Source organism: Daucus carota, chromosome 4 (assembly GCF_001625215.2).
Source record: "Daucus carota subsp. sativus chromosome 4, DH1 v3.0, whole genome shotgun sequence".
Taxonomy (NCBI): Eukaryota; Viridiplantae; Streptophyta; class Magnoliopsida; order Apiales; family Apiaceae; genus Daucus; species Daucus carota.
The window spans coordinates 21,450,258-21,522,346 of record NC_030384.2 but is presented as its reverse complement, the minus strand read 5'-3'; the positions used below and the strand labels follow the sequence as shown (position 1 = coordinate 21,522,346).

General features: G+C 36.5%; 2 protein-coding genes across 2 annotated transcripts; one reads left to right on the top strand and one right to left on the bottom strand.

The window, feature by feature from the left end:
- The first annotated feature begins 41,436 nt into the window (after positions 1 to 41,436).
- LOC108205915 (autophagy-related protein 8f) lies at positions 41,437 to 44,236 on the top strand. The gene is made up of 6 exons (XM_017376040.2): positions 41,437 to 41,626; positions 42,117 to 42,177; positions 42,261 to 42,316; positions 43,174 to 43,226; positions 43,720 to 43,838; positions 43,919 to 44,236. The coding sequence occupies exons 2-6, from the start codon at positions 42,141 to 42,143 to the stop codon at positions 44,008 to 44,010; spliced, it is 357 nt and encodes a 118-aa protein (XP_017231529.1). The 5' UTR covers positions 41,437 to 41,626; positions 42,117 to 42,140; the 3' UTR covers positions 44,011 to 44,236.
- Positions 44,237 to 48,620: 4,384 nt separating this feature from the next.
- On the bottom strand, positions 48,621 to 48,938 carry LOC135152249 (uncharacterized). Its single transcript, XM_064092101.1, has one exon. The coding sequence runs from the start codon at positions 48,936 to 48,938 to the stop codon at positions 48,621 to 48,623; it is 318 nt and encodes a 105-aa protein (XP_063948171.1).
- Positions 48,939 to 72,089: the final 23,151 nt, after the last annotated feature.

The following is a 72,089-nucleotide window of genomic DNA, read 5'->3' as shown; positions in this document are numbered from 1 at the left end:
ATATTTTGTTAGATATGTTCAAAGAACATCCTTTTGTAATCTATTATGAATATGGTTTAATGTTCAATGCAAGCCATAAACCTTTGCTATTTACATTCCATTGTTTAAATCTTTGTCTTATCTGTTAGTTGAGTTATCCTCTAGGAAATTTGCATGTTATGATAACAAACAAATAGGGGGAGATTGAAAGGCATATGTTCAGCCTATTTGTATTTAAAGAGGTACAACTCAATTCAGATAAGAAAGCTCAGTAAATAGCAAGTCAACGGAATCCGTACGAAGAACGTCAAATGATTTATGGGAATTATATGTCAGATAAATTCCAGGTTGCTGCTGCACACCACTGAAAGAAGTTCATTAATATGTTCAAGCCTCAGTGCACAAATAATCTTTTGTGGCACGTCCAGGAGTTCAGAAGATATAAAGTTTCTATACTTTATTTTATCAGAAGATTCCAGTTAATGAAGAAGTACTTACAAGACGAAGACTCGACGAACAAATCAATCTCTTAGTGTTTATTTGACAAAGAGTATTTGATTTAACTAGATACAGATGAACCAGACAGTACATCTGTGTATCAGTTATTCAAATTGAATATTTGAAGTCAAGCAGAGTTGGTGATTCGTTCATTCGACTGATCAAGACGAAGTTATTAATGTTTAAAGAAGACGAGAAGCAATTCTACTGAAGAATAGGTGAATAAATATTTAATAGATTATTATTTCACTTCACAAATAATTATATTAATTATGTAATTTATTTGTTAAATTAATTCACTCATGAATTAATTTAATTTATGAAGTTATATGATTAATTTAATTAAGTGGATAATTTTCTATTTAATATATATTTTAATTTACATCCTTAATTCATCAAAACAAACTCAGTAAGACAATCCAAGATTGTCTTACCGAATCTGTTTCTAGGATGAATGGAGCAACAGCCAAGACAATCTGTCTTTGTCTTACCGAAGAATTCTAGAAGTCTGCCAGACAAATTGTCTGACCGTGTGTTCTCTGCCAAGACAAAGTGGATTGTCCTACCGAAGATTTGTGATTGCCTGGAAGACAATCTTTGATTGTCTGACCGAGGGAATGCCTGCAGACAATTCCTGAGTCTTTCAAGACAATCTTTGATTGTCTGACCGAAGGTGCTCTGCCAAGACAATCGGATTGTCTGGCCGAGAGAACAACACTGCCAAGACAATATAATTGTCTGACCGAACTATAAATTGTCTTGCTAGCCTTAAAATTGTCTTTCTGCTGTGTCTTGTGCTTGCAAGGCAATCTGAAATTGTCTTGCCCTTGCTACTTTGTCTTTGCTACTCACAATTGTCTTGTCTTTCATTTGTCTTACAAGTACAAATGCTTTGCCTATAAATATGGCATTGCATCCTTCATTTTCTAGTGTTCATTCACTTTGTAAATCAAAGCATTTGTAAAGCTTTCAAGTTGTTCGTAACTTGCTTGATCGTTATATCCACAGTTTTCTGTGCTTTGATAACCCGGTTGTTTTAATCACTAAATCTAGAATATACTCTGTCAAATTTTTTCTACGAACTTTAGTGGACATTAAAACTGAACCATTTTAATTATATAACGACGTCAAACATTGTTATATTAATTAATTATAATCTGATTAACAAATCATATTCAATCAGATTCACTTCCGCGACGATTTGGTACTGATTGTATTCAACCCCCCCCCTTCTACAATCATATCTGGACCTAACAGTAATCACGATAGACGACCTGCTATTAAACCTCTCTGCTTACACTACCGCTATAGAGATATAGGGTCTGAGCTTTGTTGGTGTCCATGAGATTTCTATCTTAATTGTGGATTTTGATTGGTATGATATGTGTGCAACGAGAGTTGGCATGTATTACTTTCGTGTTGTCTGATTAGGATCAACAGTCGCATGTTAACCAGTAATTTCAATTCTAGATGAATTCGATAATGAAGTTAGAATCCCATGTGTTTTCCTATTCTGAATTTGATTAGTAATTTTAGTTATTAGTATAAAAGAAACCATCCTTGTTAATTGTCTTGGCAGTGAAAATTGATCATACATTGTTGCATAGGTGCGTATTCTTAATTCACCAGTCTCTGTGGGATCGAACTTAATATATTACTTGTGATCACGTGCGCTTGCGTGTAGATTTTTGCGAACAAGTTTTTGGCGCCGCTGCCGGGGACTCGGTGTTAATTAATTAGTTTACGTACTTGTCATCAGTGTGCATTAAAATTCACTGACTCGGATTCTTTTCTCACTTTTCTTAGTTGTTGTTGTATCTATTGTTTTTGTTTAGTTATTTATAATGTTTCCTTTGCCTCCTTGGGACTTCAGTTCCAAGTGAGGTAGCTTTTACTGCGTTCTTGGCTGTGTTTGTGCTGTTACAGGGTTACAATGGAAGAAGTCGATACCTTTGCACTTCTATCTTCCATAGTTGAGGCATATTCGTCGAAAGCTACAGAGCCGACCTTGTATCCGATGAGTGTCGATGAGATGTCACAAGTTGCCCCTACAACATACAGCTTCTGTCAAGTTTGTGGTGTTCAGGGTCACTATAGTTATGAATGCTCTTATAACCACTTCAACTCTCAGAATACTCAGTCGGGACATGGATATAATTATCAAGAAGGATATGAGTACAATCAGTATTCTAATTCTTATGATCAAGAATGGATGGATCAACCAGATTTCTCTTACATGGACAACAATTTTGGTGATTTCCCATATCATGGTCAACATCAATTTCAAGAACAAAAATTTCAGCAACAATGTTATGAAGAACCTCCAATGCAACATTATGATCAGTTTGAGCAACAGTATTATCAGCCTCAATATGAGCAACCACAATCTCAACAGTATCAATATCCTCAAGTACAAGATCTACAGGTTCCTCAACCCACTGTAGAAGTGCCTTCTGATCAAACAAATGAGGTATATGATATGTTGGTAAACATAAACAAGACGCTTAAGGAACTCAAGGCTACACAACTGATGATGGAGGCTCGACTTGAGCGGTTAGCTAGTTCTTTTACTGTCGAACAACCCGATTCTTCTCCACTTATAGCCACCCAAGTTGAAGATGACATAAATGCTACCATTCTTACAAATGATGGAGATTGTGATAGTTTTTCGACCTGGGATGATGATGTGCCTATTAATAAAGAGGAAGATCGTGTCGCTGACGGCAAAATCGATGAAGTTGTTGTTATGGACCGTGTGGGCGATGATGAGGTGCATGAAAAAAGCAATATCGAGTTGATCGTAGTTTCTCCTACACCAGGTGTGCTTGAATTACATTTCCTGAAGGGGATTAGCTCAATCAAGGTTGCTCCATGTTCTGATATTGAAAATTTGGCTTTCAATCCAACCTCTACCCCTATACTTGAGAGTACATGTTTTAAAGCTGACATGATGATTGTCCAAGATGATCTTACACAAAATCTGGTGGGTTATCCAGTCCAAAAGGCTCTTACACTTCAACTCTTGGAAAAAGAGGATAGCAATTTCATCTCTTTATTCAGTGACATGAAAGGCCAAGAAGTTCTTATGACTCCTGTGAAAGTGAAGAGTTCTGAAAAACCACCACCCGAGCCTCCACCTTGTGTGAAAGTCGAAGGAGTTCGGTCCTTTAATGGATGTGAATTTTTTCGTTGTTTTATCACAAAGTTCTCTGAAAGTATAAATGTCGATCAATGGTTACTTCTTGAAGTGACAATTAAGTTTACTAACGTTTGTTTGGAGACTTTCTACAGGACAAAGACAATATTTGATGCTCTTGATTTTATTTGTGGTGGCGAGATTTTGTTTGAGAAAGTGAATACCCCATTTCTTAAACCTAAGCAATATCCTCCACCGGATTCACCTCCGGCAGAGGAGGGGGAGGACTCCGATTAGGTACGTGTTCGCTCTAGCCTTTTTACCGCTTTCAATGGGGACATTGAAAATTTTAAGTTTGGGGGTGGTAATCTAAGGAAGAGCATGTTATTGTAATTTTGTTTATTATTGCATGTGTTAGTTAGTTCATGTAGTTCACGTTTATTTTATTTTGCTTTGATTATTTCTCACATTTTTTTTTTATTTTTCTCATTTTTTTTATTTTACATGTTTAGTGGTAATTGTCGTAGTTAGTATCACGAGCATTTGCATGAAGTATGAAGTTAAGCCAAGTTAATTGCCTATGATGAGTTATGTGCGTAGTTCTTGATTAGTAGTTTCAATTGCAATGCTAGGTTAGTACTTGGAAATTGCTTGTGTTGGAAATTGTAATTCACATATGTTCTTGAGATAGGATTTAGACGAAATTCCATGAATTCTAGGATTGAATTGAGCATCCTTCAGCTTAGGTCTGTAAATCTTAAGTTTGGGGGAACTGAGGAGTAGATATGCCTTTCTAAAAAAAAAAAAAAAATAGTAGTAAATAAATTCACTAAAAAAAAAAATAAGTGGTAGAATTAACTAGGTTGAGCTCATTAGTACTCGAGTAATTAAGTCTGAGGGGACTTTGTGCCTAACAACCTAAAGCCCTTCGTGGTTTGGGATTGTTGACCCAACGCTCGCTACATGGGTACTAGTGCATAAATCTTTAGGGATCTCAACCATTGCACGGTTAAATAAACCACTAGAATAAAGTGAATAATTGGTGTGTGAAGTCTTGTGGTGTTCGTAACGCATTTACACTGCGAAGCGCTCTGACCTTAGACCGAGCAATTAATCACCAATAAAAAGAGACAAAAAGAAAAAAAAATATAGTGAATAAAATAGAAGGGTGTGGACATTCTTTGGGACCTTGGCTTTAGTTGGACTTGAGTGACGGGGTGTTAGTTTAAAACTTTTACGATTCTTGATTGGGATTCTGTGGGAGTAGTAGTTTTTGTCTTGTCTCAATAAAAGAGCATGCTTGCACACACGGGCACTCCACACTTGTAAATAGAAGAGTAATTGACTTAGTAGCGAGAGAGATTAAATTCGAGAACATTAGCACAATCTGAGGTATTATAATTGGCAAGGCAATTATTTCATAGTTCACTCATTCATCACGTAGTTGCATTCATGCATTGCATTGTATTATTGTATAGTGTCGTTGACGCTTGAGGACAAGCATCAGTTTAAGTTTGGGGGTGTGATAAGTGGTATTTATACGCACTTATAGGCCTTCATTTCCACTTAAATTGGTTGGTTGTACTTAAGTGTTTAGTGTCTTTTGATGTGTTTTTAGTGTTTTTCTGTGCAGGTCACGAGTTGAGGTGATGAAGTGATTTTCTATCATTTTAGGTTGTTTTTGGTGCATTATTTGCAAGAATAGAGAATTGTGGATTCCTCACGACTTGGGATTTTGTGGGTACATCTTCTACAAACCCTCACGAGAACACACTCGTCCACTAGAGCTATCTAGGGGTTTAAAGGGCTTGTTGCATATGCTAAATGCAACCGTGATCACCTACGGAAGTGGTACTAGAGCGAGGAAGGGCATGCACGCGAGAACGAGCTGAAAACGAAGAAACAGGCTGCCAGTGGCAGAAAGTAGCGCCCCCGCGCTAACTCTTAGCGCGCCCGCGCTAGTCCAAAGTCAGAAAGTAGCGCCCCCGCGCTAACTTCTAGCGCGCCCGCGCTACATTAAAGCCAACTAGCGCGCCTGCGCTAGTTTAGCGCGGCCGCGCCCAGCAGAAGTGTTCCGGGCCAATTTTTACAGCTTTTCTGACGGATTTTAGCAGCGGTCGAGGCCCGGTTGACTTGGTCAATTTATTTTAAATTCTCATGTGTAAAACCCTAGCCTCCAAGTAGTTTTTAGAGAGAACAATATCATAGTTTAGTTTAATTATCGAAGCACATTATCAGTTTGTATTGGATCGTTCCTTGCGAGGAAGTGACAGTTTCGAGCGGGATCGTGAACATCAATTCTGTAACGTTGTGTTCTTTATTATTAATTCAAGTACTTTTATTTCGTTTAATTCTTGTCTTTTATTTATCATGTTTTCACTAGAACCCATGATGTCGATTAGTTCGATTATGAACTAACCGCCTTCATGGGATTCTAATGGATTTATCGATGTAGTTTAGTAACGAGATTGTTGATTGATTTTGTGACGTACGTTGATATCTTTGCATGAGCCGTGCTTATTCTTCTTAGAAGCGTAGCTAACTTCTAAGTTGTTTGTTAATTCTTTTTGAAGCGAGAGTGGATGATTGAATTTAGAACTATGCCATGTAAACATAGGATTATGTGAATGAAACATAATTTGTGGTAGACTTGAACTATTTTTATCACCCTGTGTAATCACGATAGACGACCTGCTATTAAACCTCTCTGCTTACACTACCGCTATAGAGATATAGGGTCTGAGCTTTGTTGGTGTCCATGAGATTTCTATCTTAATTGTGGATTTTGATTGGTATGATATGTGTGCAACGAGAGTTGGCATGTATTACTTTCGTGTTGTCTGATTAGGATCAACAGTCGCATGTTAACCAGTAATTTCAATTCTAGATGAATTCGATAATGAAGTTAGAATCCCATGTGTTTTCCTATTCTGAATTTGATTAGTAATTTTAGTTATTAGTATAAAAGAAACCATCCTTGTTAATTGTCTTGGCAGTGAAAATTGATCATACATTGTTGCATAGGTGCGTATTCTTAATTCACCAGTCTCTGTGGGATCGAACTTAATATATTACTTGTGATCACGTGCGCTTGCGTGTAGATTTTTGCGAACAAGTTTTTGGCGCCGCTGCCGGGGACTCGGTGTTAATTAATTAGTTTACGTACTTGTCATCAGTGTGCATTAAAATTCACTGACTCGGATTCTTTTCTCACTTTTCTTAGTTGTTGTTGTATCTATTGTTTTTGTTTAGTTATTTATAATGTTTCCTTTGCCTCCTTGGGACTTCAGTTCCAAGTGAGGTAGCTTTTACTGCGTTCTTGGCTGTGTTTGTGCTGTTACAGGGTTACAATGGAAGAAGTCGATACCTTTGCACTTCTATCTTCCATAGTTGAGGCATATTCGTCGAAAGCTACAGAGCCGACCTTGTATCCGATGAGTGTCGATGAGATGTCACAAGTTGCCCCTACAACATACAGCTTCTGTCAAGTTTGTGGTGTTCAGGGTCACTATAGTTATGAATGCTCTTATAACCACTTCAACTCTCAGAATACTCAGTCGGGACATGGATATAATTATCAAGAAGGATATGAGTACAATCAGTATTCTAATTCTTATGATCAAGAATGGATGGATCAACCAGATTTCTCTTACATGGACAACAATTTTGGTGATTTCCCATATCATGGTCAACATCAATTTCAAGAACAAAAATTTCAGCAACAATGTTATGAAGAACCTCCAATGCAACATTATGATCAGTTTGAGCAACAGTATTATCAGCCTCAATATGAGCAACCACAATCTCAACAGTATCAATATCCTCAAGTACAAGATCTACAGGTTCCTCAACCCACTGTAGAAGTGCCTTCTGATCAAACAAATGAGGTATATGATATGTTGGTAAACATAAACAAGACGCTTAAGGAACTCAAGGCTACACAACTGATGATGGAGGCTCGACTTGAGCGGTTAGCTAGTTCTTTTACTGTCGAACAACCCGATTCTTCTCCACTTATAGCCACCCAAGTTGAAGATGACATAAATGCTACCATTCTTACAAATGATGGAGATTGTGATAGTTTTTCGACCTGGGATGATGATGTGCCTATTAATAAAGAGGAAGATCGTGTCGCTGACGGCAAAATCGATGAAGTTGTTGTTATGGACCGTGTGGGCGATGATGAGGTGCATGAAAAAAGCAATATCGAGTTGATCGTAGTTTCTCCTACACCAGGTGTGCTTGAATTACATTTCCTGAAGGGGATTAGCTCAATCAAGGTTGCTCCATGTTCTGATATTGAAAATTTGGCTTTCAATCCAACCTCTACCCCTATACTTGAGAGTACATGTTTTAAAGCTGACATGATGATTGTCCAAGATGATCTTACACAAAATCTGGTGGGTTATCCAGTCCAAAAGGCTCTTACACTTCAACTCTTGGAAAAAGAGGATAGCAATTTCATCTCTTTATTCAGTGACATGAAAGGCCAAGAAGTTCTTATGACTCCTGTGAAAGTGAAGAGTTCTGAAAAACCACCACCCGAGCCTCCACCTTGTGTGAAAGTCGAAGGAGTTCGGTCCTTTAATGGATGTGAATTTTTTCGTTGTTTTATCACAAAGTTCTCTGAAAGTATAAATGTCGATCAATGGTTACTTCTTGAAGTGACAATTAAGTTTACTAACGTTTGTTTGGAGACTTTCTACAGGACAAAGACAATATTTGATGCTCTTGATTTTATTTGTGGTGGCGAGATTTTGTTTGAGAAAGTGAATACCCCATTTCTTAAACCTAAGCAATATCCTCCACCGGATTCACCTCCGGCAGAGGAGGGGGAGGACTCCGATTAGGTACGTGTTCGCTCAAGCCTTTTTACCGCTTTCAATGGGGACATTGAAAATTTTAAGTTTGGGGGTGGTAATCTAAGGAAGAGCATGTTATTGTAATTTTGTTTATTATTGCATGTGTTAGTTAGTTCATGTAGTTCACGTTTATTTTATTTTGCTTTGATTATTTCTCACATTTTTTTTTTATTTTTCTCATTTTTTTTATTTTACATGTTTAGTGGTAATTGTCGTAGTTAGTATCACGAGCATTTGCATGAAGTATGAAGTTAAGCCAAGTTAATTGCCTATGATGAGTTATGTGCGTAGTTCTTGATTAGTAGTTTCAATTGCAATGCTAGGATAGTACTTGGAAATTGCTTGTGTTGGAAATTGTAATTCACATATGTTCTTGAGATAGGATTTAGACGAAATTCCATGAATTCTAGGATTGAATTGAGCATCCTTCAGCTTAGGTCTGTAAATCTTAAGTTTGGGGGAACTGAGGAGTAGATATGCCTTTCTAAAAAAAAAAAAAAAAAATAGTAGTAAATAAATTCACTAAAAAAAAAAATAAGTGGTAGAATTAACTAGGTTGAGCTCATTAGTACTCGAGTAATTAAGTCTGAGGGGACTTTGTGCCTAACAACCTAAAGCCCTTCGTGGTTTGGGATTGTTGACCCAACGCTCGCTACATGGGTACTAGTGCATAAATCTTTAGGGATCTCAACCATTGCACGGTTAAATAAACCACTAGAATAAAGTGAATAATTGGTGTGTGAAGTCTTGTGGTGTTCGTAACGCATTTACACTGCGAAGCGCTCTGACCTTAGACCGAGCAATTAATCACCAATAAAAAGAGACAAAAAGAAAAAAAAATATAGTGAATAAAATAGAAGGGTGTGGACATTCTTTGGGACCTTGGCTTTAGTTGGACTTGAGTGACGGGGTGTTAGTTTAAAACTTTTACGATTCTTGATTGGGATTCTGTGGGAGTAGTAGTTTTTGTCTTGTCTCAATAAAAGAGCATGCTTGCACACACGGGCACTCCACACTTGTAAATAGAAGAGTAATTGACTTAGTAGCGAGAGAGATGAAATTCGAGAACATTAGCACAATCTGAGGTATTATAATTGGCAAGGCAATTATTTCATAGTTCACTCATTCATCACGTAGTTGCATTCATGCATTGCATTGTATTATTGTATAGTGTCGTTGACGCTTGAGGACAAGCATCAGTTTAAGTTTGGGGGTGTGATAAGTGGTATTTATACGCACTTATAGGCCTTCATTTCCACTTAAATTGGTTGGTTGTACTTAAGTGTTTAGTGTCTTTTGATGTGTTTTTAGTGTTTTTCTGTGCAGGTCACGAGTTGAGGTGATGAAGTGATTTTCTATCATTTTAGGTTGTTTTTGGTGCATTATTTGCAAGAATAGAGAATTGTGGATTCCTCACGACTTGGGATTTTGTGGGTACATCTTCTACAAACCCTCACGAGAACACACTCGTCCACTAGAGCTATCTAGGGGTTTAAAGGGCTTGTTGCATATGCTAAATGCAACCGTGATCACCTACGGAAGTGGTACTAGAGCGAGGAAGGGCATGCACGCGAGAACGAGCTGAAAACGAAGAAACAGGCTGCCAGTGGCAGAAAGTAGCGCCCCCGCGCTAACTCTTAGCGCGCCCGCGCTAGTCCAAAGTCAGAAAGTAGCGCCCCCGCGCTAACTTCTAGCGCGCCCGCGCTACATTAAAGCCAACTAGCGCGCCTGCGCTAGTTTAGCGCGGCCGCGCCCAGCAGAAGTGTTCCGGGCCGATTTTTACAGCTTTTCTGACGGATTTTAGCAGCGGTCGAGGCCCGGTTGACTTGGTCAATTTATTTTAAATTCTCATGTGTAAAACCCTAGCCTCCAAGTAGTTTTTAGAGAGAACAATATCATAGTTTAGTTTAATTATCGAAGCACATTATCAGTTTGTATTGGATCGTTCCTTGCGAGGAAGTGACAGTTTCGAGCGGGATCGTGAACATCAATTCTGTAACGTTGTGTTCTTTATTATTAATTCAAGTACTTTTATTTCGTTTAATTCTTGTCTTTTATTTATCATGTTTTCACTAGAACCCATGATGTCGATTAGTTCGATTATGAACTAACCGCCTTCATGGGATTCTAATGGATTTATCGATGTAGTTTAGTAACGAGATTGTTGATTGATTTTGTGACGTACGTTGATATCTTTGCATGAGCCGTGCTTATTCTTCTTAGAAGCGTAGCTAACTTCTAAGTTGTTTGTTAATTCTTTTTGAAGCGAGAGTGGATGATTGAATTTAGAACTATGCCATGTAAACATAGGATTATGTGAATGAAACATAATTTGTGGTAGACTTGAACTATTTTTATCACCCTGTGTAATCACGATAGACGACCTGCTATTAAACCTCTCTGCTTACACTACCGCTATAGAGATATAGGGTCTGAGCTTTGTTGGTGTCCATGAGATTTCTATCTTAATTGTGGATTTTGATTGGTATGATATGTGTGCAACGAGAGTTGGCATGTATTACTTTCGTGTTGTCTGATTAGGATCAACAGTCGCATGTTAACCAGTAATTTCAATTCTAGATGAATTCGATAATGAAGTTAGAATCCCATGTGTTTTCCTATTCTGAATTTGATTAGTAATTTTAGTTATTAGTATAAAAGAAACCATCCTTGTTAATTGTCTTGGCAGTGAAAATTGATCATACATTGTTGCGTAGGTGCGTATTCTTAATTCACCAGTCTCTGTGGGATCGAACTTAATATATTACTTGTGATCACGTGCGCTTGCGTGTAGATTTTTGCGAACAAGCTCCTGGTCTGTCAGCTTCATTATTGTAACCCAAAATTCTGGTTCCAGCTATAGTCTCCATAACAGAGCTATTTTTGATCATATCAATCTCTGAACCATCTTCTTGAGTTATCTTAGGAATATATTCAGCATCAGAACTTATCCCATAAAATCTTCTCTTTTCTTGGATAGTTCTCTTCAGCCTTTCAGACCATCTCTTGGTTGCTTCATTCTTTATCTCAAGCATATAATGAATATGCTCAAGTTCCCTTAGAGACTTTATTAATAGATCAGCTTCAGAAATTCTGTAAACTCTGCCAGATTCCAAAAATATAGCAATTTTCTCTTTATCTTCTGGTCCATCATGAGTATCCATCAGAATTTGTACTGACTCTATTTTGTCAAGATCTTTCTGTGTAACAACTTCTCCAGCCTTTTCAGTAAGAGGATATGGATCTCTGAAGACAGTGGCAACACTGGTCTGGATTTTCTCTTTCTTATGACCTAGACCTGTTGTGTCCCTTGCTTCCTTTCCTCTTGTTCCTTTGTCTCTGATTTGAGTGAACAAAGAGCTTTCCTTGTACTGTCCTGTACCAAGGCTTCCAAATAAACTCTTCTTCTTTGGTTCAACTGTATCAACTTGAGCCTTGTCAGAGGTTGACTTTATCCAGGTAGCTTTTACTTCAGCTGACTGCAGCTGATCTTCCTTCATATTTTTAGCTTGAGCAGTGTCAGAGGCTAAATTCTGATCAATAGACTCAGGAATTGTTGCAAGTGTCAGTTCTGATTCAGTTTTCTTTTCTGATGGAACACCATCAATAACATTTTTCCCTTTTCCACTGTTATCAGAGTCAGACTTCTTCTGATAAACTCTGGGCCTATTGATATCAGCATAATTGACTTCACTGATCACTATTCCTTTTCTTTTTAAAGATGGTAATTTCTTTGAGGAGGAATCAGTGATCTGTTTCTTTCCATCAGACTTTGATTTGCTGATCTTCTTCTTCTCAGCAGCCAACCTTTCTTCTTCTTTTCTAATATCTTCAATTGACACCCCTGGATTTTCTTGTTCAAATATATTCTTTGCAACTGCTTCATCAAAATCCAGTTGTGTCGGAGCTTTGTAGAATAAGGTTGTTGCCTCTCCCTGAATCTTCACTGTGTGACTCAAAATCTTAGATTCGGGATTACCAAGCTCAATTAGTTGCTCTGAGAGAGCTCTTGATTTACTGTCAGCTGGTATCAGAGGTTGAGATTTGGTAGTCTGAGTTTGAGTAGCTGAGCTGCTTCCAACCTTATCTCTCCTATTTCCCTTAGTCTGAGTGTGTAAGACCATGTCAGAGTTTGTATTTTCAGACTTTTCAGCTTTCTTCTTTTCTTCATCCTCCTCCTCATCATCTGGCTTTCTCTGTTGCTGATCAACCTTGCATTTGTCTTTAAGTACTTTCTCCCCCTTTTTGACATCATTAGAATTCAAAGCATTGGAGTTGAGAAATTGTACCAGCTGAGCCACAGAGGAGCTCAAGTCAGCCAGAGTTTGCTGCATTGATCTCTGAGTGGATTCAATAGAAGACAGCCTGGCTTCCACAGAAGAGGATGGGGCTCTGTGCATATTCCTGGAGTAAGTCAGTGTACAGACCTTGCTCTTTGTAGACACAAAGTGAGGAATTGCAGAATCAGGAGCTGGTGTAGAATCTCTGACATGTGAAGAAACTTTGTCATGGGAAGAATCTCTGATTGGAGAGAATGTTGGAATTGGAGAAACTTCCCTGACTGAGATGCTTTCTCTGAGCAAAGCAGAGATTTCAGCTATAAGAGATCCTGAGTCAACAGGTGGAACAGAGTTTACTTCAGTCTCATCATCATCATCATGAGCTTTGATGCTGATTGATAGTATGGGAACACAGAGGAGCTGTAATTTCATCAGAGTTTGCAGTACTTAAGATCTCCTGATCAGGAGCTGCAACAAAATCTTCAACAGGAATCAGAGTTTCCTGAGCAATATCTGGTGTAGTCACAATTGCTTCTGGAGTAGATACAATTGCTTCTGCATTATGTGCTTCTGGAGTATTTGCTTCTGGAGTTTGTGCTTCTGGAGTTTGTGCTGAAGAAGGTATACCAGCAGCTGTAGGTTGTGGCACAGGTTCCTCTGATTGAAGATTATCTTCTGACATAGGAATGTCAGCTTCTGGAGTATGTTCTGATGAAGTTGTCAGAGGTACAGCAGATATTGGCTCCACCATCAGAGGATCAGAGACTGTGACCATCTCAAGAGGATTAACCATGGATTCCTGAGGAGGATCCACAGTGAGATCAGTGATTGTGGAGGTGGGCTTGATCTTCTTCCTGGGCCTGGAGACAAGAGGAGGGGGTACTGGTTCATTGTCAGAGTCAGAGTCTGAGATCTGCTGCAAAAATCTTCTCTTCCTAGGTGGAGGAGATGGTTTGGATGGTGATTTTGAAGACCTCAGCACCCTGGTAGGTGAAGATGTTACAACTGGCCCTTTTTGGGAAGGACCAGAGGTGGATTTGTGGTCAGATTTTACAACTGGCCCTTTTTAGGAAGGACCAGAGGTTGGTACATCTGTTTGTTGCTGGTGGGAAGAGGAGGGAACATTCTCATCAGAGAATATAGAATCATATTTCTCTGGCATTGCCTGCTTCAATTTATCCTGTACAGTTACAGGAATAGCAAAAACAGGTAGGTGGGGTTTCTTACTATCCTTTTTCATCAAATCAGTGAATGCTCGTTTAGTGATTTCAAAAGGTAGTTCAGTATCAGTATCAGGAATAGGTACCAGAGGATAACAATATGAGAAAATAAGCTGACAAAATCTAGCAAAGTAAACAGTATTCTCATCCTCTAACCTTCTATCACCAATAAATCTCAAAATAGATGGAGCAATATCAAAGTTGAGATTATGGATAAGAGAATACCCAATCTGCTGACTGAAGAGAGGAATAGCATCAAAATTGCTACATTTATTTGCAAAAGCTCTGTTTATGCAGTCATAGTAAAAGCTCCATTCTTTGCAGAGACATGGACGCTTGAGTTCCCCCATTTTATCAGTGCTACCAGGGTATCCAAAGAACTGCATCATATCCTTCAGAGTTTGAGTAGAAACAACACTGTGATACTTGGAGTGTTCTGGAAGGTGAAGGGCCTTTCGAACCGTCTCAGGAGTTATAATGTACTCCTGTTCCTCATAAATACAGGTTAAGGATGGTGATCCATGTTCGCCACCATCATTATATCTTGCTGAACGCCAGAGAGTTAGAACTTGAGCAGGAGAAATAACCTCTGGTTGAGTGAGTGCATACATGAACTCACTGTGAGCAAGATAATCTTGGATCAGTTGGAATTCACTGGGAGCTTCATCATTGCTCAGAACTGCAGCATAGTTGTTGGTAACGAACTTGGCACCATTAAATTCGTAGGCTTTGGTCGACATTGTCTGAAAAATCAAGAAATTGTGAGGTGTAGATGAGATGTTTGATGAAATGCGCACAAGAGGTTTTGAAAATTTTCAGAGAGAGAGAGAGATATATCGTGTGAGATAAAATGAAGATAATCTTTCTCTGAGTATATATGTGTATGTACGCATGCAGGTGAGAGAGTAAAGCAGTAGTGGGGCACGTGGCAGTCTCTGAACGGTAACAAAAACGGTAGTGGAGCAGTAATTATTAGCAGCGTGTGAATCTGTACAAACTTCTACCATTTACCGATAAAACACAATTATTTACCGTGTTTTTCTCCACTCAGGAATTCAAATGGATTTTGTACCGTTTGACAGTAAATCTGATATTTATCTGACCAAAATATATTTATTTTAAACTCTGACTTGAATCAGAAGTTTGACTGTTGACCAGAGTTTAAATAAATGGCAGATTATGAGACAAAACAATGATTAGGCATAAAATTTTGCACTGATTAGAGATAGGGAAAATCTGGCAACCAATTTTTCCTCAGAGTTTGCAAATAATTATTTGAATTTAATCAAAAATCACTCACTGTCATAAATTTTTGTTAATCACAGATGTGGAGTGAGAGGTGTGTGTTGTCATGATTATTCTAATTGTAACAGAGATTGACAAATTTCTCAAATAAAATTAGAAAGAATCAGATGTTCAGAAAATGATTTATCCATCTCATAAGCCGAGTGTCTCGTAATAAGGATCAGAGTTTAGGATTTCTCTTCTTTTGTAAGACAAGTATCTTCTGAAAGGAAACTTCTCAGGGTAAGTGAGTTATAACCTTCATCAGATTTTATTTATCAGAGTATTTCTCCAGTAATCAGAGAATGTAAAAGGTCACCAAGAAAAATAATTTTCTGATGCATTTAGCTTAATACCAGCATTGCACATGGTTCTTTCCTTTCACAGAATTTCTAATATCTCAAAGGAGTACCTGAAATAATTTTCTTTCTTTTTCTTTTTTTCTTTTCTTTTCTTTTTCTTTTCTTTTCTGAGAGAAAACCAATATGTGATCCATATCTGAGACCTGATTACTCTTAGCTCATAAGAGGAATAAAGCAAGTTCTTCTCTGAATACTTATCTAATATTTAAGAAGTAAGGCAGTCTAGGTAACAAGTTAAAATCATGATTTGTGTAACAAGAATTTCCACATATGTAATGTCCCAAAAGTCAGACTTCAGAGTTTTTCATGATTTAATTCAAATATTTACAAAATATTTTGCACAAGAATATCTCATATCAGTAAAAATTCTAACCATCAGAGTTTGTCGGGTCAGAGATTAACTATCAGAGTTTGTCATATCAGTGCATAATCATCAGAATTTAGATCAGAGAATAACAGAGGCAGTTGCATATCCAGATATTAACAACAATTACTAACAGATATAATATCATGCAATGTATCAGAGTTTAGAGAGGACCAGAAATCATCTCTAATTCGTTTACAAGTCTTGTAAATGTTGCTTCAGCCATAGGTTTGGTGAAGATATCTGCCAACTGCTGATCTGTTGGGACAAAGTGTAGTTCTACTGTCCCTTCCATCACATGCTCTCTGATAAAATGATATCTTATGCTGATATGCTTGGTCATGGAATGCTGTACTGGATTTCCTGTCATAGCAATAGCACTTTGGTTATCACAATAAATAGGAATTTGAGTCAGAGTTAACCCATAGTCCAGTAGTTGATTCTTCATCCATAAAATCTGAGCATGGCAGCTTCCTGCAGCAATATACTCTGCTTCTGCAGTGGATGTAGAAATTGACTTTTGTTTCTTACTGAACCAGGAAACCAGTCTTCCTCCAAGAAATTGACAGCTTCCACTTGTGCTTTTTCTATCTATTTTGCATCCTGCAAAATCTGCATCAGAGTAAACAATTAGTGTAAAGTCTGATTCTCTGGGATACCAGAGTCCCATCTCAACTGTTCCTTTGAGATATTTGAAAATCCTTTTGACTGCTACAAGGTGTGGTTCTCTTGGATCTGCTTGAAATCTTGCACAGAGACAGGTTGCAAACATGATATCAGGTCTGCTAGCAGTCAGATATAGTAGTGAGCCTATCATACCTCTGTAGTTAGTAATTTCTACTGGTGAACCAGTATCTTTATCTAACTTAGTGGCAGTTGCCATTGGAGTGGTAGCAGCTGAGCTATCCTGCATGCCAAATTTCTTTAGCAGGTTCCTGGTATATTTAGACTGATTAATGAAAATACCCTCATCAGTCTGTTTGACTTGAAGTCCCAGAAAATAGCTCATTTCTCCCATCATGCTCATCTGATATCTGGACTGCATTAGCTTTGAGAATCTCTCACAGAGTTTAGGATTAGTAGATCCAAAAATGATATCATCTACATAAACTTGAACTAAAAGCAGATCATTACCATGGTTGAGATAGAATAAAGTTTTGTCAATTGTACCTCTGTTGAAACCACTGTCCAAAAGAAATTGAGCCAGAGTTTCATACCATGCTCTTGGTGCTTGCTTTAGTCCATACAGTGCTTTATCCAATCTGTAGACATGATCTGGAAATTTTGTGTCCACAAATCCTGGAGGTTGTTCAACATATACTTCTTCCTCTAGCTCCCCATTGAGAAAAGCACTCTTTACATCCATCTGATAAACTCTGAATTTCTTGTGTGCTGCATAAGCCAAGAAAATTCTGATTGCTTCCAATCTGGCAATTGGAGCAAAGGTCTCATCATAGTCAATTCCTTCCTGTTGAGAATATCCCTTGGCTACCAGTCTGGCTTTATTTCTTGTGATTACTCCATCACTGTCAGTTTTGTTTCTGAACACCCATTTAGTACCAACTATTGATCTGTTCTTTGGTCTTGGTACAAGTGTCCAGACTTTATTTCTCTCAAATTCATTTAATTCCTCCTGCATTGCTGTTACCCAGTCTGCATCCTTTAAAGCTTCTTCCACTTTCTTTGGTTCTATCTGAGATAGGAAGGAATGGAATAAACACTCATTTGCTGTTGCAGTTCTGGTTTGTACTCCAGCATCTGGATCTCCACTGATCAGATCTGGTGTGTGAGACTTTGTCCACTTCCTTTCATGTGGCAGTTGATTTCTGGAACTAGATCCTCCCCCATAATTCATGCCAGTATCATTCTGATTCTCTGATGCCTCTCCCCCATAATTCATGCTATCTCCATGAGCATTCTGAGTTTCTGATACTCCCCCTGAAGATGTGTTCTCATGATTCTCTAGATGCAGAATGATCAGAGTTTGAGGAGTCAGAATCAGAGTTTGAGTTTTCTGCCGAGTCTGCAACATTTTCATCCAGATTTTCATTTTGAAAGTGCTCCCCCTCAACATGTGCTTGAGGTTGATGAGTTGAAGTGACATGTTCTGATGTTGTCTCAGAATCAGAGTTTATGGAATCAGAGAATGCATCTTCATCTTCAAATCTCAGTTGCTCATGATCTTCAAAATCTTCCATTCCAGTAATTTTCTTATCATCAAAGGACACATGAATGGATTCCATGATTACCCTTGTTCTCAGATTGTAAACTCTGAAGGCTTTTGTTGATAAAGGATAACCAACAAAAATTCCTTCATCAGCTTTTAAATCAAATTTGGTTAGCTGTTCAGGATGATTTTTCAGAACAAAACATTTACATCCAAAAATATGGAAGTATTTGAGATTTGGTTTTCTGCCTTTGACCATTTCAAATGGAGTTTTTCCATGCTTGTTAATCAGAGTTGCATTCTGTGTGAAACAAGCAGATTGCACAGCTTCAGCCCAGAAGTAGGTTGGTAACTTTGCTTCCTCCAACATGGTTCTAGCAGCTTCAATCAGAGTTCTGTTCTTCCTTTCTACAACCCCATTTTGTTGAGGTGTTCCAGGTGCTGAAAATTCCTGTTTAATGCCATTTTCTTTACAGAACTCCTCCATTTTAAAATTCTTGAACTCAGTGCCATTATCACTTCTGATGATCTTTACTGCATCTTTAGAGATTATGTTCAGCTGTCTGACATGCTCAATCAATAAAGATGGTGTCTCATCCTTGCTGTGTAGAAAATATACCCATGTATATCTGGTAAATTCATCAACAATGACCAGAGTATATCTCTTCTTTGCAATGGACATTATATTTACTGGTCCAAAAAGATCAACATGAAGCAGATGATATGGCTCAAGAATTGAGGACTCAGTTTTACTTTTAAATGAAGACTTCCTCTGTTTTGCTTTCTGACAGGAATCACAAAGTCCATCTGGAGTAAAAATTGATTTTGGAAGTCCTTTCACAAGATCTTTCTTCACAAGCTCATTTATATTAGAGTAAAGTGCATTTTGTGTACCTGCACTTTAAGCACGACACCACTTGTAATACTGTATTTTGAAAAATACCACTTGCAATACTGTGATTTATAACTCCATACAGTTTGTGTATCACCGTCTAAAATCACCTAACGCCGTTAACTAATAATAAAAAGAAAAATAGCCCAACATAAGCTGCATGCCCCCAACACCATTAAGATCATCCTGACGCGCAAGCTTGCGTTTACACAACACGTCACATACGATGGGTCCCACTCTAACCTCTATCTCTCCCTCCCGAGCTACCCACCTTTTTCGCTCTTCCCGATCCATTACACATTTACCCTGTCCGTAAAGTGTTTCTTGACTTTTTACACAAAAAGCACTTATAAAAAGCACTTAAATAAACACTTATAAAAGGCTTCTATCAATATATTTTGCTTTTGCTTTTCAAAAAAAATAAAATATAAAAACCTTTCAAAAACTTAAATAATTTATTTAATTTCCCATGTTTTTACTTTATATTTTTTTGCAAATTATTTTCAAAATATTGATACTTTTCCTTTTGTACGCAAATATAAATCAATAGGATTAATATTCCTATGTATATAAAATAATATTATTCAGTAATAATTTTATATATTTACATGAATAATATATAATGTTTATTGATCTATTTATTAATTTTTATTAAAAAGAATTATTTCTGTTTAAGTAAAAATCTCCAGATTTTCACATAAAACTATAGGCGTGTCAATTTCAGTTAACATGTCTAGTCAATTTCGGGTTAATTATCTAGTTGGTCACTGAAGTGGGTTTAATGTATCAAATTGGTCACTGAACTCAAAACGGTATCAAGATAGTTACTGAATTGACCATAAATATCAAACAGGTGCATTGAAATATAAGTTCAAGCGGTAAAAATATTATTTATAAAATTTTACACATTATTTTTAAATGTTACCAAAACCAAGTAAAAGTTTATGAGTTCTAATATTTGTGATAATATATTTATATTTTATCAAATTTATTTATTATTTATTTTTAATTAAAATAAAGAAAATAACTATATAATAAAATATAAATAATAAATAAACTTGATAAAATATAAACATATTATTTTAAATAAAAATTAAATTCAAGCCTTAGAAACTTGGAGCATTTTGGAGAATTGTTTGTGTTAGAAATTAGGGTTCACTGTGGGAGGAAACTGATTTGGGGGCTGCTACTCGCTTAAATAGCTGAAAAATAAAGAAAAGAGCCATTGTGGCTGTGAAAATACAGATATACCCCTGCCTGTTTAACGGCGTTAAAGCTTTTTAGACGGCTAACACACACGCTGTAGCGCGTTATAAAGTGTGGTATTGCATGTGGAGTTTATAGAAATAGAGTATTGAAAGCGGTGTCTCGCGCAAAGGGCAGGTACACAAAATGCTCTTTACTCTTTATATTATTGAAGTTCAGGTGAGATAATTTCTTGTGCCAGTTCCAGCTTTCTTCAATACTGGCTCTGCCAAGTAGACAGATTGTAGAGCTTTCAGAGTTTAAAGATAGCTTGGCTTCATAGATGTTCCCATGTCTATATCCTTTTAGAACAACTTTTCCAGTGGTTTTACTGATGACCTCACAGTGTTCCTCCAGGAAATCAACATGATATCCTCTGTCACAGATTTGACTTATGCTCAGCAGATTGTGCTTAAGTCCTGAGACCAGAGCTACAGATTGAATGATGACATTTCCAAGATTGATATTGCCATATCCCAAAGTTTTCCCTATGTTGCCATCTCCATAAGAAACATTTGGGCCAGCCTTCTCCACAAAGTCTGATAGCAGGGCTTTATTTCCTGTCATATGTCCTGAGCATCCACTGTCCAGAACTAGGATGTTCTTCATGTTGCCCTGCAATCACATACACAACTAATGATTAGTTTTAAGGACCCATACTTGCTTGGATCCTTTGTTCTTGTTAAGTTTGTTAACACTAGCAGCGGAAGATTTGTCAGAGTTTAAATCAGAGTTTGTGCTAACAGACTTTTTAACAGATGCTGAACTAGGAGAATCAATCTTTTTCTTCAAAGAAGGTTTCAATTCATAATAATCATAATATAAACTATGGTATTCCTTACAAGTGTAAATGGAATGCCATAAACTACCACAATGAAAACAAGGATTCTCTGGTCTAAATCTAGTATTCCTAGTCTTAACTTCTGATTTTGGAGACATAGCATTTATGTCCTTATTATTCCTGCAAAAAGAAGCAAGATGATTAGGATTACCACAATTATGACAAGTTTTCCTAGGAGCATTTGGAATAGGCATGTAACTGTTGCTTTTGTTTATTCCATCTTTCCATTCCTATTTTTCCTAGGTTCCTTAATCCTGTTTTCTTTCTTAACCTCCTTGAGCTTATGCTTAAGCTGTTTCTGAGTCATCAAACCAATGTTAACCTGTTTAGGTATATCAGTCTTTGATTCTGCAACAAATCTTACTGGAACTATCCTAGGTTTTTCAATTTTAATGGTTTCTTGTTTATATGACTCAGCTTCATTTTTATTAGAGTAACCTAACCCTTTTTTCCAGTTTCCACTTTCTAAGATATTCTGAGTAGTCTTCCCTGAGTTAGTCCAAGTTCTGATTATCTCTTTTTCCTTAATAAGTTCTGATTCAAGAGAAGCATTTTTCTTTAAGAGTTCATTTTTAACAAAGATAGAATCATCTCTTTCCTTCTGAACTTCTAGCATCTGAACTAGTTCCTTTTCAAGATAATCATTCATTTTCTTAACATCCAAGAACTCAGATTTTAGTCTGTCATTTTCTAAAGTCTGATCTCTATAACTAACATGCAGAGTTTTAAGAAACAATCTTAACTCAGTTATATCCTCAGTATCAAAAGCAAGAGTGGAATGAGGTACCTTAGTTTCAACAGTCTCAGTGCTGTTGTCCATGTTTGCCATCAAGGCATAGTTGACTTCTTCCTCTGATTCTGATGAGTCTGCCCAGCTTCTTTTCTTTGTGATAAAGGCCTGTTCCTTTTCTTTCTTAGCTTTCTTGCACTCAGTTGCAAAATGGCCTTTCTCTCCACAATTGAAGCAGGTGTATTTAGACTTATCAGATTTTCCAGATTTTTCTTCTTTGCCTTCATTCCTTTTGAAGACCTTCCTATCAGAGTTTCTGTCTTTCCTTGAGAACTTCTTCCCTTTGTTGAAGTTCTTGTAAGCCATCTTCTTGAAGCTTTTTACCATCAGTGCTGCCAGCTGCATCATCTCAGTATCACTGTCATCAGAGTCTGAAGATATATCAGAGTCTGAGTCATCATCAGAGTTTGATGACTCAGTATCAGACTTTTTGACATGAGCTTTTCCCTTGCTTTTCACAACTGTTTCTTCTTGAACTTTTAGAGCAACTGGTTTGGGTTTGCCACCATGTCGTTTGCTTCTTTGCTCCATTTCAAGTTCATGAGTTTTCAACCTTCCAAAGATGTCATCCAGAGACATCTCTTCAAGGTCATGGTTGTCTCTTATAGTGGTTACCTTCAAATCCCACTTTTCAGGAAGAGCAAGTAGAAATTTGAGATTTGAATCTTCCAAATCATATTCTTTATCCACAAGAGAAAAGTCATTCAGCAGCTTGACAAACCTGTCATAAAGATCAGTTAGTGATTCACCAGATTTTGAATCAAAGTGTTCATACTCTTGAGTAAGTATGGTTCTTATGTTCTTTTTGATGGCTTTGGTTCCTTGACATCTGACTTCCAAAGCATCCCATATCTCCTTTGCAGTTTTGCATCCAATTACCCTGTTAGACATGGCATTGTCTAGAGCACTATGCAACAGATGCTTCACCTTTGCATCCTTACTAATTGATGAGATGTCCTCTGGAGTATAGTCCTTTTCTTTAGGGACCATCTTCTGGGGTTCATCTCCCACTGCAACAGAAAGCTTTGTTGGCATGTGTGGACCATCATAAATCCTATCTAGATATTCTGGATCTGTTGATTCCAGAAACATGATCATTCTTACTCTCCAGACAGAATATTCAGATGCCCTGAGGACCGGAACCCTAAGTGACTCATATCTACTGTTTTGTGATTTCTCAGACATGACTGTGTGATTAAGATCTCACTGTAGGTATATCAACAGAGCTCGCTCTGATACCACTTGTTAGGCCGAATAAACTCACTATATAGGATAATATAGTGAACACAGTCAAAGACAAAACACAAGTATAAGAGAAAAAAATCAACTAATCTCTTATTCACAATTCACAGTAGCTTACAAATAATCTCTTAGTGATTTATATTTTATTACTAAGAGCTGCTAGGTTACACGAATGATATTCAATTGTTAACTCATCTAGAGTAAACCCTAAGCTGTGTTTATATACACAGTTACATGATATCTACTGATTGATTTACATTTATCTGCTTCCTAAAATAATCTAATCAGTAGCTATCTTTTCCATGTTCTGATTTGCATATCTTCCTTGATATTCTCTTTCCTTGCTTATCCAGATCTTCTCCTAGAAATCAGCCGCCTGCAAACTCTGATCATCATACAAACTCTGATCCAGCTGGCAGTCGTTAAACTCTGATTCTAGATTAAACTCTGATCTTCATTTTTGCACAAGAACTAGTTAAATACCTGTGACATCATCAAATATGTAACATCAAATATAAACTAACCAATCAACTGTTTAATATTTAGTTATTAATAATTAATAATATGATATAAAACATATTAAAGGTTAGAGAGACACATAAAATCAAATAAATTTAAGAGCTCTATGGGTCGAATACTAATCAGTTCATGACCAAACTCAACTAACCGACCAACCAATTGGATATTTTATGTTTCGGCTTTAACAGTGTAATAATATATAATATATTATAGATTTGTAATATTTCTTTTAATGTGAGATCATTAGAGTATTTAAAAATAATGTTATTAATTTATTTTTATTGATTAATATGACATGTTATTTATTATTAATTATATATAATGATATTATATATTTTTATATATGTCGCCCATGTTAATTGTAAAAACTCGGCTTTTTCAGTTAGTAAATCTGAAAAAAAAATAATGCGTTTTGGTTAAAAAGGTTATTCCTATGTTGCTCGATTTTATTTTAGAAGATTGAGTTTTTTAGATAAAAAATATATAAAAGATAATATATTTTAGTTAAAATAATTAACTGGTTGTATAGAGAGGCCCGTACTTAGCCCAGGTACTGATCGTCCGACCAATATAATAATATTATATTTTTAAAAATATGTCCTCCGTGTCTGTATTAATTGTAAAAGATCGATTTTATAGTTAAAAAATTTATAAAAAATATATTTTTTAGTTAAAAAGGTAATTACCATGTTTCTCAACGTTATTATAAAAGATTGAGTTTTTTTGGGTAAAAATATAAAAAAGGAAATATATTTCAATTAAAAAGAATAATTGGTTATATAGATAGGCCTGTAGTTTGGCACAATTACTGACCGACAAAACTTTTAATATTTCGGTTGTAATAGTATAGTGTATATAGAGTCTTATTCCAATAAAAACCTCTTTATTCTAGAAACTAAAAACCAAACAGAAATATCACTAAATCCTAAAGCAAATACCACTAAATTCTTAAACAACCCCATCTCCACCTCCATCTTCACCAACCCCACCTCCACATCCGCCACTACCACCACTTCCGTCGTCACCTCCTCCAAAACCACCACCACCTCTATGCCGCCCGCCCCCTCCATCTCCACCTCTATTATTTATCCAACAACACAATCTCTACCTCCATCTTCACCAAACCCATCTTGGTCGCTGCTTCAACCTCCTTCAGCCTCGTTCGTACTTCTTTCTCCACCTCGGCTCAATTTCAAAATGCGGCGGAGCTGCCACTATTCCGGCAACGCTCCAACCCCCTACTTCAAGCCGCCCACACCTTCTCTACAATCATCCTTCCTCCATCTCCACCTTCACCTCCACCATCTCCACCACCGTCACCACCATCTGAATCGAAAACGTGAACTGATCTGAAAATTTTGAGTAGTTTTTGGAACATATATGGAGATTCTGGGCGGTTTCTACAAGTTTTCATTTATTCTTGCAATGTAGATCACTAAATCCTAAAAAGAATATCATTAAATTGTACCGAAAATATCACTAACTTTTATTGGTTTCTAATTTTTATTTTAAAAGTGGTTTCTATTTGATCATGAGCGAGTATAGATATATGTGTGTGTCTTATTTCAAATTCTTTTCCACATATAATAGCCCAAATGGAACAAAATGATCAACGCAAGGATTTGTTTTTTTAATTATATGAGGTATTTTCGTAATTTTCTCTATTTTTAGAGTTTTTTGTACGTCAGATACATTTTATTACGCATCTACCGGTTGCAAAGCGCTGAAAACTCCATTTCATTAGAAAAAGAATATGAAAAAAAATAAGAAACACCATTAAAATTGAAGACTATCAAAATTTTCATCCAACAACCGAAAAAAGACAAAATAATTAAAAGATTCATTATATATGAATGCTAGATCTTATCCATATTTCATGATAAAATATATGGGAAAATTAATTTAAAGGTCCCTCAACTATTGGTGTTTTATTATTTAGGTCCCTGAAATAAAGATTCCAATATCCGGGTCACTTATGTTTATAGTTTTCTTATTTGAGTGCTTCCATTAACTGAGTATCTACAGACGTTAGAATCTCGATAACGTGGCAGAATTGTTGACATGTGTATACAAATTTTATGTTAGAGGTCCCTCAATTATTAATAATTTTCCTATTTGAGTCCTTTTATTGATTTAAAATTTATTATGTATTAAGATACTTACATTTAATCGGCTTAGAAGGTATTCAATTTTTAGTACCCTTAAATTTTTTAATTCGTAATTATTTTAGACGTATGATAGATAATAATAAAAACATTAATATACAAAGTAAAATAAAAAATGAGTATGGAGAGAAGGATGTTAAGAAAAAAACATTAATGTAACAAAGAAAAGGGAAGATTAAACATTAATTTATTATGTTTTTTATTTATTTTAATTTGTTTTATTGATATTTTTTTATTATCTATACTTCTAAAATAATTACAAATTAAAAAACTTAAGTTGTACTCCCTCCGTCCCCCTCATTTGTTTACATTGGGGGACGGGGGCTCGGCACGCATTCTAATGCTCTCGTAAAACATAGTTCGGTAAATTATTTTGAACTTTTTTTTCTTCTGTATAAAAATTTGATGTTTAAATTTTTATACAAAAAAGAAAAAATTTAAAAATAAGCTATAGAACTATGTTTTATATGCGCATTAAAATGCGTGTCGAGCAGTGTGAAAAAACTGTAAACAAATGAGGGGGACAGAGGGAGTACTAAAGATTGAATATCTTCTAAGTCGATTAAATGTTAGTATCTTTATACATAATAAATTTTAAATTAATGAAAGGACTCAGATAAAAAAATTATTAATAGTTTAGGGACATTTAAAATAAAATTCATATACACCTGTCAACAATTCTGCCACGTCATCATCCGTTAAAATCTCAGTTAACGGAAGGATTCAAAAAAGTAAAGTGAAAACGTAAGTGATCTGGATATTGGAATCTTTATTTGAGGGACCTAAACAATAAAACACCAATTGTTCAAGGACCTTAAAATTAATTTTCCCTAAAATATACTCTATTGAAAACAAACAAAGAATTTGATAAAAACTTTTACTATATATTTTCTATACTAGGATGATACCCTTGTATATAATTAGGTAACAACTTCATGTACATATATTTTATATGAAAGCATTGATTTATTGGTTTTAAATTGGAGAATACTATCAGTGAAGTAGTAAGTATTGTATTAGATGGAAATCCTTATTTTTTTTGTTAAAAAATATATGACGTTAAATCTATATTCTAAACCGATGGTTTAAATTTTGAAACACAATATGAACTTAGTAACTGGTAGAAACTATTTGTTTCAACTTCTGTTATGATTTTATATGATTAAATAATATATCAAATTTTATTTATTATTTAAAATTTTAATATTATATTATTTTTAATATAAATTCATCCAAATAGATATTAATCTAAAATTTTCACATCCAACTTATGAATCATTATTTAAATTTAGTTGTTCCATTTGATGTTTGTGTAAGTTACTCTTAAATTATTATTTATTTATGTACAACTTCCATTTTGATATTTGTTATTTGTATAAGTTACCCCCATAAATTTAACTATGTCTTCCCAGGCGAGGTATATTGAAATTTTTTGGATAAGGAAACAATTTAATGTACTAATTTTAATTTTATTTTTGACATGATTTGAATCTTCAATTGAAAAGAATGAGAAATATATCAATGAATCAACACAACATTTATATAATGTATACCGTTAATCTTTTTTTAAAATTTTGTATATCATTTACCTTTTTGTTAATTTTATTTTTATGAATTTTATTTACTTGATGATCTACTTTTTGGCTTTTGTCAAAGGCTAAGGGGTACAAGTGAAGGGCTTATAAAAAAATCCTGCAAAGGAAAAAGTTCTATTGCATATTGAGTGCACATGAGACTTGAAAGTACTAGTTATTGAGATTGAGCAATTTTAATTTAGAAATATAATCATAATATTTCTTGCTCCTGTCGTATTATACTTTTCCCAAAGATAGTTTATCATTAAATAACACACATGATGTGAGTTGACTCTACTTAAAAATATGTATTCAAATGCCTTTGGAAAATCATGTATAGTCTTCCTCTACGAAAGGTTGAAATGCTGTCGACTTTAGGATAATCATTACTTTTCAAAAGGTAATGCATGTTCACGACTTTAGGACAAATACACAACCAACTATGCCTATAGTTTTGTAGTGTTATGGGCAACACATTGTAGGATGATAATCTTAATAACAAGCCAAATGAGTTGAATTTTAGTAAAAACATGAACAGACACATACACATATATTCATGAATTGATATAATATTACATGTAAAAATGAAATATGTACGGCCTTAAGTATGCTGACAACACTATATTGAAGAAAAAACAGTTCTTACATTTAGAATGGAACTGAATTACTTGTAGTCTACAAATTGTTACTATACTTATATACATTATAATCTACAACTTGTATGTTGATTGCGCCAATTACAATACATATATACATGACACAACATAAAAGAAAGTATTGGTTCTACAAACTAATTGTAGCTCAATACAAACAAAGTTCGCATAATGTAGGAATCCTGAGGGAAATTTTGTAACAAGAAGCTCCAACATTCAAACCATGATGTATCTTGGAGTTTATGTATCTGGAATGAGGTTTGAGAGAGAGTACTTTAATTTGACTTGAGAATTTTTTCCTGAAGGCGACGGTGATGGGCTATCAGTTGTCTCAGTAGTTACATCATCATCACTATAAGAGTTTGCACCATCATTAGATGCATCATTATGTGCATCACTATGAACAGCGCTTGGTGTATTTGCACCACCACTACTACTTGGAACTTTTGCTGGGGCAGGACTAGGACTACCACTACCAGTCTCTTTATGTTCTTTGTGTTTTTTTGATGACGTAAAGGATTTGGCAAAACCAGAGAGTGAGAACTTCAGACCTGTACTGACTGGTGCATCTGCAATGCTTCCACTCTGTGATTCACCTGTATTGCTTTCATCTGGGTTTTCAAAACCAGGGTGTAAAAATCCTTTCATACGTTTCCCAAAACCTAATCCTGTGCCTTCAAATTTTGTACTTGTGCTAATCTGTGACGGGATACTTCCAGTGTCTGGTGCACCTGCAATGCTTCCACTTTGTGGTTCACCCACACTTCCATCTGTTTTTTCAGTATCAGGATGTAATAATCCTTTAAAACGTTGCCCGAAGCCTAAGCCCAGACCTTCGAATTTTGTACTAGTACTAATCTGTGATGGTGTACTTCCAGTATCTGGTGCACTTGCTATGGTTCCACTCGGTAACTCACCCGCACCACTTCCTTCTGTAGAATCATGGTGTAATAATCCTTTAAAACGTTGCCCTAAGCCTAAGCCCAAGCCTTCAAATTTCATACTAGTACCAATCTGTGAAGGTGTATTTCCAGTGTCTGGTGGACTTGCAATGGTTCCACTCGGTAATTCACCTGCACCACTTCCTTCTGGTTTTTCAGAATCAGGGTGTAATAATCCTTTAAAACGTTGCCCGAAGCCTAAGCCCAGACCTTCGAATTTTGTACTAGTACTAATCTGTGATGGTGTACTTCCAGTATCTGGTGCACTTGCTATGGTTCCACTCGGTAACTCACCCGCACCACTTCCTTCTGTAGAATCATGGTGTAATAATCCTTTAAAACGTTGCCCTAAGCCTAAGCCCAGGCCTTCAAATTTCATACTAGTACTAATCTGTGACGGTGTATTTCCAGTGTCCGGTGGACTTGCAATGGTTCCACTCGGTAATTCACCTGCACCACTTCCGCCTGGTTTTTCAGAATCAGGGTGTAATAATCCTTTAAAACGTTGCCCGAAGCCTAAGCCAAGACCTTCGAATTTTGTACTAGTACTAATCTGTGATGGTGTACTTCCAGTATCTGGTGCACTTGCAATGGTTCCACTCGGTAATTCACCCGTACCACTTCCTTCTGTAGAATCAGGGTGTAATAATCCTTTAAAACGTTGCCCGAAACCTAAGCCCAGGCCTTCGAATTTCATACTAGTACTAATTTGTGACGGTGTACTTCCAGTGTCTGGTGGACTTGCAATGGTTCCAGTCGGTATTTCACCCACACCACTTCCTTCTGGTTTTTCAGAATTAGGGTGTAATAATCCTTTAAAACGTTGCCCGAAGCCTAAGCCCAGACCTTCGAATTTTGTACTAGTACTAATCTGTGATGGTGTACTTCCAGTATCTGGTGCACTTGCAATGGTTCCACTCGGTAATTCACCCGCACCACTTCCTTCTGTAGAATCATGGTGTAATAATCCTTTAAAACGCTGCCCGAAGCCTAAGCCCAGACCTTCGAATTTTGTACTAGTACTAATCTGTGATGGTGTACTTCCAGTGTCTGGTGCACTTGCAACGGTTCCACTCGGTAATTCACCCGCACCACTTCCTTCTGTAGAATCATGGTGGAAGAGCCCTTTAAAACGTTGTCCGAAGCCTAAGCCCAGACCTTCCAATTTTGTACTAGTGCTAATCGGTGATGTTGTGCTTCCACTGTCTGGTGCACTTGCAATGCTTCCGCTCTGTGGTTCACCCGCACTGCCTGGATCAGTGTTTTCATGATCACGGTGTAAAAATCCTTTAAAATGTTGCCCGAAGCCTAAACCTAGACCTTCAAATTTTGTGCTAGTGCTAATTTTTGACGAAGCGCTTCCACTATCTGGTGCACCCGCACTGCTTCCACTTTGTGATGCATCTGTACTGCTTCCACTTTGTGATGCATCTGCACTACTTCCACTTTGTGTTGCATCTGCACTACTTCCACTCTGGGATGCACCTATACTATTTCCAGTGGTGTCTGTGTATTCAGTATCATGGTGGAACAGTCCTTTAATACGGTGTCCAAATCCTAATCCTAGACCTTCAAATTTCAAATTTGTACTAATCTGTGAGGGTGTGTTTGTAGTTTGTGGTTCACTTGCGCTGGTTGCACTTAGTGATGGATCTGCATTGTTTCCAGAATCAGGGTTGAACAATCCTTTAAAACGGTCCCCGAAACCTAAGCCTAGACCTTCAAATTTCTGAGTTGTACTAATCTGGGAAGGTGTAGCTTCAGTTTGTGGTGCACCTGCGATGCTTTCACTATCTGGTTTCTCAGAATCCGGGTTAAAAACTCCTTTTATACGTTTTCCGAAGACCATGCCCAAACCTTCAAATTTCATTTGTAAACTGATTTTTTGAGGTGTGCTTCTAGGACTATTTGGTTGGGACTGAATATTACCATTTGCTGAGAATTCTTTTTTAAACTCGCCACTTTTTGCAAATGAAAATTTCATATTATTATTGTTTGCTGTATTTCCCGCAGACGCATCATCATTGGATGTTGGACTATTTGTCGGGGATGATAGGCCACTGATGCCACCACTACCCCCAGCATTGAAATCTAAATTTCCTCCTATATGACCACTTGCACCAGCTGTAATTTGTTTAGGGTCATGACTCGGGTTCTCAATATATTCAGCAAAAACTTTAAAAATGCTTAATGCATTCTTTAGCAATTTTGAACAATCCAAATTCTTATTAGTTATTTGCATTGCCGTATTAGCAACTTTTGCAGCACTAGCATCACATTTTGCTACAGCAGCAATGGCTGAGCTTAGATATTCTGGAACTTTATCCTCATCAACATGCTGAGTCAATGCATTGCTAGATTTGTCAATAAAGTCTAGCACCTGTGCATATTGTTGTGAGCATAACACAATGCTTTGTCGCACAGATGGATCCCGAGCTATCGAACTAGCCACAGCACTTGACATGTTGAGCATATTATGTGTTACTCTCGCAACATTCGTCGCTGCTTTCAAAGCCGCAGAACAAATATCCGTAGGATTCAAATTGGGATTATTGGCGATTGGATTAAGAACCGCGTAGCAAGCTGGTGGGGAATCAGAGGCGCTGCATGCTGACTGAACAAGCGCCTTGGCTGTTGCGCTCTCAACCAGAACTGTAGCATTCGTTTGTTGCAAATTAAATGCAAGATAAAAGGTTATGAGAGAAACTGCAAATAATCTGAATGACATGATTTTGGTAATCTTTTATTTTGTACAATATTAAACATACGTAGAATTTCTTGTTTTCTTGTTGATGCAAGGCCCTATTTATAACTTGTTGAGATTCTATCTACTGGATTTTAAAATGAAAGGTGGAACCTTAATTTGTGGTATTTTGATGAGGTTGAATAAGTGTTTAACACAAATAATTTAGTGGTAAATGCTCTAGGATATGTTAAAACTTCTTGAAAATTTAGATGGTCATTCTGATAGATCTTTAATTACCAATAAATATTAGACGGATAAGCGTGGCCAAACATTAACTTTCTAGTAAAAGTTTGTACATACATGTCACGTACAATTTCTTATCCAATGTAATCAAAAAATTTACTTTACTATAATAGTTGTGGACAATTTAACTAAATATGTATAGAAATCTTGTGGGTTTAAATGTGGAAAACATTTGTACTATATACGGGGCAACTGATTCAAAGTATCTCCAGAGAAAATGAAGCATAATGTATCGATGAGACCACGAAGGCCGCTAGACCACATTTTCACAATTTATTAGTAGAGTTGAGATCTCTTCTTCAACCTACTAGACAAACACCCATTTACTTTATATAACACAAATACCCATTGTTATTTCGGATAACAAATGTAAATTAACTTCAATCCTTCGCGCATAATTTCAGTTCTTAATTTTTATTGATGTATAATATGTCTTATTTTATGTTAATTCCCACATGTCATATATATAAATTTAGATGATTATGAAAAGTGGGCACATAAATAATTTTAAAATGATGATTATAGTGACACCTAGTGTGGTATTAGTTAACAAATTATGTTGAAGTAAGGTAAATTTGACTTTTAATTTGTAATACAACTTTGCTTGAAATTTTATGTGTTGTGCACCAACTTGAAAACATCAACAACACTAAATTTGACCTTTAAGCAATAATTGATTATGTATTTATGCATATATACATACGTATGTAACTTTCACGAATGTGAATATCTATTATAAGTATACATATACCAAGAATTTTCTTAGACTTATATATATATTCATAGGTGAGTATTGGGCAGATTTGCATGGTAAATACAAGTTTCATCAATGTCTCTATGAATCGTAAGAGTTTCAATTTTTATAACGAGTGAGCTCTAAATATCACATCATTATCAGTAATCAAGTTACTATGAAGAGTAAACATCTTATAGCTAAATCTTTCAACTGTTTTTTTTTATTAGACATTTGTTATATTGAAAGAATTGAGAGATTGTCTAAAATAATCTCAAAGGCTATATATTATTTTGATCATGAGTGAAAGGTGTATATGATCTTGGTCATCCACTTTGTAAAAACAACCCCAAAATTTTCCTCCAAGTATAACTTTTTGGTCTCTTTCAACTTTTTTAACAAGCTTTGTTGAACTTTATTTGGTTATGTACACCATCCTCGTATTGTATGCATTTGTTCCGGTTTTAAAGGTTTAGATGCTCCAACCTTGTTCAACTTGGAGTTTTGACCTTTAAATTAAAACCACTTATTCTATTTGAATTTGACATTTGAAAATTTCTTTAACATCAGCATCTTTTAGGTAATTTAATCGCAATTTAATATTGAGGTGCTTCTAGTATGTGTTACATCTTGGATTTTGGAGCTAAGGTATGAGAACATTTGTCATCTATTTTTTATTTTTGTCCAACTTCAATGGTTCCATTCTAGCAGTGTCCTAGCTCATAAGTTTTAAGATACTATAAATAGTTTTAATTGAATATTCATCGTTCATATATATTAGACCATCCTCTTATTGCTAGAATTCTATACTCAAAATAAGCTATTATTTAAAACTCAAAATTTGGTGTTTTTGATATTCTCAAATGTGTGCAAAACTCGAAAGTGGCGACATATACTTATGTCTTATTTGTTTTTACTGGAATCTACTGACACAACATCTTATAACTAATTAAGAATCAAATATTGCTTAAGTACACATATTTTCTAATCAACTTTTCATTATTCAAATTTTACAACAGTAAGTAAAATTTCAATTGCGTTTTCAAAGTATAATTCCCAAGCATCCTAATTTTTTGTATTTATTTAAATTTACATATATCACATGAGAACTAACACGCATGTCATAAACAAATGAATATTGACAACAATTTGCACAATATTAATTAAGTGCTGAATGGTAGAAGATAACTCGTACCTTAAATAGATCACTATGCTAGGTATATTATACAGACAAAAGTTCCATAAAATACTCTTAGATTATTAATCATAAAGTAGGAGACTTATCATATATTCTGATGACAATTTCTAACATATTAAAAATATAAAATAAACATCTTTGATAACTTGATTTTGATTAGGGATGGCAATATTAGACCCGACCCGACAACCCGACACGAATTCGACCCGTAAAATACAAATTAGGGTTGAAGTTTTTCGGGTTCGGGTCGAATTCGGGTTGACTCAAAATCATCCCGAAAAAATCCGGTCATTTTTGGGTTACCCGAAATTCGGGTTGTACAAAACGTCGCATGTGATTGTGTCTGATTTTTTTTCCGGTTAAAATCTGAATAAAAATTATCTATGAGTTTTGAGCAGTTCCGCTTGAATTACAACATGAACAAGAGGCAGTATAGTCTTGCGGAACTGCTGACAGAACTTCAGGCAGCTGAAGGATTATTTCGCCAGAGTGTTCAAGTGAATGTGGCTGAGAAAGGTTCTTCCTCTAAGCCGAAAGGCAATAAGAAGAAGAAAAAGGCTCAGGCACAGCAAGCTGTGAAGGCAGTGGGGGTTCAAGGTGGTGTGAAAAAGCCTAAGGGGAAGTGCTACCGGTGCAAGCAGTCGGGTCATTGGAAAAAGGATTGTCCTCTTCCTAAGAAGACAAACAATACTGGGGTTCCAGCAATCCAGAATGCTTAGAGATGGCGAGATATACGTGTTCATGGGAGATGCTACGAAAGTAGCAGTAGTTGCAGTAGGAGTTATTCATTTATCTTTTGGTTCTGATAGGATTTTGGTTTTGAACAATTGTCTTTATGTACCTTCTTTTAGAAGGAATTTGATTTCGGTTTCTAAACTTGCTTTGGATGGTTATAATGTTTGTTTGGATCGTAATGTTTCTATTATGATGAATAAACGGATTATATGTTCTGGTACATTGCAAGACAATTTGTATATAATTAATCCTAGTCAACCTGCACTGCAACTACAACATAGGGTATTGAACAACACATCTTCTACCTCTAATAAAAGAAAGGAACCTTCTAGTTTGAACCAAACATATCTTTGGCACTTGAGATTAAGTCATATTAACTTGAGGAGGATTCAAAGACTGGTAGTAGACGGGCCTTTAGGCTCATTGGCAGTGGAGCCATTTCCAGTTTGTGAATCCTGCTTGGAAGGTAAAATGACCAACAAGCCTTTCAAGGCAAAGGGGAATAGAGCCAAAGAAGTGTTAGGAGTGGTTCACTCTGATTTATGTGGACCCATGAATATCCAAGCAAGAGGTGGTTATGAGTATTTCGTCACTTTTATTGACGATTATTCTAGATATGGGTACGTTTATTTGTTGCGCCGTAAGTCTGAGTGCTTTAATAAATTCAAAGAGTACAAAGCTAAAACGGAGAAGCGACATAATAAAAGTATCAAGTCACTACGATCTGATCATGGTGGCGAATACTTGCTTGGGGAATTCAGGGAATATTTATCAGAGAATGGGATAGAATCCCAGTTGACTGCACCAGGCACACCCCAGCAGAACGGTGTAGCAGAGAGAAGGAACCGGACTCTTTTAGAGAGTGTTAGATCGATGATGAGTTATTCGGATTTACCCAAGTCGTTTTGGGGACATGCCTTAGAGACAACAGCTTATCTTCTGAACTTAGTACCTTCTAAGTCGGTTCCTAAAACCCCTTTAGAATTGTGCACCAGGGACAAACCGAGTCTGAGACACATTCGGATATGGGGTTGTCCAGCACATGTGATGAACAATAACGCGACTAAGCTAGAATCTCGTACAGAAGTAAAGCTGTTTGTAGGCTACCCCATGGGAACAAAAGGTTATTTATTTTATAGTCCTAAGGATCGGGATGTCACTGTTAGCACCAATGCAAGATTCTTAGAGGAAGACAATATAATGAATCACAAACCCATGAGTAGTATCATTTTAGAGGAATTAGTGGGAGGGACGAATAATAAACCTGTAGTACAAGTAGAACAACCACAGCAGACTATGCAACCGGTCACTAATACCGCACCAGTTCCTCGTCGTAGTGGGAGGGTTGTTCGACAGCCTGACGTATTTATGTTTTTGGGAGAGTCTTCGGACTTGGTCTCTGGTGAACATGATGATGATCCCCGGACATACGAAGAGGCAATACAAGACAAAGATGCAAGTCTTTGGCAAAAGGAAATGGATTCTGAGATGGAATCAATGTATTCTAATCAGGTCTGGGAGCTCGTGGAACCACCCAAAGGTATAAAACCTATTGGATGTAAGTGGGTATACAAGAAAAAGAGGGGATCAGACAAAAAGGTGAAAGCCTGGAAAGCAAGACTTGTTGCGAAAGGGTATACTCAGAAAGAAGGTATCGATTATGAGGAAACCTTTTCGCCGGTAGTCATGCTTAAGTCAATCCGTATTCTTTTATCTATAGCAGCTCATCTCGATTATGAGATTTGGCAAATGGATGACAAGACAGCTTTCCTTAATGGAAATCTTGAGGAAACCATCTTTATGCAGCAACCAGAGGGATTCATTAAAGAAGGCCAAGAGCATCTTGTATTTAAGCTGAAGAGGTCTATTTATGGACTTAAACAAGCTTCTAGGTATTAGAATATTCGCTTTGATCAGGCAGTCCAGTCGTATGGATTTGATCAATGTCCAAGCGAAGCATGCGTGTATATGAGATGTGAGGGAAATGCAGTGGTTTTTCTAGTGCTTTATGTTGATGACATTTTACCCATTGGAAACAATGTTAAGATGTTGTCTTCAATAAAGGCATGGTTGTTCAAACAATTTGAAATGAAGGACTTAGGTGAAGCAGCATACATCCTTGGGATCAAACTTATAAGGGATCGCAAGAAAAGGATGTTGGCTTTATCTCAGGAGCCCTACATAGATGACGTATTAGCTCGTTTTAACATGCAGGACTCCAAGAAGGGTAATTTACCCTTCAGACATGGAGTTACTCTATCAAAGAGGCAGTGTCCTTCGACACCTAAGGAGATAGAGAACATGAAGGCAGTTCCTTATGCTTCGGCATGTGGGAGCCTAATGTATGCAATGTTATGTACGAGGCCTGATATCTGCTTTGTCGTGGGTATGGTCAGCAGATACCAGTCAAACCCAGGACAGGAACATTGGAGTGCTGTAAAAGCAATACTCAAGTACTAGCGAAGGACTAAGGAGTATATGTTGGTTTACAAGTCCTCTGATTTATTGCCTCTGGGATATACCGATTCGGATTTCCAGATAGATAAGGATAAGAGAAAGTCCACCTCGGGATGTGTTTTTACTTTGGGAGGTGGAGCCGTAATATGGAGGAGTGTGAAGCAGAAATGCATCACAGACTCAACCATGGAAGCCGAATATGTGGCAGCCTCGGAGGCAGCCAAAGAGGCTATATGGTTCCGAAACTTCCTGCTGGATTTGGATGTGGTTCCTAATCTGCCACAGCAAATCACGATTTATTGTGATAATACTGGTGCTGTGGCGAATACCAAGGAACCACGGGCCCATAAGGCAGCGAAACACATAGAGCGTAAGTATCACCTCATACGACAGTTCGTTAAGCGAGGAGATATCATTTTGCTGACATAGCATCAAAGGATAACCGGGCAGATCCTTTCACGAAGAGCTTACCAGCTAAGGCTTTTCAGGAGCACGTGGAAGCGATAGGAGTCAGATACTTGGTCACATAGTTATTATAGTTGGTAGTGGATTGCTTGTAATAGACACTGATATACTCAAAGAATATCTTGAGTATAAGTGGGAGATTGTTAGGGTTATACTGAAATATTCATTTGAAGTATATAACAATTATTTGAGAATCTTGAATGCATGTTTTCACATTGTCTGTATATTATATATTGTACACAATCTAGTATCAAATGGGATAGCAGAAGATTAGATTGTCGAGTTCCTTATATAATATAATAAAGGTTCACAGTCTAAATGGTGTTAGACAAACCATTGGAACGACTGAAGTATTATTTGGAAATAGTTTATCTTGACTATTGAATAATACTTGTATACTTTGTGTATATTGAACGAGATCAAAATAGTAGAATAATTGTTTCTTTAATTCTGACAATAAAGAACTAAGATTCCATGATGTTATTAATACTTAAGTTCTTAATCCGGATATAGTGATTGACACTTGTATTTGATGCACATGCCTTGACTCATAAATTAAGTAATTTATTTTAAATTATGAATTTATGTATTGGGCAATGACATTATATACAGAGTGGGATATTGACTATAAAAGGAAACCGTGTCCGAAAAATATATTCGGGTGATGATGTCCTCTTGAAAGCTCATAAAGATAATTATGCTTTAGTCCTGCAGGCAGATTTGTTCTTGCATAATTATAAGGTTGAGTGGATGATCAAGGATAAAAGATATTGATTAAATTAATTGTCAGAAATTAATTTAATTAATGGACATGCGATATCTTAAACATGGGGAATTTATAAGCAATTAATATGGGAGCCGAATTAAATAATTAATTTACGGAATTAGGAAAGGTAGTGCAAATATTAATTCTTTAGTGAATTGAATTAATATTTAATGACATTGGGCCTGGCCCGGAATGTCATTGGAAGGCCTGACCTAATGGTCCATGATCCCTACTGTAGCCTATATATATATTCTCGTTCTCCTAAAGCTGAAAAACACACCAAAACGAATTAATCCTAGAGTCAGAGAGAGGCAGACGTTTTTCTCAAGGAGACAGCTAGGGTTTTGGTTTTCGGAGCTTTAAGGAGAGGCACACCTTGGGAGATCGAAGGCCACACTTCATCCAAGGAGAATCAAGGAATACAGTAGAAGACGTGGATTTGAATCGCTTGCGCCGTAGCGATTAAGGTTAATATTCTGTTCGAACTTTTAATAAGTATCATAAAACGCAGGGCCAAGATCCGATTGTTCCTACAGATCTTACTCCACTACAAACCCTTCTTAAACTAAAAACTACAACCTAAAATAAAAAAATTTCTAAATCATATCGAAACATAGCAAATATGGTTTGGAAATCGATCATCGGAAGATGAAGAAAAAAACAGTCAAGTCGGATTTCAAAAAAAGTTCACCGATTGACGAAGAATTCAAATTAAAAACGAAAGGATTTTGTGGAATCATGTATGAGAGGGTTCAAGTTTACTGCGTGTGGTGAATTCTAGGGGGCTGTTAGATTAGATTGATCTCATGGCTGAGATTAGTTTGTAATTTTTAGTTTATTTTTCATTTGTATTTGAACCCTCCCCTATATATATATGGGGATAAAATCAAATAAAAACTTTTTTAACTTACATATTTACAAACTTTTTTTTGAACTTTTTTTATTCTCCCAACCTGTTAATCTTTAGTTATAGAATGTATTGGTTATATAATACATTTAACTTAGTACTTACATTGAAAAATTAGTTTATATACTCCTCCAACACAATTTTAATCGATGTTCAACAAAATATGTTAAAACATGTTGAACTCGAGTTATATACGTGTTGAACGCATAGTTTATTTTTATGTTTTCTGATGAAATAGCGATGTATTCTCAATTATTTTCAACGTGGGTACCTTATATAACTAATATTTACCACGTACAAAAAAAAAGTTTGTAAGTTTGTACTAGAACCCTCCCTGTATAGGGAAAGTTTCCTGTACAAACTTACAATTTTTTATTTTTTATTTATTTTTGGTGTGTGTTAATTATTAGTTACATAAGGTAACTATGTTGAAAATAATTGAAAATTCATCACTATTTCATTAGAAAACATATAAATAAACTATACACTCAACACATATATAATTTGATTTCAACATTTTTTAACATATTTTTTTGAACATGGTTAAAATTGTGTGGGAGAAGTACATAAACTAATTTTTTTTAATGTAAAAATTAAGTTAAACGTATTACATGACCAATATTTATGTTTCTAGACCCTAACCAAACCACAAAAGTATAGTTTAAGCATCTTTATAAATATATTCAACTCAAAGATAATTAGTATTCTACACTCGATATTAAATCTCAGTTACAAATGTGTTGAATGCACGATTTATTTATGCGTTATTTTTAAAAATTGTGATGCTTTTTCAATAATTTTCAACATGGATACTTTTTAAAACTAAGGATTAACACTTTGAGATAATTAAAAAAATTAAAAAAAAATTTGTAAGTTTGTAATTTATAAAAGTTTTTATTTCATCATATATATTAGGGATTTTTTTAAAAATATCCAAGTTTAAAAGAATTTTTGCAAAAATACTGTCACTTTTAAAACAAATTACAAAAACACTATTTTAAAAAAAATATTTGCAAAAATACGGAGCTTGCATATGCAACCATATCTGCAACTACTAGCAACCATATATGCAACCACAAATGTAATCTTATAAAAAAAATCTATTGGAAATTACATTTAATTGCATTATAAGTTGCAACTGATTGCAAATGATGAAAGTGAGTACCCCGGCGGGACATACTAATATCACAAAAGCAACCATGAAATCAACTTAAAGCAATCAATTAAATACAAATTCTCTTTTCAATATCTTATCTTCCCGTTTATTTCAGACCAGCCTCCCCTCCCCCTTCTTATATCTATGTCATCTCTCTCTCAATCTATAATTACGACTTATCAACAATTGAACAATCAAGAGATATGGATATACAAAGATATAAATGCAAAGGTACCAACCGTATCTGGTGACTTCCGACAACGGCGTCGACTTCACCATTGTGATCTGCCACTTACCAATATCTAGCCGACGTCACGCCGACCCTACCATCGCTTTCGTCGCGCTGTCTTTCAACAACAACGTCACAGAGTCCGACAACGACAACGAAGAGAGAGAAAAGGAGGCTATGAGGAGATATATAAAAAAAGAGGGAGTAAATAGAAAGTCATATTATTAAAAGAATTGGAAACTTAGCCAGCATAAATAAAATAGAAGTAACGAGAATGTATTCTTGCAAATATAGTAGCAAAAGTACATATTCCATACAATTCCCTTTTATTCTATTAATCGGTTCGGTTCGGGTTTTTTCAGTTCTGTTTTAGCCTAAAATTAGAACCGCAACCGTTATAATCAGTTCGGTTTTTAAATTTTCGATTTCGGATCCGTTCGATTTTATGCAGTTCAATTTTGGTTCCGGTTTCGGTTTTAATTCGGTTTTTTGCTCACCCTATTCGTAATGTACTTACTTCTTCCCGATCATTTGTATACATTCATTATTTGCACGAATTGCAAGACTTATATAAAATTTAGTTCTATAATATTTTTTTAACAATTTCTATTTTGAATAAAAGTTTAAATAACAAACTTTTATTCAGATAAAGAAAGAATTCAAAAATTTTTTATGATGTTATACTTTAAACCAGTCTTAAAAGACGGGACAAAAAGTAAGTATACAAGTGAGTGAATAAGATCCAACGAATCGGTCTTAAAAAGGGGCCAAAATAAATTATACAATTGAATGGGAGGGAAAGTACTAACAATGAAGAATTGTGTAGTGACCACGCATAAATAGATACAGATATACACAAAGAGTCGTATATATATAGTTACCTTCTCATTTCATCCAAAGCGCTATCTTCCAATCCAAAGCAGACCCTCTTCATCTCAAGCAATCATTCTCATTAAGTTCTATCGTCCTTAAGAATTGTAAGTATTTTTTAATTCAATATGTGTATAATTCTTGTTTTGTATGTTATTATTACAGGATCTTTGTATATTACTTGTGGGTTTTTAGTTTTATCACGTTTTTGCCTGTTGGGTTGTTTTAATTTGTTGTGAAGGTTGTTGATTTTCATGGGTTTGATTGATTGTTCTAGTTTTGAGTTTTGATCTTGTTTTGTAGATGGGTTTGGCTCAAGTCAACTATGTGAGTAGATACATATATTTATATTTATATCTATGTGTGTGTATGGATTATATATGTGTGTCTGAGTTTTTTTTTTCATGGATGGTTATTGGGTGTAAAAACAATCCATGGAAATCCGAGTTGAATACACCCCTAAAATTGGTGGTTGGTTTTTCATTTTAATTATTAAAAAATCTCTTCTTTTTGATGATTTTGTAATGAAAATTATGTCTTTATTCAAAAATAGTAAATGGGTATTTAGATTTTTTGGGATGTTTCTTGTTTGTCCAGTTATCCTAGAAAGAAGGGGTTGAAATGGCCAAAAGCAGCTTCAAGCAAGAGCATGAATTTGGTAACTTTTTCTTGACTTGAGGTTCAGCAAATCAATAAGTTTATACATGTGGATGATTGTTGTTTTATATTTTTACCCTTCAGAGAAGAGGCGTGCTGAAGCTGGAAGGATTAGGGAGAAATATTCAGACAGAATCCCAGTGAGAAAATTTTATTGATATCAGTAGTTTTGGGGCTTTTTCTTGTTTGTAACATGTCTATTTCTTAATAAATTACATTACTATTTTGTCTGTGTCTTCGTGATTGTTTTCTCCTATTATCACTGCCGATATATCTGTGAACTAGCTAGTCAACATATTCAGCTAATGAGGACTGGATGGATACTAGTGGTTAATGATCAGCAAATGCTTTGCATGCTCATTGTAATATAAAAAGCCTGTGTTTTTAGCTGATACCTACTTCTATTAATATCAGCACCTTGGCTTTTTTTGAGAACGCCTACCCGCGAAAGGACTAGGTGATATTGGGAAGATAGTGTCTGCCAGAACTATTAAGAACTATATTATGCACAAGATTTGAAGTAACAGAGCTAACAAGGTTCCACAAACATATCTAGGCGTTTGATTACAGTGTTTGACAGTCTTGATGACTGCTTTAGCAGAAGCAGCTGATGTTTAATATTTTAATGCCATAGTTGCTGGAGTTTCCAATTTTCTCATATAATGCATTTCCATGTTTTCTTAAAATAAAGCTGAATGCATTTTACAGAGATACCAAAGAGTTGATGCTGAATTGCTAATGTTTTATATTTAAATATATGTGGTAAAACATGTTTTTACTCTCTAGACATGATGATCTAGTTGAAATATCATGCTGATATGCTGCACCCATTGGATTTTCACCCTTGATAGTTATTTTATTTTTTTAGTAAGACATTAATTACCTCTGTGTTCCACAGAATTTTAATTATCTGGCTTTTACATACTATGTCTAATCCATAAACACTACCAGGATACTGCTTTTGTATTTATCTTTTTCTTTTTCCTTCTATGAAAAGGTGATTGTGGAGAAGGCTGAAAAAAGTGATATTCCTAACATTGACAAGAAAAAGTAAGTGATGTTTTATGTTCCATGTATGTCCTTCCCAATTCTGTTTATCAGAGTAGCAAATTACACTTTCCGATGAGTGACAATTGCCACAAAATTTGATTATTAGCTGCAATCACTAAGAAAAGGTTTTTTTAGAATTCGGTAATTTGCTTTAGGCCTATAAACCTGGAATGAAAAGGCCATCGAGAAAGGTTGACAAAGTTAATAGGCAATATGTAATAAAATCAGAAGTAAACAACACAATCTGATGGAAGTTGTTGAGTTGAAAAGATAAATAAATTGTACTACTTGACCTTGAGTGCAACCAACCTTATTCCAATTGTAATCTAGTACCGGTTTCGTGCACCTAATATACAACTTTACTCTTTAATCTTTTTTCTTTATCAATTTTTACTCTGGGAAACTGGTGCAGTCTAAATTTAGGGAACTGGCTGGAAGGCTGGTTAAGTTGGACTTGTTAGCTAACCTGTTTGTTCTGACTTAAATGTATTAGATACCTTGTTCCAGCTGACCTGACTGTGGGGCAATTTGTTTATGTGATTCGGAAAAGAATCAAATTGAGTGCTGAAAAAGCAATATTCATCTTTGTGGATAATGTGCTCCCACCCACAGGTAAGTGCATCCCTGGTTGCACAGCTAGTAATATCGGTCTTTGTTTTATTTTAACTAGTTAAAATATTTGTTATTTGCAGGAGCAATAATGTCCAGCATATATGATGAAAAGAAGGATGCAGATGGCTTTCTCTATGTCACATATAGCGGGGAAAACACATTTGGCTACTAGATCCTCTGTTGTTACTCGTGTCAGTTCATTCTATCCCATCTCATCATCTTATGTTTCGATGTCACCATCGATTCTATCATTATTATGCTGAATAATCTGTTACAGAATTGGCAATAATCCAAGTTACAAGACTGGCAGTAACAATTTGTAAATTTCTAGTTTGTATATAAATTGACTGAATTATGTTGGTTTAATTAATAATTTAACTTCTCTTTTCCCATGATAACCTGGTGTTTTCATTTGTATTTTAGTTTTGGTTTGCAGTGTTCACGAATTAGAATGTGTGCACGGAGAAATTAATCATAATAACTTGGATTTTTTTTGAGGTATTCGAGACCCGCAAGCCATGGCGCATTGGCCTGGATCCCGGATGATCCAAGAAAATCCAAGCTGCATCTCGAAACCTTCTTTTCAAAGAGGGAAATCCAAACTTCACTGCATCTGCCAATCTTTAAACTCGTCGGATAAAATTGAATAAATGATCATATATAAAATTATATAATATATATAAACACTCCGAGAGGAGTGTTTACACCCTCGTTTTATTGCATGCTGAAACCTTTGGTGGCAATGTCACTAATATTTACATACATTATGAAAAAGTCGTCACCGGAGATTTAGCAAAAAAAAAAAGAAAAAAAAGTCGTCACCGGTATTACAATTACAATATATTATACGAATAGAGTAAAGTTCTCGATCTTTTTTCTATACCACAATATTTCTGAACAACAAACAAGTTAGAAATTATGTTCTAAAACGTAAGCAATATGCATGATGATTAATTTTATAAATTGTAGAACAAAATTGTAGAACATATTAAACATATTATAAAACATAGCGTTCTGCGATTTATAAAAGTAATTACTATGCATGATTACGTTGTAAAACGCATAATTTTTAACTTGTCAGATGTTTAAAAATATTGTAAAAATAAAAAAAATTAAATTTGAAAGCACTGAATTATATTTTATTCAATATTGAAGAATGAAGACCAAAGACTCCAATGAAAGAGGACTCCAGGAAATTAACTCTATACGAGTATGTTAATGAGTTAGCTATTTGAGGCTCCCTCATATTCAAAGCTGAATTAAAAAAATTAAAAATCTGACCGATAGAACAAGCACGATAAGAACGAAAACCAATCCAAAGCTATATTTCTAATTCACACGAGTAAATGTCGTATGTTCGAAATAAGTCTCCTGCAAGTCCTGTGTATTTGACTGATATGCAAAGAGAATTTTCGAGTTTGGAGACTTAAAATGATCGATTCGACTCATTAGTCGTTATGATATAAAATCAACCCGAGTACAATTTAGAATTGTTTGGATAATCTTAAATTATGAGAAACGTACTGGTTATTGGTATTCAAAATACGTGGAGCTGGACTAGAATATAGTTTCAATGCAGCAGCCATTCGATAGAGAATTTCCTGCTTCATTTGAAGAACTCTCAGGTCTACTACTACAGATCATTGATTCATTTTGCAGAAGGATGAAATTAAAAAAACTTAGCAATGCCTATCACACCATCTTTGGCTCATCAAGAACAATTTCTTCCTCATCCACATCCGCGTTTTGGGCGTCAGACACCAACCAGACATGCTACCCATCCGACAATTTCATTTTCATCAATGCTATGATCTGGCCACATCTTAAATGTACTTTTCATGTGATGTGTATTTATCTGGAGGTGTTTGGTTCATGGTTAATGAGCCTGGTTAACGAGAATGGAAACCTCATACCCATACATTGTGTTTTGATTAGCAAAATTTTTGTGTGGAATGGGAATCTCATTCCCTATTGGAGGATAAATTATTCCTTCCACACTCCTTGGGTTACTCTTTCCCATAACCTCCATTCCCTTACCCCTCATTACCATGCCCGATTCCTAATCCCATTCCCACCAGCCATTCAAACACCCCGAAGTCTATGATTCTATGTCACAGATTTGTGCACCATTTTCATAATTGATCTTACTTAGACTGGGATGGCCGAATTTTTGAGATTAATTATGTGTCAGGTACACACATACATGACCACATACCATATCTCACAATTCTATTCATGAGCTAAACACAGTTAAATTAACTCGACCATAGGTCAGTGACACAATCCTTGCACTACACCACCTGAGTCCTGGCAAGAATGCCAATCTAGTGTTGCTCCCAGACCGCTGCAACTAGATGAATTCTAGTCACATGGGTCTGATGCATCATAGACAAATACAATTATACATCAAAGTGCTATTCTGGTTGTTTTATAAGTTTGGAGCCAAGTAACACGACTACACATCCAAACGAGCCTTATAAACCACCACATTTATAGCTTCAACGAGATATTTAAAAACATTTCTGCCCAGAAAATCACTCACCAATTAAGTGTCAAACAAAAGTCAAGATCAATTTCAGGGTCCTGAAAGCAGAATATCACTAAAAAATTATAATGCATTCCAATGCATTTACCAATTTGCAAGGGCAACGATTAGGTAATTTCCAAACTCAACATTTCAATGCATGATCATATATGTGCAGAGCTGAACTATCTAAACAGAATTCCTATAGATGACCCCTGCAACTACACGGCTTGAACTATTTCATATTTGTGCAAAGCTGAACTATCTTGTCGTGAATTATGTATCAGACATTTAACAATATTTTAGAAGATGAGCTTGTTTATGATCCATATGGCTTCTGTCCCAGTCATTTTAGTAATTGTCAGCTGCCTTTTATAAATCTAGTGCATGGACAAGGTTTGGGACTGAGTGGTAACCAACTCCATTGTTGCCTGGCTCTACGCCTAGAGTAATGGTGCGGAATAATTCAAAGGCACCACCTCCAGCCAACTGTGGTTGTCCTGTGAGTATTCTTAGGTCCACAACATGCTCCCATTTCCTTAAAGGTGCTTGGAATTTCGTCCAGTTTGTTGTTTAGAATTAAATATCCTCACCAATGAATAAATTGCCACTACAAGAAAAAAGTTAATATACATCAGTTTCTGGCCGATGTCTTTCATTTTTTCGACCGATGTTGATGTCGGTGATGTCTATTCTAGACATCGTCCAGAAACTGATGTCTTAACCTTCATTATACATCGTTTTTAACTGAAATTCAGATGTCTATGTCACCTTTTTTATAAAATATATTACTTATAATTAAATTTATATTAAAATTACCTGCATTTTAAGCCATCAAACATATAATTACACTAAGTAGTTAAAGTCTTAGACATCAACTTTTACACAAAAAAATGATTTCGATTTTGTTTTAAACATCACCTAATACTGATGTCTATTTTTCTTTGCACATCAGTTTCCTAAAAAACCCTGATGTCTATTCTTCTTTGCACATCAGTTTCCTAAAAAACCTTAGAGTCATTGCCGAATGGGTGAGCTTCAAGGGTGTGGCTTGACAATGGGGGCATTACACCTCCTCAAGACCACTCCTTTGCCCAAGCTTTAAGCCACCATGATTCCAACTCTAGATTCACATGAATCAAAGTTGAAAATCTCGGCTTGGTGACATGCAAGAACTCAAACTAACCTTAAATGGAAGCTTGTGACTAGGAGATGATTTTTCTCTCTTGGATGAGTGGTAAATTATGTGTGTATATGGAGTTATGAAAAGAAATATACAAGGGTTTTGGGAGGGGGTTTCTACTCAGCTGAAATGAGAGAGAGGGAGGAGAGTTTGGTGGGTTTGATTTTGTGTGTAGTGTAGGAAATGATGAAGTCTTATGCTATTGACTAGACTAGAAGTGAGTGGATTTGGGTAGTTACAAATCTATCCTTCTAATGGCTTTAGGTGAGAATGCATGCAAGGTTTTAGTGGTAATTACAAGAGTCAAAGAAGGTGAATGGTCGGTCATGCCCTTGGACCCTATTCTCCACCAAAATGCATGCAAGGGTACTAGTGTAATCTTATAATTATTAAAAGTATGAATAAAATGAATTGATTTTAATAAATAAACTACAATTCCGTAAATCATCCAATTAATACTATAAATACTATGAGATTTTACAAGTTTAACAAAATCATGATCGGAAATTTTGGGCAAAGAAATATTTTTAAAAGCATTTTCAAGTATTACACTCTAATATATAATCTATGTAATAAAAGAATTTACACACAATAATACACGTAATAATTCACAACGAAACGACTTTGCACTACAATTATATACGTATATCATATCACATAATCGCTCGTATTAAAATTTACCACTAATTACGAATATCTCTACCATTATTAAATCGCGTAGCCGCAACTATTAAATTAACACCGAATCGTGCAAGATAATTAATCGCGTAGCGAAATCTCTCGCATATGACTTTCTAAACAAGAAATAGAATCTAATATGCCATCAAGTCACGTATAAATCCCAATTATCACTAAATCGCGTCACAAGAAATCTTACTCGCGTACAAAATATATCGCGTAGAAATTATATTAGTGATACTTGCAATACCACCTAACATGAAAATATATATACACTTATTTAACGATTCCACGTATACGACATAATGACATAGAATATAAGTATCGTGCTTATGACTTAGTTCGAAATTACCGGTTGTTACATCCTCTCCCCCTTATAGGATTCTGTCCTCAGAATCTATGAGAATAATTGAGGATATCGATTCCGCATATCAGACTCTAACTCCCAAGTGGCTTCTTCTACCTTTGGATTCCTCCACAACACCGTTACCAAGCTTACTGATTTCTTCCTAAGCTTCTTTTCTTGCTGGTCTAGTATTTGTACGGGATGTTCTTCATATGACAAATCAGCTTGAATCTCCACTGGTTCACTTTCCATCACATGATTGGCGTCCGGGTTATACTTCTCGAGTAATGAGACATGAAACACATTATGCACGTGCTGATATTGTGGTGGCAAGGCTAACTCGTAGGCAACTTTTCCAACTTGGTTCATGTTAGGTCCTATAAACTCACTATATTAACTTATATAGTGAACACAATCAATAACACAATATGACAATATAAGAGATTGAAAGCAGTAAACTCTTATTCACAAAGCTTGAATGGTTACAAAAACTCTCTCAGTGATTTATATATTATCACTGAGAGCTGCTAGGGTTCTTTAAAATATACTCGATAACTCAACTCCTATAGAGTAACCCTAATCTGTGTTTATATAGACACAGTTACGAAATCAATCTCTGATTTGATATCCTATAAATCAGCTATGTATTCTATCAATCAAAGATTGCTACTGTTTTCTGTTTAGTTTCCATAGTCAGCAAATCACTCCTCCGCTTCTATCCTTCCTTGAAGTATATCCGCTTCTGAGCTCTTTCCACGTGTAAACTCTGATGAGCCTTGACTATGTAAACTCTGATCAGACTTTATCAAACTCTGGTCAGACTTTATTAAACTCTGATCAGCTTCCAGCTTAAACTCTGATCACTCCTGTTCTAAAACAAACTTTAAGAACATTAGTAATCATCAATTATATCTAACAATCTCCCCCAACTTGTGCATAAATATGTTATGTGCAAGTTAACAGATAATTGATGATGTCAAAACAGATAATTCAAATGCAACAGAGTTTAGCTATATAACAGAAAACTTTTAAAACTTACAGATACTTTACTCCTTGGCTTCATAGACACCATTTGTTGTCTTCAAGTATTCTCTGAGGAGTTCCTTTTCAACATCTGCAAGTGCTGTGATCATCTGTCTCTTGATCTCTCTTAGCTCTGGATCTGAAACTCCAGTTTGGTAGATGGCAGCTCTAAGATCATAGATCTTGTTTCTTTTCATGTCCTTGTCCAGCCTAATGTAATAACCTTTGTCAGACTCTTCATTGAAACTAAGAGTACTGATTCCAGCTATTGTTTCTATTTTTGCTGAATTCTTCTTCATCTCAACTAGCTGACGTTGATGGTTGAAGTACTTAGGAATAAAAGGTCCAGCATTCTTGTTTCCTGTTATACCCATCTTCCTTCTGATTTGATCTTTGAGCAGATTTGAGATGTGTTGACATGACTTGTTCTTCACTTGAAATATGTGTGAGACATATCTCAATTCCTCCCAGTGTTTAGCATAGAGATCAGCTTCAATAACCCTAAACACTGTTCCATCAGACATGAAGTAAATAAGAATGTTATCACCTCTGTCATTCTTCACCAGTTGGACTGAATCCAGTTTGTCCATTCTTTCTTGCAATGCTCCAGTCTTGGGTGCACAGAGAGATGAGGGGTCTGTTGACATTGATCCTATACTCTGATCAAATTTTTCATATTTAGATCCTAGTCCTCCTTTATCTCTTCTTGCTTTTCGATGAGAGATTGGTTGAATTGAGCCCTTGTCAAAATTTATCTCAGTCATCAGACTTGGCTTTGCAAATCCTGGCAATGGAGTTGTTGTTGGTTTAAACACAGCTTGAGCCTTGTCAGAGGTTGTGTCTTTCTTTGCTTCCTTATTAACTTGAGTTGTGTCAGAGGTTAATTTCTCTTCTTGTGATTCTGCAATATGAGCTTTGTCAGAGATTGCAGCTTCTGATTTCTTTCCCTTTACAACTTGATCTTTGTCAGAGGTTGTAGGCTTCTTCTGAGTCCAGCCTTTCTCAAGGCAATCATCTACTATGCTTTTGCCTTTGCTTGTATATTCATCTTCAGAGTATACCTTTTTGATTGGTAAACTCTGATCAGCAATAGTAGTTTCCTTGATCAATATCCCTTTTTCTTTTGGCCTGGCAGTTGATTTTGCAGGCTTCTGAATTTGTCCAGAGTTTATAGCTTTAACATGTTCTTTCTTCAGTTCAGCTTCCTCTGCAGCTGAAAGGCATATGTCTAGCCTATTTGTAATTAAAGAGGTACCAACTCAACTCTGATAAGAAGGCAAGGTAAATAGCAAGTACTGTTGAAGGAATCCGTACGAAGAACGTCAAGTGATTTATTGAAATTATATGTCTGAAGAATTTCAGGATGCTGCTGCACACCACTGGAAGAAGTTCATTAATATGTTCAAGCCTCAGTGTACAAATAATCTTTTGTAGCACGTCCAGAAGTTCAGAAGGTATAAAGTTTTAATACTTTATTTATTCAGAAGATTCCATACTATTGTTACTAATGAAGAAGAACTACGAAGACAAAGAATCGACGAACAAGCCACGTCTCAAATGTTTATTTGATAAAGAATATTTAATTCAGCTAGATACAGATGAACCAGACAGTACGTTTGTGTGTCAGCTACTCAGATTAAGTGTTCTGCATCAACTATAAGTGGCCGTTCAATCAAGACAAAGATCTACTGCGTTTAAACATGTCTGGAGTCCCTGCTGCTTGAAGAAAAGAATTATATAAATATTTCTTTAATCACTTCACTTATCAAAATAATTAAATTAGTTGTATAATTTATTTATTAAATTGATTCACCTTCGAATTAATTTAATTTATGAATTTATATGATTAATATAATTAATTAAGTGATTATTGAACATTTATTTAATTAAAAAACAAGTGTTTTAGTCATTAAACACCTCGGTATGTCTTTATTAGTTAATGTCATACCGTGTGAAGTAATATGACTTAAACTGGTGAGATGACATTGTCTAATTATGTCATACCGTGTCTAGCAAAGCGACTTTAGCAGGTGTAATGACTTTCTCAATTAAAGTCATACCGTGTCTATGGAAACTACATCTTCTGGCATGACATATAATGTCATACCGTTTGTCTTTGAATGACATTCAGTGGTATGACTTAAAAAGTCATACCGTGTCATCCAGAATGGCTTTTTCCTTTTGTCCTTATGTCTTGTGTTGTATGACTTAGAAAGTCATACCGTTTGAGCCCTTATGACTTAATATGTCATACCGAATGGTTGTGTATGACTATGGCTAGTTAAGTCATGCCAAAGGACCCTTGAAGGCCAAGGAAATAATGTCATACCGTGTGTGGCAGTATGACATTCCGTTTAAATGTCATTCCTTCCTTCCTTTAGGCATGGCTTTGCTTTGTAATGTCATTCCTAAGCTACTAAGTCATTCCTTTCAATGTCATACCTAGTTCCAAGTGCTTTGCCTATATATATGGCCTCACTTCTTCATTTCAAAGTTGTTCAAGCATTGTAAAAGCTTTCAAGTTGTTTGTAACTTGCAATTGTTATATCCACAGTTTTCTGTGCTTTGATCACTCGGTTGTTTTAATCACTAAACTAGAATACATCCTGTCGAATTTATTCTACGAACTTTAGTGGACATTAAAACGAACCTTATTAATTATATAACGACTTAAAACATTGTTATATTAATTAATTAAAATCTGATTAACAAGTTTAATTCAAATCAGATTATTCCGCCGCGATTTTTAGTGACGATTGTATTCAACCCCCCCTTCTACAATCGTTTCAGGACCTAACAATTGGCATCAGAGCAGTTGATACCATTTTTCCGTATCAGATCCTATACACACTCTGTAACGTCCAAATATTTTTTATTCGAATTAATTTTATTCCAAAAATTAATTCTGATTTAAAATATTTTTCTTTCAAAAATCCAAATCTCATCCAAACACTATTCACTTCAAATCCTTAAATATGAGTACACAAAAGATCAGTAGCATTAAAATCCCACCGTTCAGCAAAGAACACTTTGGCCTATGGAAGAGGCACATGTTCCTATTCCTCCGCACCGCGAACCGAAAATACATCGGGATTTTGGACAAAGGTGTTACTACTCCGATGAATGTCATATTAGCACACGAAGAGGATGGTGTGTTAATACCTCATCAGATCATTCCGAAAGAACTTTCTGAGTACACAGATGAAGAGAGTGAACAGATGAACTTAGATGACGCTCTCCAACTAATATTGGTGGAATCTCTAGATCCAGTAATGTACAATGCTGTTGTTAATTGTACGAACGCCAAGCAAATCTGGGATACGTTAGAGATTATCAATGAAGGCTCAGAGGAAGTTAGGGAAAACAAGAAAGAGATACTGATGGCTCAGTATGAACAGTTTGGTTCTCATCCCGGTGAAGGGATTTCAGAAGTATTTATCAGACTTAATAATTTGATAAATAATTTAAATCTGAATGGGAAATTCTACGACAAGAAAGAGGTCAACATGAAGTTTCTCTTAACCCTTCCCGAACATCTGGAACACAGAATCACTGCCATCAGGGAAAGCAGAGATCTGAATGAGATTTCTCTGGAAAGACTCTACGGAGTTTTGAAAACTTATGAACTGGAGCAAGTTCAGAGTAAACAGAGATATGGCTGGGGTAAAACACAGAACCATTCGAGAGCTCTAGTTGTTGAGTCACCTATACCGGAAGAAAAGAAGGATGTTGTTGTTCCTTCTAAAACCACTCAGGAGTTTGTTGTACCTGAGATGGGTCAGACTGCTTCTTCCAGTGGTGACGAAGAGTTCTATACAATGGAAGAGCTTGAACAGTTAGAAGATCAATCTCTATCACTGTTTGCCAAGAAGTTTGGAAACATGAGATTTCGGAAGAACCCTTCCTATAAATACAAACCTACTGTTAGTAAGTTTCAGAAGGGAGGCTATTCATCTTCAACAAGCAAAGGAGGATACAAGACTGGGATGGTGGACAGAAGCAAGTTCAAATGCTTCAATTGTGGTGAACCTGGACACTTTGCAACTGAGTGCAAGCAGCCCAAGGTTCAAGGAAAGAGAAAGGATTCGTATGATGAGCTGAAGCAGAAGTATGATGCCTTAGTAAGAAAGCATCATGGTACTTCTGGAAGTCAAAGCTTCAAGAGCAAATCATATCTAGCAGAAGGGAAAAGCTGGGATGATACAGATAGTGATGAAGAAGAGCAGATTGGGAATGTTGCTCTCATGGCTGATGCTGGATCATCTTCACCTCCTCCTGCTGGAAGCTTTCAGGTAGATCCTACATGCCCTAAACTGTTTATGCAATTAGGACTTGAAAGAGATGATGCTATTAAAAAGTTGAAAGCTGCCAATCTTAAAATTGATACTTTAGTCTTAGATATTCATGCTTATAAAATGAATGAGATGAAAGTATTAAAACCTAAAATAGAGCAATTGACTATGGATTTAGGATTTCAAAGTGCTAAAGTCAAAGTTCTAGAGAAAGGTGAGATTGCTTTAAGACTTCAGCTAGACGAAGAGAAAGTGAAATGTAAAGCCTTTAAGGATGCCTCCATGATAGTCAAAGAACTTAATGATAAACAAGAGATCAAGAGAACTGTTGGAATAGGCTTTGACTATAACAAATCTGTAGGTAAGGCTAGTAACATTACTCCCTTTAAGAAGAGTGCAAAGGAGAGAGGAATTCCTTTTGTTTTGAAAGATTCCCCTCAACCTTTGTTTAAGGCCTCAGAAGCTGAACCTCTGTTAGAAACTCCTGTTGTCATTAAATATGAACTCAAACAGGAAGACCTTAAAATGAAAGAGAGTAATGAGAAGAAAGATGAGATCCCGACATCACTGAAACCAATCAAAGTGAAAGGCAATGTTAGGTTGCCTAAAGCTGGTTTAGGTGTCAACTCTGAAAGGACCAAATTCAACAAGCCTAATAGTTTTGTGAACAGTAAGAACAGAGATAACAGATGTCATTCTACTGAGAACTTTAAAACTGTTAACAAAGTTAGAGTAGAATCTGTTGACGTTCCTACTGTGATGACTGATATTCCTGTTGCTCCTACATTTGATTCATGCCATAAATTTTGTGGTGTTGATAACTGTATGCTCTGTGCTTTCAATACTATGTCTGCTTATTTTAATAATTTGCATGCTAAAAATGAAAACACGACACCAAGACAACACACAAACCACAAGCATGCTAGATCAAAGACTGCTAGTCCTCCTCGTGTTAGGAAGGAGACTTATGTTCCAAAGCCTAAAACCAAGGTTTATAAGGCTGTTGTTAAGGAAGTAAGTTCAGTCAAATCTGAACCAAGTATCAGTCCAAGGGGCTCTGTTGTATTACCTAATAGAAATCAGTTCTTTAAGACTGCCGGACCCAATCAAGTGTGGGTCCCAAAGACTGTCTAATCAAGTTGTCTTTTGCAGGGTGCCAGTGGAGTTGTTCGTGTTACCTGGGTGCTTGACAGTGGAGCGTCAATGCACATGACTGGCAATAAATCCCTGCTGGAGGACATAAGAGAAGGAGCTGGCCCTACAGTCAGTTTTGCTGATAATAGCAAAGGTCGTACTGTGGGATATGGCAAGTACAAAATTGGAAGGATCATCATAGAAGATATTGCAATAGTTGAAGGACTTCAACATAATCTCCTAAGTGTCAGTCAATTCTGTGACAAAGGATATTATGTTCATTTTGAAAAGGAGATATGTATCATTAAACATATCAAGGATAAGCGTCCTTCACTATGTGGCATAAGAAAAGGCAATATATTCGTAGCTGATTTATCTTCAGGACCAGGAAACGAAGTTCACTGTTTCTACGCCAAAGCGTCTGCTGAAGATAGTTGGTTATGGCATAAGAAGCTCTCACATCTCAACTTCAAAACCATGAACTCTCTAGTCAAGAGAGATCTAGTGAGAGGGTTGCCTTCCCTGGAATTCTCAACTGATGATCTTTGTGAAGCTTGTCAGAAAGGAAAAGCGAAGAGAGCATCTCACAAAGGCAAAACCATCAATACCATTACAGATCCACTTCATTTGTTGCATATGGATCTGTTTGGCCCTGTAAATGTTGCATCCATTGATGGAGGAAGATATGCCTTGGTTATTGTGGATGACTTCTCAAAATTTACTTGGGTTTACTTCCTGGCTTCTAAGGATGAAACCCCGTTGACAGTGATTGATCATATAAAGTTAGTTGAATTGGATAAAGGTGTGCCAGTCAAAGCTGTAAGGTCAGACAATGGCACAGAGTTCAAGAATCAAACTCTAATTAACTTTTACTCTGAAAAGGGAATTAGAAGGCAGTATTTAGCACCAAGGACTCCTCAGCAGAATGGAGTCGTCGAAAGAAAGAATCGTACATTGATCGAAGCTGCAAGGACTATGATTGCTGAAGCAAAGCTTCCTCTGTACTTTTGGGCTGAAGCTGTGTCTACTGCCTGCTATACCCAGAATAGAACTTTGATCAACAAGGATCATATGAAAACTCCATTTCATCTGTATAACAACAAGAAACCTTATGTCAAACATCTTCATGTATTTGGAGCCAAGTGTTATGTTCTCAAGGATGGTGAAGAGAACTTGAACAAGTTTGAGCCAAAGGCATCTGAAGCAATTTTTGTTGGTTATACAAACAATGCTTATAGAGTTTTTGTAATTGATACTCTGTCAGTGAAAGTTAGTGTCAATGTAACATTTGATGACACTAAACTACCAAGTTTACAATCTGCTGATCCATCTGAATCTCTGAGGTTTGACAACTATCCAGATTCTGATTCAGATGATGATGTGCCACCTGAGGTTGCAACAGGTGATGACAACAATGATAATGATCCAGGCAATGGTGGAGGAAATGGCAATAATGCTGGAGATTCCACTAATGCTAGTGGTGGATCATCAAGTCAACCTGGCAACAGCTCAGGGGGAGCTGGTGGATCAACTAGTCATACACATCAGCCTAATGATGATACTGCTGAATCATCAAGGACACAACTTCCAAGGGAAAGGATTTGGAGCAGAGATCATCCCTTTGATCTGATTATTGGTGATCCTGATGTTGGTGTAAGGACTAGAAGTGCTACGACAAATGAATGTTTATTTTCTGGATTTCTATCTCAACTAGAACCAAAGAAAATAGAAGAAGCACTTGCTGATCCTGATTGGGTTCTTGCCATGCAAGAAGAACTCAATCAATTTGAGAGACAAGAAGTCTGGGCCCTGGTTCCAAGACCAAAAGGAAAATCTACTATTGGAGCTAGATGGGTCTTCCGTAACAAGTTAGATGGTGATGGCATTGTTGTGAGAAACAAAGCCAGACTGGTTGCAAAAGGTTATTCTCAGGAAGAAGGAATTGATTACGATGAAACCTATGCTCCAGTTGCTCGTCTTGAAGCCATCAGAATATTTCTTGCATTTGCTGCACACTCCAACTTTAAAGTTTATCAGATGGATGTGAAAAGTGCATTTCTGAATGGAAAGCTGGAAGAAGAAGTATATCTGGAACAGCCCCCTGGCTTTGAAAATCCAGAGTTTGCTGATTTTGTGTACTTCCTATTCAAAGCTGTCTATGGACTCAAGCAATCACCAAGGACATGGTATGACACCCTCTCTGAATTTTTAATTGAAAATAAATTTACTAGAGGTGTCATAGACAAAACTCTCTTTTACAAATTGCATGATAATGATATGATATTTGTTCAAATATATGTTGATGATATTATATTTGGTTCTACTAACGATAACTTGTGCAAGAGATTTGCTAAGTTGATGCAGAGTAACTATGAGATGAGTATGATGGGTGAACTGTCCTACTTCCTTGGTCTTCAAGTAAGCCAAAAGGAAGATGGAATATTCATTTGCCAATCAAAGTATGTCAGAGATCTTCTGCGAAAGTACAATCTAGAAGACTCTTCTCCGGCAAAGACACCCATGGCCACTGCCACAAAGCTTGACCAGGATAAATCTGGTAAGAAAGTTGATATCACAAGCTATCGAGGTATGATTGGCTCTTTACTTTATCTTACTGCAAGTAGACCAGATATCATGTTTGCAACATGTTTATGTGCTAGGTTTCAGGCTGATCCTAAGGAATCACATCTTATAGCCGTCAAAAGAATCTTTAGATATCTTAAGGGTACACCTGGTTTAGGTATTTGGTACCCTAAGAATACTGGTTTTGACTTAACCGGCTATACAGATTCTGATTATGCAGGTTGCAGGATTGACAGAAAGAGTACGTCTGGAAGTTGTCAATTTCTAGGACGTCGGTTGGTTTCCTGGTACAGCAAGAAGCAACACTCAGTGTCCACTTCTACTGCTGAAGCTGAGTACATAGCTGCTGGAAGTTGCTGTGCTCAGATTCTCTGGATCAGGAATCAATTAAATGATTATGGTATTTCTGTCGACAAAATTCCAATATTTTGTGACAACACCAGTGCCATAGCCATTTCAAACAATCCAGTGCAACACTCCAGGACCAAGCACATAGATATCAGGTATCATTTCATTCGAGAACATGTCATGAATGGTACTGTGGTGTTACATTTCGTACCCACAGCTGATCAGATTGCAGACATCTTCACTAAACCACTTGATGAATCCACTTTCTCTAAGTTGGTTTGTGAGCTAGGGATGTTAAATATGCCATGATTCTCTTTGTATATATTTAATATGTATTTTATATATTATTATATATTTTTTTTCTGTGTAATTATATCTATTTTATTAGATTTTATATAATTGTTTGTAAATTATCTGATAATTTTATGTGTAATTATGCATGTTCATATCTGTCTCCATAATTTTCTAAGTGCTGCATACTCCCCTGTAATATTTTCTGTGCATTTAGATAATTATATGTATTTATTTTGTATTTTTCAAAATTAATTAAATATAAATACTTATGAATTTAACTTTAATTCATTAGATTTTTGATTAAACGTGCAAAAGGTTTTATTGTTTTTAATTAATCAAAAATCATAATATTCCATTTTGTTTTTATAAAAATCTGTTTTTATAGGGCGGTATGACTTTCTTAAAGAAAGCCATACCGGCTGCCTTCTTTACATAGTTTTTTTATTTGTTTTTTCTGTTGTGTTTGTACGGTATGACATTTTTTTTTAAGTCATACGGCTCAGTCTTGTTCCATACGCCTACAAAACTCGGCATGACTTCTCTTGAAAAAGTCATACCGAGGTTTATAAGTCTGCCAACAGCCAACGGTATGACATTTCAAAGAAAAGTCATACCGCTCGCTCGAGAATGTCTTTCTCAAGAGTTCGGTATGACTTTACTTGAGAATGTCATACCGACCCCTGTAACCCATATGACTTAAACGGATAATGTCATACCTATTCCTTTCATCTCCTACACACAACACACAGACATATACACCGACCTCCATTGTTATTGCCTTCGATTTTTTCAAGTTTTTGCATCAAAACTTGCTGGTTACTTTAATTCAAGCCCATAAAGCTTGCTTGTTACTGATTTATCACGAAAACAAGTCGAAGTGCTGCCCGATTTCGTTGAGTTCCGAACCCCGAGTCACCGAGTTGAACCGAGTTGCTCCGATTCTGATCACTTCTTGCCCGATTCCGTGATCCTGTGATTGTACTTTGCTTATTTCAGTTGATTTGTGGCAGTTTTGGGTTGTTTGAGTTGAAACCCCTTTTTCTTGATTTTGAAATTAGGGTTTCCATAGCTTTATTTGGGGATTTTTGGACTTAGTGGAGATTAAGGCATTGTTTGGAGATTATTTTGAGCCATTTTAAGGATTAATTAAATTTTAATTCGATTTTACCCATTTAAATCGAATTATTAATTAATTAATTAATTGATTTATTTAATTATTAATTGAAATTTGTGAGATATTTGAACTTATTATCTTTAAAAAAAAATTCTCACTTACTTCAATTTTTAATTTTAAAAATGGCCGGTCGTTTTGTTATCGAGGAGACTAATTTGAATGGATTTTTCGACCCGGAAGCTAGTTTGGCTCGTTTCAGACCGTGGGTCCGTTTTCTGAACAGTCAGTCGCTTGTCAGCACTGCTATTACAGCCTCTGCAGAACTTCAAATTCAACCGATACAGGCTTTCTACTCTTCAGCATTAAATACTACGTTGTTGGATAATTATCGAATGTCTGGAGAAGTACATGGGGGACGTACCATTCACATCAACTCTGATGATGTGAATAGGATACTTGGATTTCCGAGGGAGAATTTTGCTGAACTCCCTACTGAAGCTGAACTCACCAATTTCTTCGAGACAATATTATATCAGGGAGAGATCAATTTGCCTAGGATGTTGAAAGGAAATCTGAAGCCTGAGTGGGACCTCTTCTTTGACACTTTAGCTAAAGTGTTTGCTCCGACCACTCGCAAGAACTTTAATGTCATAACTTCTTTGCTTCAGAAGATTGGGTTCAGTATTGTCTATAATCGTCCAATCAACTTTGGTAAGCTTATACTGCAAGCCATTATTTCCAAGTTGGGACCGCTAAGGAACAGATCTGTTGAACAGAACGCGAAGGTTGCATGCTTTTATCCTCGCTTTATCATGTTATTTCTCAATGATAAAATGACTGACGCTGAGAAGGAACACTACTCTAATTCTCCTGTGGCACCAGTTCCTCGTGCCTGTTCCAAGTTGATGACTCAGTTGGATAATAAGAACAAATTTGCAGCTATTCCACTAATCACCACTCCTCACATGCTACAAATGTTCAATGCTCCTCTTCAACCATATCAACTTCAAGTGGCTCCTGCACCACAACCACAACCACAACCACAACCACAACCTCAACAGCAGCAGCAGCAGCAACCTCAAGAACCTCAACCCCTGCAGACTCAACAACCTACACAACACCATCAACAACAACTTCTACAACAACAACAACAGCAGCATTCACCTCAACAATCCCAAGAAGCACAATCTTCACACCACTCATCCAACCACTCATCATATCACTCCCCCCTCCATCAAACAGAACAATCTAACCCCTCATTTGAAGATCAAAATTTGGATTATGATCTCTTCGAGCATCAACCATCTTCATCTGAACCTCTCCCACACCAAACACAATCCCAAATCATCCCACAAACACAATCTACCTCACAACCCCTTCCCTCTGATTCTCTAATCAACCCAGAGCTGCAGTCCTTTCGTCAGGATCTACAGGTAGCTCAGGTACTTTCTAACTTATCATCTAATTTTAATGTTGATACGTCAGATTATGGTTGTGATTTTGTTTGTGACCTTGATTTTGTTTTCCAGCCTACCAGCAATGAACCTGACAACACACAGGTTCATAACCTAGCTGAAGATTCTCTTCAACAAATATTCGTTTCTCCAAACACATCAACCAACACTTCAATGCAACCTGTTCGTAAAGTTGCGAGGAAACGGAGTTCGAGTAGTTTAATGAATAAACCCACAGCTCTGTCTCCCTCAAAGAAGCAAAGGGTGGAAACCTTGGAGACAACTGTAGCCTCATCTGTGCCTTCCCAACAAGGCTCAGATTTTGAAATGGCAGATAAACAGTCTCTGGACCCATTCTCTCTACAGGATGTGGCCATTGAAATTGATCGTCCGGCCGCGGTAACTTGTACAGAGTCAAGCACTGCGCTAGCACTCACGCTAGTGCCAGACCAAACAGATACACAGGTTACTATGTTTACTGAGTGCACAGATTTTCAAAATCAATGTATTATTTATGAAAACTTTGCTGATCTCCCTTTATTTTCTGATCAGGCGGAACTTGGCAGCGTGCAAGTTAATCTGCCCTCACAGGCGTCCGGAGGACAATTTGTTCCTCCACTACCTTTGCACCCATCTCAGGGGACATTGGTAGTATATACAGGTACAGCAGGAAGAGTGAATGAACAGAGTGATGTAAGGCAAACACCGAGCGATACACATGCACGTGAGGCTAGTGAAACAGCTTTGAGTGTACGTGAGGTGAGCGCACACACTAACCCTGCTCTGTTTGAGGAACAAATGGCAAAGCTAAGAGCTGAGCTTGCCAGAATGATTGCTGAGAACGAGAAGCTCAAGGGTGCACAGTTGGTGACCCTGGAACAGAAAACTGAGGAGAGGCCATCCAGTTCTTACAGGGATGAGCTTAAAGAGGAAATCCATGAGTTGGCTGTTGAAATGAGGTCTAATCATGAGCTTTACATGTCCAAATTTGAGACCATCGACAGCAAACTAGATCAACTCCTCAGAAACTCCAACAAGTCTGATGATCAACCCTCCGGAGAGGATCCCTCAACTAAGGGGGAGAATAGAGAAGACAAAGGTGACAGGGATGATAGAGGCAATAGCTCAAATCAAAGCAACAAGGAAAATACCACTTCTGGATCTGCCCCTGACAAAGAAACTCATAAGTCTAAAGGCAAAGAACCGTTACATCAGTCCGACAATGTTTTCAATTCTGATAGTTATGATGACTATCCACAGGATATGGATGATGATGACATCTTCGATGCTACCTATCGTCAAGCAGAAGAAGAAGAAGGTAAATTTGATGAGGGTTATTTGTTTCAGGATGAAGAATCTGTTGACCTAGAACATGAGGAGAATGTCCGGAAGTTCAAAGCTGAAAATGAAGCTAGGAAGCGTAAGCTTCGTGATTTCCAAAAACTTCTAGAGGACAAGTTGATCACAGAAGAACAAATCAAGATTGAGAAACAGAAAATCTATGATGCTGCAATCAAGCAGAAGAATCTTGATATAAGGAGAAAAGAAGGAAAAAGCTGGGACATTGCAAGAAGAATCTTTAATGGACCTCAAAGGGAGCCTTTCGACGACAAAAAGTTCTTATCTCTGATCTATGATCTTAGAGAGGTAAACCCTGACGAGGATGTCTTTATGCATGCCTTTGCTTTGGAATTAAATTATGTGATTGTGGGGGTCAACAATTTGCTAGAGCAATGGGAGCTAATTGTCTATACACAGAGGAATGGTTCTTTCAGACTATCTGTCGAATCTCTGAAATCATTCTCTGTATCTGAGCTCTGGGTGCTTCGGAATAAGGTAAAGCGCAGCTCCAACCTGAATGAACTTCTTCGTGACAAACTGCTGGAACAAGCTGTATTCAACAGTCCTCAGGTTGTCAGGAATCCTTACTGTGTTAAGTTCGTTCACAAGGAGATCTTCAGCACTGTCTATCTCAACGAAGAAGCCTTGCCAAAGTATCCAGCTAAACAACTTGCTCTTGCCTCCACTCTTTTAAGAACCAAGGGCTTTGCTTCTAAAGCTAAGTCTGATGCTGATGATGTGATTCTTGCTTACTGCACTCGAAAGAATGTTGCTCAATACTTTCGAAGGATGAAAAATGTTACAAAATCTCAGCCATCAGACTTCCGCGAAGACCCTGTGGATTTGGAAGTGCTACATCAACTGGCTCTGGCAAAGGAACGAATGAAGCGTGGTGAATCCACTACATCTGAAGTGCCAACCAGGGAAGAACCATCAACTCCTATCCTTCACACTTCTGATATCGAAGAAGGAGAAGTTGATCTTTAGATTCATTAGGAATTTGTAATATATGTTCAGTAAGAACATCCTTTTGTAATCTAATGTAATCTTTTGAATTCTGGTGAATGTTTAATGAAATACCAGAAACTTTTTGCTATTTACAATTCATGTTTAATCCTTTGTCTTATCAGTTAGTTGAGTTATCCTCTCGATAATTTGCATGTTATGTTAACAAACAAATAGGGGGAGATTGAAAGGCATATGTCTAGCCTATTTGTAATTAAAGAGGTACCAACTCAACTCTGATAAGAAGGCAAGGTAAATAGCAAGTACTGTTGAAGGAATCCGTACGAAGAACGTCAAGTGATTTATTGAAATTATATGTCTGAAGAATTTCAGGATGCTGCTGCACACCACTGGAAGAAGTTCATTAATATGTTCAAGCCTCAGTGTACAAATAATCTTTTGTAGCACGTCCAGAAGTTCAGAAGGTATAAAGTTTTAATACTTTATTTATTCAGAAGATTCCATACTATTGTTACTAATGAAGAAGAACTACGAAGACAAAGAATCGACGAACAAGCCACGTCTCAAATGTTTATTTGATAAAGAATATTTAATTCAGCTAGATACAGATGAACCAGACAGTACGTTTGTGTGTCAGCTACTCAGATTAAGTGTTCTGCATCAACTATAAGTGGCCGTTCAATCAAGACAAAGATCTACTGCGTTTAAACATGTCTGGAGTCCCTGCTGCTTGAAGAAAAGAATTATATAAATATTTCTTTAATCACTTCACTTATCAAAATAATTAAATTAGTTGTATAATTTATTTATTAAATTGATTCACCTTCGAATTAATTTAATTTATGAATTTATATGATTAATATAATTAATTAAGTGATTATTGAACATTTATTTAATTAAAAAACAAGTGTTTTAGTCATTAAACACCTCGGTATGTCTTTATTAGTTAATGTCATACCGTGTGAAGTAATATGACTTAAACTGGTGAGATGACATTGTCTAATTATGTCATACCGTGTCTAGCAAAGCGACTTTAGCAGGTGTAATGACTTTCTCAATTAAAGTCATACCGTGTCTATGGAAACTACATCTTCTGGCATGACATATAATGTCATACCGTTTGTCTTTGAATGACATTCAGTGGTATGACTTAAAAAGTCATACCGTGTCATCCAGAATGGCTTTTTCCTTTTGTCCTTATGTCTTGTGTTGTATGACTTAGAAAGTCATACCGTTTGAGCCCTTATGACTTAATATGTCATACCGAATGGTTGTGTATGACTATGGCTAGTTAAGTCATGCCAAAGGACCCTTGAAGGCCAAGGAAATAATGTCATACCGTGTGTGGCAGTATGACATTCCGTTTAAATGTCATTCCTTCCTTCCTTTAGGCATGGCTTTGCTTTGTAATGTCATTCCTAAGCTACTAAGTCATTCCTTTCAATGTCATACCTAGTTCCAAGTGCTTTGCCTATATATATGGCCTCACTTCTTCATTTCAAAGTTGTTCAAGCATTGTAAAAGCTTTCAAGTTGTTTGTAACTTGCAATTGTTATATCCACAGTTTTCTGTGCTTTGATCACTCGGTTGTTTTAATCACTAAACTAGAATACATCCTGTCGAATTTATTCTACGAACTTTAGTGGACATTAAAACGAACCTTATTAATTATATAACGACTTAAAACATTGTTATATTAATTAATTAAAATCTGATTAACAAGTTTAATTCAAATCAGATTATTCCGCCGCGATTTTTAGTGACGATTGTATTCAACCCCCCCTTCTACAATCGTTTCAGGACCTAACAGCAGCAATCAACTCCAAATCCAATTTAGCTTCTGGATTCTCTTGTTCAAATATCAGTCTAGCAAGTTCTTCATCAGTCATTGGTTTATCTGATCCAGCCACTGGTCTTTGCTTTGATCCAGATGTGACATTATGTGTTGGAGCTGGAGCAGACTTTGAGCTTTGCTTAGACAGTGATTTTAAACTGTCAGAGTTTGAAACTCTTCCACCAGTTGCAGCTTGAAATCTTTTGTGCTTTGTGAAGTCATCCACATCATCATCATCATCATTTTTCTTTCTTTTCAGAGTTTGAGAAGTAGACTTGCATTTGACTTTTGCTACTCTCTCCCCCTTTTTGACATCATCCTCATCAGGAATTAGTATTGATGTGATCAGAGAAAGTGAAGATTGGATGGCTTCAAGCTGTTTAGACATTGTGGATTGAGTAGCCTCAACAGAGGTCATCCTTTGCTCCAGAGTTTGTTGAGCAGACACCAGCCTTTTCATATCTTCCTTCAGAGGTAGTAAGTTTCTTTTCTTGTCCATGTTTTGAGTTTCAGCCAAACTTGCTACCTCAGTTCTAAGACTATCTACAGACTTTGATGTTTGAGCATGAGCTGTATGAAATGTCTTCATATACAAGACTGTTGCTTTGAGACTAGACATTACATCAGAGTTTGTAATCTTGGCCTCTGCCATAGATAAGAATTCTTCAGCTTTTGGAGGCTCCAGAGAATGCTGGTGACTCAGCCAGAGTTTATCCCATACTTCATTTGGTGGATCAACCTGAAGATCCCTGGGAAGTGGCTCAGAGTTTGTCTTCAGAGTCTGCAGTCTGGCATTGTATTGACTGGTAGACTCCCACTTTTGTTGTTGAAGAGACAGAGGGACTTCATCCTCATCATCATCTTCATCATCCTCATCATCATCAGATGCAGGATCTTCAACATGCTCAACAGGATCTGGAATAACAGTCTCTTGAGCTGCAGATTTTGATTTTGATTTGCTAGGCTCTTCACTAGCCTTAGCAAGAGACTGCAGTGCTTCCAAAGCTACCTTGTCAGAGTCTTCAATGACAGCATCTGACTTGTAATTTTCTGGTGCTGTATCATGAATAATGGCACCCTCAGGCAATTTCAATGGAGAATGAGGAATTGGAGTGGAGGGTCCATGATCAGAGATTGGAGTTGTCCCAGCTTCAGTGGTAACTGGTTCCTCACACCTTATTTCTTCATCTACTTCAGATGATGTAGTAGATGCTGTAGCAGCAGAGATTGTAACAGCTTGAAGAGGATGCACCATCAGAGCTTGAGAAGATTCTGGAAGTGTAGTAGATGGTGCTTGCTCTTCCTGAGTGGTGAAATCTATGATCTCAGTGATGGGTACCTTGGCCTTCTTAGGCTTGTTTTCCCTTCTCTTAAATCTAACTTTCCTTGACTGAGGGCTAGCCTGAGAAGGTTCAGAGTTTGTTGCATGAGAAGGTTCAAGATCATCATAATCATATGTTACATATTTGATGATGTCACAGGTATCTAACTTGTTTAGTGTGCAGAAGCAAATATCAGAGTTTAGCTGGAAATCAGAGTTTAACGACTGACGGCTGGATCAGAGTTTAAGCGATGATCAGAGTTTGCAGGCGGCTGATTTTCAGGAGCATATCTGACTAGATAAGGAAGATAAAAATCAAGAGAGATTGTGCAGATCAGGACAGCAGAAGGATAGCTACTGATTAGATTATTTTAGGAAGCAGATAATTATAAATCAATCAGTAGATATCATGTAACTGTGTATATAAACACAGCTTAGGGTTTACTCTAGATGAGTTATCAATTGAATATCATTCGTGTAACCTAGCAGCTCTTAGTGATAAGTTATAAATCACTAAGAGATTATTTGTAAGCTACTGTGATTTGTGAATAAGAGTTTAGTTGAATTATTCTCTTACACTGGTGTTTTGTCTTTGATTGTGTTCACTATATTATCTTATATAGTGAGTTTATTCGGCCTAACAAGTGGTATCAGAGCCAGCTCTGTTGATATACCTACAGTGAGATCTTAATCACACAATCATGTCTGAGAAATCACAAAACAGTAGATATGAGTCTCTTAGGGTTCCGGTCCTCAGGGCATCTGAATATTCTGTCTGGAAAGTAAGAATGATCATGTTTCTGGAATCTACAGATCCAGAATATCTGGATAGAATTTATGATGGTCCACACATGCCAACAAAGCTCTCTGTTGCAGTGGGAGATGAACCCCAGAAGATGATCCCTAAAGAGAAGAAGGATTATACTCCAGAGGACATCTCATCTATCAGTAAGGATGCAAAGGTGAAGCATCTGTTGCATAGTGCTCTAGACAATGCTATGTCCAATAGAGTAATTGGGTGCAAAACTGCAAAGGAGATATGGGATGCTTTGGAAGTCAGATGTCAAGGAACCAAAGCCATCAAAAAGAACAGAAGAACCATACTCACTCAAGAGTATGAACACTTTGATTCAAAATCTGGTGAATCACTGACTGATCTTTATGACAGGTTTGTCAAGCTGCTGAATGACTTGTCTCTTGTGGACAAAGAATATGATTTGGAAGATTCAAATCTCAAATTTCTGCTTGCTCTTCCTGAAAAGTGGGATTTGAAAGTAACCACTATAAGAGACAATCATGATCTTGAAGAGATGTCTCTGGATGAAATCTTTGGAAGGTTGAAAACTCATGAACTTGAAATGGAGCAGAGGAGCAAACGACATGGTGGGAAACCCAAACCAGTTGCTCTAAAAGTTCAAGAAGAATCAACTGTGAAAAGCAAAGGAAAAGCTCATGTCAAAAAGTCTGATACTGAGTCATCAAACTCTGATGTTGACTCAGACTCTGATATGCCTTCAGACTCTGATGACAGTGATACTGAGATGATGCAGCTGGCAGCACTGATGGTAAAAAGCTTCAAGAAGATGGCTTACAAGAACTTCAACAAAGGGAAGAAGTTCTCAACCAAAGACAGAAACTCTGATAGAAAGGTCTTCAAAAAGAATGAAGGCAAAGAAGAAAAATCTGGAAAATCTGATAAGTCTAAGTACACCTGCTTCAATTGTGGAGAGAAAGGCCACTTTGCAACTGAGTGCAAGAAAGCTAAGAAAGAAAAGGAACAGGCCTTTATCACAAAGAAAGGAAGCTGGGCAGACACATCAGAATCAGAGGATGAAGTCAACTATGCCTTGATGGCAAACATGGACAACAGCACTGAGACTGTTGAAACTAAGGTACCTCATTCCACTCTTGCTTTTGATACTGAAGATATAACTGAGTTAAGACTATTCCTTAAAACTCTGCATGTTAGTTATAGAGATCAGACTTTAGAAAATGGAAGACTAAAATCTGAGATCTTAGATGTCAAGAAGAGAAATGATTATCTTGAAAAAGAACTAGTTCAGATGCTAGAGATTCAGAAGGAGAGAGATGACTGTATCTTTGTTAAAAATGAACTTTTAAAGAGAAATGCTTCTCTTGAATCAGAACTAGTTAAGGAAAAAGAGATAATCAGAACTTGGACTAACTCAGGGAAGACTACTCAGAATATCTTGGAAAGTGGAAACTGGAAGAAAGGGTTAGGTTACTCTGATAAAAATGAAGCTGAGTCATATAAACAAGAAACCATTAAAATTGAAAAACCTAGGGTAGTTCCAGTAAGATTTGTTGCAGAATCAAAGACTCAGGACAAATCAAAGACTGATATACCTAAACAGGTTAACATTGGTTTGATGACTCAGAAACAGCTTAAGCACAAGCTAAAGGAGGTTAATAAAGAAAACAAGGTTAAGGAACCTAGGAAAAATAGGAATGGAAAGGTTGGAATAAACAAAAGCAACAGTTATATGCCTATTCCAAATGCTCCTAGGAAAACTTGTCATAATTGTGGTAATCCTAATCATCTTGCTTCTTTTTGCAGGAAAAATAAGGACATAAATGCTATGTCTCCAAAATCAGAAGTTAAGACTAGGAATACTAGATTTAGACCAGAGAATCCTTGTTTTCATTGTGGTAGTTTATGGCATTCCATTTACACTTGTAAGGAATACCATAGTTTATATTATGATTATTATGAATTGAAACCTTCTTTGAAGAAAAAGATTGATTCTCCTAGAGCAACATCTGTTAAAAAGTCTGTTAGCACAAACTCTGATTTAAACTCTGATAAATCTTCCGCTGCTAGTGTTAACAAACTTAACAAGAACAAAGGATCCAAGCAAGTCTGGGTCCTTAAAACTAATCATTAGTTGTGTATGTGATTGCAGGGTAACAGGAAGAACATCCTAGTTCTGGACAGTGGATGCTCAGGACATATGACAGGAAATAAAGCCCTGCTATCAGACTTTGTGGAGAAGGCTGGCCCAAATGTTTCTTATGGAGATGGCAACATAGGGAAAACTTTGGGATATGGCAATATCAATCTTGGAAATGTCATCATTCAATCTGTAGCTCTGGTCTCAGGACTTAAGCACAATCTGCTGAGCATAAGTCAAATCTGTGACAGAGGATATCATGTTGATTTCCTAGAGGAACACTGTGAGGTTATCAGTAAAACCACTGGAAAAGTTGTTCTAAAAGGATACAGACATGGGAACATCTATGAAGCCAAGCTATCTTTAAACTCTGAAAGCTCTGCAATCTGTCTACTTGGCAGAGCCAGTATTGAAGAAAGCTGGAACTGGCACAAGAAATTATCTCACCTGAACTTCAATAATATAAATGAGCTTGTGAAGAAAGATCTTGTGAAAGGACTTCCAAAATCAGTTTTCACTCCAGATGGACTCTGTGATTCCTGTCAGAAAGCAAAACAGAGGAAGTCTTCATTTAAAAGTAAAACTGAGTCCTCAATTCTTGAGCCATATCATCTGCTTCATGTTGATCTTTTTGGACCAGTAAACATAATGTCCATTGCAAAGAAGAGATATACTCTGGTCATTGTTGATGAATTTACCAGATATACATGGGTATATTTTCTATACAGCAAGGATGACACACCATCTTTATTGATTGAGCATGTCAGACAGCTGAATAAAATCTCTAAAGATGCAGTAAAGATCATCAGAAGTGATAATGGCACTGAGTTCAAGAATTTTAAAATGGAGGAGTTCTGTAAAGAAAATGGCATTAAACAGGAATTTTCAGCACCTGGAACACCTCAACAAAATGGTGTTGTAGAAAGGAAGAACAGAACTCTGATTGAAACTGCTAGAACCATGTTGGAGGAAGCAAAGTTACCAACCTACTTCTGGGCTGAGGCTGTGCAGTCTGCCTGCTTCACACAGAATGCAACTCTGATTAACAAACATGGGAAAACTCCATTTGAAATGGTTAAAGGCAGAAAACCAAATCTCAAATACTTCCATATTTTTGGATGTAAATGTTTTGTTCTGAAAAATCATCCTGAACAGCTAACCAAATTTGATTTAAAAGCTGATGAAGGAATTTTTGTTGGTTATCCTTTATCAACAAAAGCCTTCAGAGTTTACAATCTGAGAACAAGGGTAATCATGGAATCCATTCATGTGTCCTTTGATGATAAGAAAATTACTGGAATGGAAGATTTTGAAGATCATGAGCAACTGAGATTTGAAGATGAAGATGCATTCTCTGATTCCATAAACTCTGACTCTGAGACAATATCAGAGCATGTCACTTCTACTCACCAACCTCAAGCACATGTTGAGGGGGAGCACTTTCAAGATGAAAATCTGGATGAAAATGTTGCAAACTCGGCAGAAAACACAAACTCTGATTCTAACTCCTCAAACTCTGATCACTCTGCATCAGAGAATCAGGAGAACACATCTTCAGGGGGAGCATCAGAAACTCAGAATGCTCATGGAGATAGCATGAATAATGGGGGAGAGGCATCAGAGAACCGAAATGATACTGGCATGGATTATGGGGGAGGATCTAGTTCCAGGAATCAACTGCCACATGAAAGAAAATGGACAAAGTCTCATACACCAGATCTGATTATTGGGGATCCAGATGCTGGAGTACAAACCAGAACTGCAACAGCAAATGAGTGTTTATTCCATTCATTTTTATCTCAGACAGAACCAAAGAAAGTGGAAGAAGCTTTAAAGGATGCAGACTGGGTAACAGCAATGCAGGAGGAGTTAAATGAATTTGAGAGAAATAAAGTCTGGACACTTGTACCAAGACCAAAGAACAGATCAATTGTTGGTACTAAGTGGGTTTTTAGGAACAAAACAGACAGTGATGGTGTAATCACAAGAAATAAAGCCAGACTGGTAGCTAAGGGATATTCTCAACAAGAAGGAATTGACTATGATGAGACCTTTGCCCCAGTTGCCAGATTGGAAGCAATCAGAATTTTCTTGGCTTATGCAGCACATAAGAAATTCAAAGTGTTTCAGATGGATGTAAAGAGTGCTTTTCTCAATGGGGAGCTGGAGGAAGAGGTATATGTTGAACAACCTCCAGGATTTGTGGACACAAAATTTCCAGATCATGTCTACAGATTGGATAAAGCACTGTATGGACTAAAGCAAGCACCAAGAGCATGGTATGAAACTCTGGCTCAATTTCTTTTGGACAGTGGTTTCAACAGAGGTACAATTGATAAAACTCTATTTTATCTCAACCATGGTAATGATCTGCTATTAGTTCAAGTCTATGTAGATGATATCATTTTTGGGTCTACTAATTCTAAACTCTGTGAGAGATTCTCAAAGCTTATGCAGTCCAGATATCAGATGAGCATGATGGGAGAAATGAGCTATTTTTTTGGGACTTCAAGTCAAACAGACTGATGAGGGTATTTTCATTAATCAGTCTAAATATACCAGGAACCTGCTAAAGAAATTTGGCATGCAGGATAGCTCAGCTGCTACCACTCCAATGGCAACTGCCACTAAGTTAGATAAAGATACTGGTTCACCAGTAGAAATTACTAACTATAGAGGTATGATAGGCTCACTTTTATATCTGACTGCTAGTAGACCTGATATCATGTTTGCAACCTGTCTCTGTGCAAGATTTCAAGCAGATCCAAGAGAACCACACCTTGTAGCAGTCAAAAGGATTTTCAAATATCTCAAAGGAACAGTTGAGATGGGACTCTGGTATCCCAGAGAATCAGACTTTACACTGATTGGTTACTCTGATGCAGATTTTGCAGGGTGCAAAAT

Excerpts from the sequence above, each read along its gene's own strand:
- LOC135152249 (XM_064092101.1), bottom strand. The coding sequence starts at position 48,938 with ATGAACCAAGTTGGAAAAGTTGCCTACGAGTTAGCCTTGCCACCACAA.
- LOC108205915 (XM_017376040.2), top strand. The coding sequence starts at position 42,141 with ATGGCCAAAAGCAGCTTCAAGCAAGAGCATGAATTTG. Across the intron at positions 43,227-43,719 it reads CCTAACATTGACAAGAAAAA|ATACCTTGTTCCAGCTGACC; the intron begins GTAAGTGATGTT and ends TAAATGTATTAG. Across the intron at positions 43,839-43,918 it reads TAATGTGCTCCCACCCACAG|GAGCAATAATGTCCAGCATA; the intron begins GTAAGTGCATCC and ends TGTTATTTGCAG.